The following is a 54330-nucleotide window of genomic DNA, read 5'->3' as shown; positions in this document are numbered from 1 at the left end:
TACAACCAGGATCAGTACATGGACAACGAGACGGACCATTCAATCAACAGTAGATGGAGTAACAGCAGAGACAAAGTGCAGATGTGGAAAGATTTGCAAGAACATTAGGGGGCTAAGAATACATCAGTCAAGATCACGATGTAGTCAAGGGTCGACTCAGATGCAGCGCGCAGCAACAACTGGTGAGACACAGGAGGAACCGAGCAAGGAGGCAAACCACAGTGCTAGGAACCTCTCCGTGTCTGAGTCATCGCTGGACACCGTCGCTGAACTGGCTGAAATATTTGAGCTTCGGGAAAGCCAATCCAGTAAACCCAAATAGAGAGTTAGATGGTCCTAGGCAGAGGAGGAAAGTACCTGGAGGAATTTTGATGATGGTGTCAGTACCATCCAAGAAACGACTCTACAGGGAAACATAGAGCAGAAAGTAGAATCAATGGCAAACATCATATATAACATAGGAAAAGAGCGATTTGGAGTGCTGGACAATTGCAAGACAAAGAAGGAAGAAAGCACACCGTCAAACGTGCCAAACAGACGGGAAAGGAGAATCCGGCAATGTCGGCGGGAGCTGAGGCAACTGAGCAAGCAGTTTAAGAAAGCAACTGAGAACGAAAAGTATGGAATAAACGTGTTAACAGACGATTTACGATCGGAGTTGTCAAAGTTAAGGAAGGTAGAGAGACTCAGGAAGGCAAAGAGGCAGAGAGAAAAGAGCAGGAGAGATTTTGTGAAAGGACCCATTCAGATTCACAAAGGAACTGATTGGAAAGGAGAAATCTGGCAGACTACAATGTCCAAAAGATGAAGTGGAAAGACACCTATGGGAGACACATTCAGATCCACGGCGCGAGGAACCGGTTGGGAAATGCCCAAGAGAAGTAAATATGGAACCACCAAGAGTCCCAATGAATGAGAAAGAGCTTTCATGGAAGGAGGTGTCAGAAGTGATTAAAAAGGCAAGATCATGATCCGCGCCAGGCCCAATTGGCATTCCTTATAAAGTTTGTAAGAAGTGGCCGAGGCTCATGAGAAAGATATGGCAACCGTTAAAAGTGGTTTGGAAGAAAGGGGCTATGCCTGTATGTTGGAGGCAGGCAGAAGGGTGCTTTCTACCAAAAGAGAAGGATGCAAGAACTATCGATCAGTTCAGGACAATATCTCATATCTAAATGTGGAAGGAAAGATATTTATTTCAGTAATCGCTAAGAGGCTGTCACTATACATGGTGGAGAACGAGTGCATCGATACTTCAGTGCAAAAAGCAGGCATTCCTGGGTTCTCGGGGGTGTGTGGAACATGTCAGCGTACTTAGCCAACTGATCCGAGAGGCGTAAGCAGGCAATAAGAGTTTGTCGGTGGTATGGTTAGAACTTGCTAACGCCTATGGGTCAGTCCCTCACAAGCTTATAGAGGCAGCTATGGACCTGTACCATGTTCCGGGGTGGATTAAGCAGATTATCAACAGCTACTTCAAGGACATACGGTTCCGGTTCACTGTAGGCAATGTGACCACAGCATGGCAGAGACTGGAGAAAGGAATAATGGCAGGCTGCACCATATCCCCGATTTTGTTCGTCATGGGTATGAGCATGGTGACCAAGGCGGCAGAAAGGGAGACAAAGTGGACAAAGGATGGATTCTGGCATCTACCAACCTCCATTGAGAGGTTTCATGGATGACCCGACCATAACAACATCGTCCCACGTACAAGTCAGATGGGTGTCAACGGCGCTGGAAGACAACATGTCATGGGCGCGTATGAAGTTTAAACCACGAAAATCAAGAAGCCTTGTGTTAAAGAAAGGTCGAATTTGCCATGAAGATGAAGGTGCAGGACGAAGAGATCCCCACTCTTGTAGACAACCCAATCAAATGTCTAGGAAAGTGGTTTGATGAATAACTCACGGATAACATCTCGGTGAAGAAAACACTGGATCAAGCAAAGGTGCGGAGAAGAAAGTTGATGGAAGTGGTCTACCTGGGAGGTACAAGGCCTGGAGATACCAGCATGGGGTCTGACCTAGACTTATGTGGCTGCCGCTGATTTACGAGGTTCCTGTTACGAAAGTGGAGGGGGTTAGAGAAATCAGTTAGCAGTTATCTGAGGCGCTGGATGGGAGTTCCACCAGGTTTCACTTCTGTTGGGCTGTATGGAAAATCAACTCAACTCAAGGTACCAATTTCATCCATAGTCGAGGAATTTAAGGTCGCAAAATGTGGCCTCGTCATGACCTTGAGAGATTCTGCAGATTCCAGAGTCAGTGGTGCAGGCGTCCAAACCAGAAGAGGAAGGCAGTGGTCTGCATCAACATCTGTAGACTAGGCTGAAAGCATGTTGAAACTGCGAGACGTTATCGGAAATACCTGTATTGGTAGACAAGGACTTGGAATGCAGCACTTTCAACAGCGGAAACATGCATCAGTTACAGAAAGACGAGGGATGGTTCAGAGTGAAGTAAGGAGGATAGAAGAGGACCATCAGAAAGCAAAAGCAGTGGAACCTAGGAAGCACGGAGCGTGGATTAGAGCAAGTGATAATGCTCTCTATACGCTAAATTATTTGAACTGACTGAATATGGATGCCATTTAAAATGTCATTTGTTTACACAAAAAAAACTCTTTTTCACAAAATGCTTAAAAAATAAATATCAGCAGCAGTATACTTATTGTTTTATTATTTTGTCAATTTTGGTATTAGTTAATGGTTCAAACTTTCCTATTTCGTTAAAGTTAATAATTATTTCTATATTTTCCGTGACAATTTGCGTTCTTAGTTTAGTAATTAAGGTACGTAATGAGTTAATAATCGACTTATTTGGGTTAATTGTATAGCTAAGGAACCAACCTTGAATGCACAAAGCAATGCATCGGTGAGTTGTCTCTTAGTGTAAAACAATTCTTTAGGCCGACCCCTATAGAAAATTGATATTGCTGGAAATCCCTCCTTGATATTAACCACGATAGCTATCGCACTCACTTCACCTCGATTGCCCATCGTGCGCACATGCGCTTGCACGATACAATCGTACATTTACCAAGACATGCGCATGCCACGCATACTTCGCGAGCACATCGTGCAGACATCGTGCGCATGTATCGCACACCCTACAGCGTTTAACTGAAATCTATCTAGAGGAGACACATTCCAACGCTGCAAGAAAACAATCCATTATGCGAGTGTCCTATGCTACTATCAGCAGAGGAGCTCACAAACCCAATCCATACAAAAGAACCGACATGGAGATATATCCGGGCTGTGGAAAACAGGCCAGGAAAGTGTCAAGGCAAGTATCAAAAGGCAAGAAGAAAGGCAAAATCCCTGCTTGCTGACAGATAGCAAGGAAGTTTTGTGCCAAAGGAGAAGCACTTGTCGATCAGCAATCAGTCCCCGAAACAATGTACAGGGGGATATTTACTCTACTTGTTACACAAATGGACAAGGACATGATTGTAAAATAGTGCATTGATTTGAGGGATACCAGGATTTGAAGGATGTTTCGAACACACAATTGTCATCACTCAGCGGGAAAGCCATAATCGACCATGGTGACCTGACCAGCCATTTAACTGTGTTTTTCCGGAGTCCATGAATCGATACCCCGCTGACTGACCAGGACTATCACGGTCCAGGTCAGTGTATGACCTGTTGCCATCAGTACCGATGAGGATTGACAGATAATACGAAATGCAAAACCAGACACTCTCTGTCACATTTTGTCTACTTGTACAGATGAAGACTCAAGAAGTCCCGCTCGACGTCTTCAGTGATGAAGATTTGCTGGTTACGTTAGAGAGGTACACAGTCGATTAAGAACACATATGTGAAAAAGTATAGTTTTTTTTCTAAATGTTTCCAATTTTTAGGGCCATTTTAAACAAAATAATAGAGAATACCGACAAAAAAACAAACCGTAAATTTAACTCAAAAACGATAAAGTATAACAGAAATATAGACATTGAATACTAGTATTCCGGAGGAATAAGCGTCTTCCGTTTCATAGTCGACAGCTGCCATACAATTCTAGGTCAAATCAAATTCTTCTGATTTCATATCAACATTAAAGCTCCCCCCTTGTTTTCATCAACTTGTATCTCCTGAAACCTTGTGTAGTTATTTTTCCGCCTGTAGTCAACAACAGTCACGGAAATTGTGATAATGGGAACAAGTCTTAGATATCGAATCAAATGAGACGTAAGCATGATAGATAGGGGAAGCAGGATCAAAGTGAGCAGTAAATGTGCAGATTTCTTTCATTCCTGACTCCTGCATGCTCCACTCGGAGATACGTAGCCTCCGCCTCAGACCTTCCAGCCTTTCCAAAATGGACAGTATTTCTCTGATCCTATGGTAATATTCAGGTAATAACTACACAGTAAACGATTTTTCTGACGTTTTTGTTTGTTGTGCTGGCTGAAACAAGAATATTTATTACAGTCGTTTGATGTTTAAATAATTGACAAACAAACTTTTGGCCACATTTCAGTGGGTCTGTGTTTTGCATTCCTTAGGGAATAAATGCACCCCAACAGAACTTCTAAAAGGTATAATAAAATATGGTTGTTATTATTTTTTTTTTTTTATGATTATGTAAACAGAATAATTTTAAAATTTTATCTTTGGATACTAGAATTTCCATACCCACGTTTGTATGATTTGCAATCCGGAATATGAGATAAACGCTGTCTTCGTCCGTATCATATATTGATATTTATCTAAAGTATTGTTCCCACTTCACTACCGAACTTGATAAACATGATTTTGATTCAATACTCTGTCAATCAGCTGGTATCATGCCAGCCTTCCACTGCACTTATTTACCTGCACTGATTCACTATAACAGATAATGTTCTTAACCTTATCAGACCATCTGCTCAAATATGTCCTGTTGACTAAAAACTGCACCCAGCATGTTTTTATCGGAGTAATGTTTAAACACACTGTACCAACGATTGATAACTGAATAATTGGCATCCAATGTTGGTACCCATTGTGTTTACATACAACTGTATAATTATGTTTATATAAACTGTTGTTAGAATAATAATCAATAATGATGATATCATGAAAACTAACTAACTAACTATCAATCATCATCATCATCATCATCACCACCACCACCACCACCACCACCATCATCATCATCATTGTGGTGAGCGTCGATTAGAAAAATTGGAGGTCTACTACATTGCTACCTTACGATAGTTAGTATGTGTTGTCTTCTACTTTCCCCTTTGTTTTGAGTAACTAAACAACACAAATAAACAGGTTAGTCTTCATTAATTTAGACATTATTCTTACATTCAGTAAATAGTTTTTAAAGCTTAAACTTAAATAATAGGTACAAATAAAACAAAAAGATTATTATGGAAATAGGAAATGGATGTTATCATATATAGAATTATTACCATACAATTCTATTTAATCACTGTAAAGATTTATAAGACCGGGATGTAGTTTATTATATATTGTCCTCATAACCTTTGACCCTGTTATAAAATGGAAAGAGAAACCTCGTCATCCGATGATATCATATCTTCATTGTTGGCTATCTGTATTTCCACAGGAAGTGGATAATACCCTATTTCACAAAACTGACCTGCTCTATTGACATACGCCTTTAAAGACATATTGGACCTGAGTATTAAGCAATCTTTATCATCCAACGGTCATATACAAAAGAAACGTGCGTTAGAGTTTTGACAACAAGACGTCTGAACTGATATATCGACCGTCTAGATATTTGTTGTGTTCCATACAGACAAATGTACGTAACTGGGCGGTGTTATAGCAATGTGCACTATGAGATGGTAGGATACCCCAACTATTTATGGTAGAAAACCCCACCCACTGATGACGTCATGGAATGCAGTGTAGCGCATCGAAATTACAGTGAAATAAGAATTATAGTAATTTGTGATTAATAGCTTTGACTGCAGACAGTGAATTAACAAATAAAGTGTTAGGTGATCGTATTGTACCGATAGTGTTTTTTCTTTTTGTTTACATGTACTGTTATGTATTGTTTGCGTATACTCACTTTTTTATGGTAAAGTGCACGCAAGTTTACACTGTTTATTATTTAGTGTATACTTTGAATGTATAATAGTTTGATATTTTATACGGGAGGATCGAGACATCGATCAGATATGATTAATAAACTTCTTTTCCTGCAGTGCATCATACAAAAACTAATAACAGAACTGTGTCGCAATCATGAAACAATTTTTAAAAATACGTTTCGCTTTAGTATGAGTAATAGAACATTGTGTTTGATGACAGGGGTTGGGTTTGTGTATTTGTCTGGTATTAGTGAAAGATTTGTAGATATATCTATGTATTGTGTTTGTAAACATTTCATCACAGCTAAGTACTAATCTAGGCGGAACTAAGCATGTCAAAGGCGATTTACATCCTATATCTGTTGATGATTTGTATTATAGTGACTGAACGATTTATGTTCCATCTAAAGTATTGTTTCTGTCTCCCAGTTTAAAATTTAATTTTAATAGATAAGTGACAAAATATTTTACATGCATTCCTAACGCATATCTCGTTCCTATGTGCACCTGTATTTATAATTTGACTGTCTTATGATAGATTCCCGCTTTTAACGTAAGTTTGCTTACGTTAGACTTATTCTTTGTCAATAATATGACCGGATTCCATAATGGGTTGTTTTATACCATGTCTTCATTCGAATGATAAATTACAAATCGATAAGAACACACCTTGCGCTTTTCACATCATATTTCTAACACAAATAGAAAAAAAGTCATCTATTTATTATGTTTGCTTAAAGCGACTATAACTGTAGATTTCATACTCGGTGATTTCTTCTGATAATTAGTAAAATAGGTTTAAGATATGTAATAGGTATGTCAAGGCCTATACCGTAAACCATGTCAAAGAAATACGTATTAACGGACTATAAACAGTGTTTGCCTCGGCTGATAATTGTAAACAATGCTGTACAGAAAAAAAGCCGAAGGAAGTCATGTGATCGCGATAGATGAATCCTCACAGAGATCTGCTTACGAGCGGTAATATACGCATTCTTGTAGGACCTACCTACTTGTAATGTTATTGTTTTGTACTAGTTTAGATTTTTTCAAAAATGTTTTTGTGAACACTTTTATTTTCGTCATTAAAGTCTTAGTTGATTTATGATATGTTGAAAAAATAGGATTTTCACTGTTATAGTCGTATAAACGATCATTAAATAACCATTTCATATTAGTAACATTCCACTTTCTTTCTGGTGGTATTCAGATATTTTTATATGACAACTTATCCATACATTGTTAGAATTGTAAAAAAAAAAATGCCTTGTGTGTTGCATCTACAAATGGAAATTTCAAACTTAATCTTATTCAAAAGTACATTATGAATTTATATCTATCCATCCTTTTATTCAGTGGCCAATATCTGCTTTAGACTCTGTAGTGCAGTAGATCATAGTGCGTGTCTCTTGTAGAGGTGATGAGAGCTGGCGCAATGTCTGATATAGCCGTTATAAAAGCTGTCACAGTGTCTCCTGTAGACGTGATGAGAGCTGTCGCAGTGTCTCATATAGAGATGCTGACAGTTGCCTCAGTGTTTCCTGTAGACGTTATGAGAGTTACAGAAGTATTCCCGGCAGATGTGACGAGAGTTGCCACAATGTTTCCTTTAGACGTTATGAGATTATCGAATGTTCCCGGTAGATGTGACGAGAGTTGCCACAATGTTTCATTTAGACGTTATGAGATTATCGAATGTTCCCGGTAGATGTGACGAGAGTTGCCACAATGTTTCATTTAGACGTTATGAGAGTTGCCAAATTGTTTCCTGTAGACGTTATGAGAGTTGCCACAGTGTTTCCTGTAGACGTTATGAGAGTTGCCACAGTGTTTCCGGTAGACGTTGTGAGAGTTGCCGCAGTGTTTCCGGTAGATGTGACGAGAGTTGCCACAATATTTCCTTTAGACGTTATGAGAGTTGCCACAGTGTTTCCTGTAGACGTTATGAGAGATGCCACAGTGTTTCCTGTAGACGTTATGAGAGTTGCCGCAGTGTTTCCGGTAGACCTAATGAGAGTTACGGAAGTGTTTCCGGTAAACGTGATGAGAGTTGTTGCAATGTGTCCGGTAGACGTTATGAGAGTTGCCGCAGTGTTTCTTATGGACATGATGAAAACCGCTGTTTTGTTTCCGATAGACATGATGAGGGTTGCAACAGTGTTTCCTGTAGACGGTGGGAATTGCAGAACTGTAGAGTACGTTTCTGTTCGTGCATATTTGATTTTATTTCTGGTCACGATCTGTGTAAATTTGTTGTTTGTTCTTTTAAGTTAATTTGACAGTTTTTTATATTTCAAAAATAATCATGAAACATATCAAGGAAATTATGATTCCTTGTTTCCATTCTATGTGCCATCATATTTTGTTACCATTTTGCCTTGAGTATTTTTTTAACAAGCATGCATTATTGGGACAAATTTATAAAACCCCGTTTTAGCATGTGCATTATATTTCAAGTGACACTGTAGAGCCTGAAAGTGGCGTGGGAACGAATCATATACAAATTGGATAATGAGGGAATAGATAGGTCTGCATGTGAAACCATTTCAATAAAACATGTTTCTCATTACATACGTATTGAAACCTAGCATGACCAGTCCACAACGACCAGATCATTTAAACAAGGTAACCTCCAATGACAGCATTAAGATCCGGGATATTTTCATACACAAGTTTGAAGACTTGACCCTGCATTAACTTCCGCCCCTGTTGTGATTTCCCTGACTGGTGGCCTTGGCTGATAGTACAAATACCAAATACTCTAACTTCTCAGCTCTCTCGTCAGCCACGACTGGTGTCAGCCGGTAAGTAGTGTTTTATTATTGCACAGAAACGTCCAATGTTTAACTTCCTGATACAAACCCTACATGCTTTGTTTTTCTACTTACAACATTTATATGCCCTATTATGAATTTCTAGTTTATTTTTTACACATTATTATTTGATTATGCATTATATACGTAAGGTGTCAAGGGCATTCAATAGGTTTTCGTTGAATATTTCATGTATTCATTTGTACGCAAAATGATAATCAAATCAGACAAGTGAAAGTGACAAGATATATCGTCTAGTGTGATGATCCACGTGTAAAAATACTCTAAAATACAACAATGGAAATGTTAACTGTATTGGGTGAAACTGCTGACATAAATAGCGTAATCTTGACGCAATATTTTGATGATATCATACTGGGTTGCTCAATGCCATCTTATTATCATCTCTAGGTACCAAATATGTGTGGTTAATTTAATATCTTAGGCTGTGTTTGTAACCATCGAAACAGACAATGCAATTAGTTTTCTCTTGTGTGTATAAGTAATAGGTTGTCATTAAAGGGCGCTTTAACCCACTATCGGATGATAAATCGCTTTCGTCCGTCAATCCGTTAACAATCCTTTTTAATCGCTATTTCTTGAAATGAACTTGTAAGGATGTATATAAAATATGATATATTTGTTACCCAAGGTTCACAGCTGCACATGTTCTACCTTGAGACTGACCGGAAGACGAAGTGTCCAAAATGTCGCTATATTGATTTTGGACCTGTTAAAACGTTGTTCAATTAATGGTACATTGTATTACTATTCAGGGCCCGTTAATCTTTAGATGATTAGATCAATATTTTTGGGATTGGTCAGATAATAGAAATGCTTAAGACTACAAACTTGAATTTAGACAAAATATTCTTGTTATTTTTAACTTCTTTTAGATCCAAAATAATATACCTTGTTCGTTCTTTTGTCGGAATTTACTTTTAAAGAATCGTAAAAGTGACGTAATGTCGATCTTTAGTCCTTTAAATATTGTACGTAACATGTTTTATTGTGCAACATCACAAAGACAACGTTCTCCGAAATATATATCAATACTATATTACCAACTTTAAAATTCAGTTCAGGAACGATTTGTGACTTTGTTGTTATATTGGCGGAAGTGGCAGGATAAGTCAGTCGAGGTGATGTAGTTTGAAATCTTTCCAGTCAACGGGAATACTTCACACCTGCAATCCTATAAACTTAATCACCTATATATATCAAAACAAACCAACAATTATCATCAAACGACCACGAATTGCAGCAAATTCATTTTTCCCAAATAGAATATATATATACTATATATACTATACTATATACGATACTATATATCATGACGTATAACTGCCGGTTACAAAGTTGTATTAAGTTCATTAAATAAATGTTCTGATATGTAGTGTTTCGACGCTCTACTCCGGTGGTGATATCAGATCATATCCTGTATTTTTATTCCGCAGTAACTATATAATTGACTACACTTCAGACTATGTACACCTTAAACAAACATCACAGTTATACCGACTCGTAAAAACCATCCTACTCAACATTGATAACACAAAGATAATTGTGAACAAAAGATAAAGATGGGTCTTATATATGTCCCGATAAGCCGTACGTTGATATCCGACTCGTATAAAAACAAAAACATGTCTGTCAGGGGACACAACTTTTTCCAAATCTATGTCAATAATCTGCTGGATAAAGATAATGTTTATCAAAAATTCATCATTCAAAAGATTTCATCGTCGCTATTTTCATCCTGGCCTTAGTCTTGTGTTTTAAGAGAGTAACTCACCTCCCATATGCTTGTATCATCGTTCACTTTTCTAAAGATGCAATAGCAAGTTAGATATGAGTAATGTACAGAGTGACATTCGAGCAAGTGAATGTTTAAATTTCACTAAAAACTCTTTGGAGGTATCGGAAGTACACCCTCAATTTTAGGATATCATTTCTTTTAAAGGCTGTTTTTTTAATTTCAAGACTTTATACTAGTCATCTTATGGGGACCTTTTCATTATGTTTTTATGAAGTTTATATTCTACTTTTGAATGATGGCATGTTCATGTTATTCTTATGTAACATGTTATGATGTGTTTTATGTAGGTATTTAATTTTGTATAAGATGTTTTCTTCAATTCTATCTCTTGTAGAGTCCTTCTTGAAAAATTTGATGACACCTTCAATGAGGTTGTCATGCATATTCTTCATATAACTTAATAGTGCTATTTTATAATCTATACCATATGAATTAGTCTATGCATATTGTGCCTTAAGCTTTAAGCAATATTCCCCCTCCTTTTTTGTTTTTTGTTTTTGTTTTTGTTTTGTTTAATGACTGCAATAAACGACGTCAGACTTACAAACTAGTATTTTTTGTTTGATTGTTTTTTTCAATTTTTATTTTATTTGTTGATAAAAGATGGCATACGTCATACAGTTTTAATACAGAGAATACCGACATGCAATCAGATTAAAATCTTATGCACATAGAAAGGAACTACCAGCAGATTATCCTAATCAGATTGACTGATATGCAAACGAGACTTAAGCTTGCTTAAATCACGAAATGGCTGATTAAAAGAACATATAAATCTAGACCAAATCCGGGTTGAGATTCGAAGTTTACTTGATGGAAATTTCCATATAAGCATACTATACACTCATAGCTGATTCTTGCGTATAAGCAATGCCGATGTACATTTATAAAATGAAATAATTGACAGTTTTCAGTGGTACTGGTACTTTATCAGACAATGTTGAAATATTATTAGTTTTATTATATAAAACCTATAACAGTCAACAGGCCACAGTACTTGGTTGATCTGTCTTATCTTCCTGCCCCGTTCAGCTGAAGGCGAAGGTCAACTAGTAGCAGTGTTTGTTTTGTTTTTATTGCAAACTTCTTTTTGTTAACCAAAATGACAATGATATATTGTTCACTCCATTTCAACAAACACAACAAATACACTGTACAGTAAATAATTCCATGGACACACTACTCATGACGTTTTCTGGGTCACATGCCTGTCATGTCTCTCGTGTTTACAGGGGTTTCCTGATACAGTAGACTATATAACATTGACTGTGTTCAACTTCTCGAGTGATGCGACCTGTTGACCATCAAACCACTTAGTAAGTATTGATATGTATTATCAACACATTGGTAGGGGTATAATATGGTGGCTGTATAAATCTAAGTATGCTTCATGCATTTTGTTTTTTAAAGTTTACGTAGATTAAGTGTTTGTTTGTTTTTTGTTTTTATTTTTGTTTTTGTATTGCCACATTTTTATCCTTATTCACTGTATCTCCTACACAATCATCGATTGTAAATTCCAGTGTTACACTTAGGGTTGTTTATTCATGGCGTTAATGTCAACATACGAGTTAACAAGGTAAAATGGTTCAGGTCCTTGTCATGATTTATCTAGATAGTGGCATGGTCCATAACATACACATGTACTAAACAGTCTTTGAAGTCCAATATTGACAATTATGAAATGTATAGAACTATTGGTCTTTTGCACCTTTCTATCTAGATTCTGACCTCTCTTTCGACCCGTTTCCAGTTTCTGGTGGCCTGATTTGTTGGTCCATTTTGACTCAAACTTAATTTGTTTGAAACGTGCTAATATTGTATGTCATTTTGTGCAAACATTGGAGCGAAAATAACAACAGTAAACAGTACACAACATCTTCATAAATGTTCACGAGGTTTTTGTAGCATTAAATTATCAACTTATAATGAAAAGGTACAGGCACCCATAACCATTTACAAAAATAATGAATAAAATAAATAAAAAGTAATATAGATATGAAGATATCATATAATTAAAGCCCAGAATTAACGGGAGCTGTTTTTCATAAATTGATAAATTGATTGTTAACTATGATATCGGGAGGGAATTCTAAACGTTGATAGTAGTCCCGCACTACTAAAATGTGATGAATGCTTAGCGATGGAATATACTACAGACACTTAATACATGCATTGTCTGCATGTAAACATATTTTACGCTTTAAGCTCTTAAAACAATCTACTAAACTATGACTGTCCTCACTGTAGTTTCGGTTTGCTGTTTCCTTCGACATTTTGTGCGTGCCAGCTGTAAAGCTCACAGTCAATAAATGTATTAATCCAGTGCCACAGATAAAATACGTTTAAAGTACTTATACTGAGTTCTCGGATGTCGAATGTCTGAACCTTGATAGTTTACTTCCTAATGTTAGTATAGCCAGATTGAAAAGTAAATATTTGTCTTACATTTGATCGTCCTATCTAGCCCTGTTAGGATTGTTAATTTAATATGTGTTGGTGTTATTTCCTCGGTATTCCGTTATAGCCAGAGAGCTGCTATATGTTGAGTAATACTCACGGAATATTTCTTCTTCATTTATCATATCTGGGGATTTAAATATACGATGGATATTTTTCAGTTGTTAATAAAATTAACTTTGATATCGTGTAGGTAACGTACATTAACTAAACTATGCAACCTCTTTATGGGCAATATTGGTCCTGGACTGGTTAGATATTGAGATGTATCTATTCTGCAACACGAATATGACCAATTTGATTGGTGAATTTTATAAATTAATATTGTCGGGTAATGTAGAATAAAGGCAATGACATTAAATATGCCTCACTGATATTGTATGCTAGTTAATTTATTTTATATCGTTTTAAATAATTCTTTATATATATATTTGTTAATTCTATGTTAATTCACATTTATCTTTGATCTATCTTGATTCAACAAACAGAACTATAGGTTTTTCTACATGCATTCAAAATGTATTTCTACTCGAAATGATAATGAGACCTCCACACATATTGCAAAAAAACCCAGCATATCTGCAGAGAAGGGAGCGAACTCATGGAAAACCTTAGTTTTAAAGTAATGAAATTATGCTTGTATAGAATATTTGCTTACACCTGATCAAATAGCTTATACATTTACTTGCTTTACTCACGTGCATTCAAATGTGATGATGCTACTGGTGGTATGAACTGTTAAACACACTGCGATCAGTAACTTAAAATCTTGAAGATACAGATAGAGTGATAATTCAGCAAAGTCAGGCAAAAACTCAAAGATGTATTCAAACATTAGATGATAAATACATGATAACATAGCGACCTTCCATTACATAACAGTTCAGGCTTTCATGTCCTTCTTTTCCAATACCGGAAATGATTATGTTTATAAAGCCGATACTATTTTAACAAATTAACTACTAAATGGATATAATCAATGGTCATATATCATATAACCTAATCAATTTATTTAGTTAATCATTTGGCGTATTAAAGATGTACAAGTCTTCTTTGGAAATATCATTATCCAAATCTAAACACCATTTAGATGTTTTACAGTTGTAGAGAGTAGCCCACATATTATTTACAGTATACTTATGTAATTAACGTCCTTTTGAAATATAATATATATCAAAAATTATAAATTTATTACATGATGGGTCTTGTGTACGTCCCCACGCAGATTTGTTTACCTACAATAAGAGACCAGTCCATACATTTTATAGACATTCTACGAGCTCCAAACATTTCGCGACTTTATTTGTAATGTGAATCACGTGATCCAGGAAACTAATTTTTTCAGCGTGAGGGTTACTCTATCTCACGCGAGACCTCGCCAGGTCACATGAACGCGGTCAAAACAAGTATGGTCAAGAAATATATAGAAACTCTGAGAGTGATCGGAAAATGGACTGATCTGTTTGTGTTGTGATGTGTGTCGAACTATGATTGGTGTGGTGTTTCGATTTACATGTTTGTGTGTTTTGTATCATCATGGCGATATTGAACAGTTGAAAACATAAACTGAAGTTACTATGGCGTCACAAATAATTGATAATATGTCTTTGATGATCATATACTATGGCGTTACAAATAACTGACAATACGTATCTCATAACATATACTGTGGCGTCACAAATAAATGCATAATGTTAATATAAAACTTTCGCAATTATAAGAATCTTAAGTCAGCATTAACATGCTAAAGTTAGCCTCTCCAAATGCTGCCGACCTACATGGTTCTTTTTATTGGCTTAAATTCCATCGTATATTAAACCTCACTTGATACAGAGATCATTAATGTGTATAGATACATGGACAAATGTTAACATTACTCTCACAGTAATGCAAATTCCATGCATTTTCTTATGTATTAACCATTCATATTACTTTCAAATATTGACACCACAGCATTAATGTGCTGTTTTAAAGACTCTGACTGTCTCTTTACAGAATACCGGAATCAGTCTGTGTCTAGGTATGTCGGCACCATCTTCCAGTTTCTCCACCGGAAGCTCCAAGAAAGAATCGAATAACTTCATCCGGCTCTGCCAATTATTGCTGGACATTGGTACAAAGGTTCTCCATGATAAATTTGATACGTTGGTCCCTCCTAGTCAACTGGCGTACTTCCTGTCATGCAACAAATCTATACTGAAGAAAAAGCCAAGTATAGGAGGTCATGGAAGGGCCAAACTCTTCCCGTCTGACGGCACCCCATGCTCAAAGCTATTCGATATATCCTTGATGTACGTGCTGTTTAGGGAGACCCGCTTTACTGACGACGACGGCAGCACCAGACCTTTAATCGCACCACCCAAGCTGGGATGGGGTATCAAACCGGATTCCGCGGACTCTAGCGACGCAGCCAATATCGAGCGCCTACGTTTCGCACGCAATGATCTGTATGGTCACAAACTAAAAGCTGCAATCAGCAATGAGGAATTCGAGGAAACTTGGGCGGAACTATACACAGCGATAATAAGTATTGGAGGTGATACATACATACAGGAAGTCGACAATATTTTAAATCGTAAGTTTCGTATTGCTAATACCCCTGTACTTGTACTTAGTGATATCGACTGGTGGGTCAGTATGAGGCGTTTCTCAATTTTGAAATAAAGTTTTGGACAATTATTTAATTTGAAAGCAGTACATATACATTTAAAACTTAATCATCAGCAAATACAGTGTAACTTTCTAAATGTCTCTTTCCATAAATTAAGTAGCCGCGAAACAGATTTCTCAACGTCTAAGAGCTTTCTCTGACATTTCGTTCGTAGGAACCAAATACGAAATATTGACTTCCTGGTTTGTACAAGAAGTAATGTTACTTTGATATTTCATGACAGGGAAATTATTTACACACGATAACATAACATATCGCCAATGCCGTTTGTTACGTGTATGAACAAAGGCAGTTAGGTGACAGATTTTTGTGGTTTATTTTATTCAGATACCCTACCAGCTGTGTTAAACGTGCCGAACAATACAAGTAAGTTGACGTATTTTAGCCCTGTATATCTTAATCTGTTGAAGAATGCCCTTTCTACCACAATACCCTGTGTTATTAAACTCTCAGACCATCAGTTAATCATTACAGCTGTTGATTAACAATCTGTTTATACATTTGTACCACACGTGGTATAAACTCTGTACGCATTTCGATTGGCTAACACGGTGAACTTTGACCCAAGCTGCAATCGTTATTGACGTCATCAATAATCTAATGACGTCACATCACCGGGTCCCTGACGTCACCGGTACACTTTATTTGCATACGCGAAATTATACTTGGCCACGTTTCCCTTTGATTCAAGCCGATATTATTGTGGTAGAAACAGGTCACACGACTCGAAATTGTTGGATATGGAATTTATTTCACACTCGTAAGTTATTTTTTAAAAGTTGCAAAAAACACTCGCTAAAGCTCGTGTCTTTTGTAACTTTTAAAAAATAACTCACTCGTGTGAAATAAATTCCATATCCAACAACCACTCGTTGTGTAACCTCTATTTCACTAAAATGTTACGCGAGGTATTTTCGGACGTATGAAATGACGTAACATTTACTTTCGCTTCTGTTTGGATATTTCAACTAAAGTTATGCTTATTACTACATGTAAATGTTTTATTCTGTAGTATGTCGACATGGCTTGAATTGATATATATCGCGGTTATTTTGTCTATATTTACATTAGGCACCACAGTTTCTCATTGCCTCAATGTTAGTTTTGGCTGCATCTCACATGACGTGATTGTTACGTCATTTTAACTAACGTTAAAACAATAAATGAATCAAGCGCAGAGGAGATAATGAGTGCACACAATAGCGTTGCTTTAACGGCATTTCGACGTTATGTTGATCCTTGTTACGGCAACCAGTAGCAGTTTTGTACAGAGACATTTAACAATACTTTCAATATGTATTAAGTGCACACATGTGTTCAATTAGTCACAACGTCGGTGATTTAAATAAGCAAAAATAAAATTTGGGAAATTATACAGAAACCAATATGTTACAGAGCTGATGCAGGTGCTCATAGAGAAACGAGGCGAGAAGGACAAGAAGTTTGTAGAGACTCGCGCCTATCGTCGGATACAAGAGGAAGTAGATCGTGCGGGTTCCGTTCTCATTGTCGGAAACTCTGGCGAGGGAAAGACATCATGTGCATGGCATCTTATTCTTCGTCGTCTCGTCGCTGGCGACAACCTCGTCATTGTCGACTCCGCGGATGACTGGCGCAAGAAATGGGATGCTAGCAAAAAGCAAACAATATTCGTTGACAACTGCTTTGGTGAGTCTTGTGCCATTCCTGAACGTGCCGAAGCTTGGCAACGCTTGCAGGAAGATCTGCGTGGGTGTATTAACAACAAGGACACAACGGTCATCGCTACAGTCCGAACATACATCTACAGAGATCTGAAAGCCACGGTCAGTCGCTTCCATCTGTTTGGAAAACCGATTGATATTTCTTCTATTAATTTGCGTCTTTCTTCATCTGAAAAGCTGCAGATGATTCGAAGCCATTTGAGTGACAAAGAAATCAGCTTGAACACGAAGACAATTGAAATGCTGACATTATGCGATACACCATGTTTCCCTTTGTCATGTAGGCTTTTTGCGTCTGACGAGATGTTTCGAGCAAAAGGTGAAAGTTTTTTCCTCTATCCCGTGTCACAGTTACGAGAAGAGCTCGTTCAGCTTTCAAGGAGAGATAGTGTCGCGTTTTCAGCATTGATGTTACTACTTGTGAGCGATGGTCACCTCTTGTTTGATAATCTGACGCCGAACGAACCTGCGCAAAATAAACCTCCAAATGGATGGTACGACAGGCTGTACAATATCTGCTGTGGGGCCACGCCGAAAGTTAATTGGGCTGCTGAAAAACTCGAGTCAATAAAGAAATCCCGTAAACTACCTAATCTGACCTTGTTCGATATCAATCGTGCCATAGAAAAACTACGCGATTCACACGTCACAGTTACAGATACCGCTTACAAGTTTCTTCACGAGTCTCTTCTGGAAGCTGTAGGTGTAGTCTTGGCAAATGAGGACGCTATATTTGTATTGCAACATTGTAGTGCCCATTTCATCCAACAACACGTTCGAATTCAATCTTTCCCTGACGTAGCGGAAGATACGATAGTACGCTTGCCGGAGATTTACTACAAGGAACTGGCGAAACGTTTCACCGATGACGTTACAAACGGGGACATAGATGCTGTCTTCCAGAACCCTTCTATCAACGACCTCTCGTTTTCCATTCGTTGGTGTCTGTATATTGCAAACATGGAACGCACAAAACAACTGAATTTTTTCAGAAGTGTGGATAAGAAAGGCTACACGTTGTTTTATTGGATAGGTCGTACCTGGAAATCTGTCTCTATTGAGACAGTTCTTACAGAAAGAAGAACCAACAACAGATTGTCTGCACGGCGCATGTTTCAGCGGAAACTTAGAGGTCGTCAAGTATGTGCTCAGTAAAGGGGTCAGCACACACTTTGTCGACGCGGGGGGTAGGACGCCGCTGCTCATCGCTTGTCAAACAGGTAATTATGATGTTGTCAGATTACTCCTGAGCTACGGAGCCGATGTTAATCAAGAACAGGAGTCTTTTGGGACACCTCTGCACTACGCGTGCTGGAAATGCGATAAACAGTTAGCCCGTGTGTTGTTAGGAAAACGGTGCAAAATCAAACGTGGTCACATATGGTGGCTGGCCAGCTATTTACTTTAGTGGCGGAGAAGAAAATGCCAACATTGTACAAATGCTCTTTAAACGTCAAAACTCTATCAACGTCACTGCGCATATAGAGTGGTCTCCCCTGCACCTTGCCGCAGGTAAAGGGGATGTGGACATTGTTCTTAATCTGATAGAGAGTGGTGCAGATATCAACATAGCGACCACTAAGGGCTGGAGTCCGCTGTATTGCGCCACGCAAAAAGGACGCCACAATGTCGCAAGTTTACTGGTAAAACATGGAGCAAACTACGACCAGTCGGATTATTTCGGTGTATCGTGTCTCCACCGAGTGTGTTATGACGGGTATGATCTGGTTGCAAAGGTTCTGATACAAGGTGGCGCTGACATCAATATAAGGTCAAAGGTCGGCTACACACCACTCCATTGTGCATGCGATTCAGGCCACATATCACTGGTGGAGCTCCTGCTACAAAATGGCGCAGATGTAAACGCCGAAGGACTTAACAAGAAGACGCCTACCGATATAGCACAGATTAAGCATAGAAGTGCAATCATGGAGCTCCTAACAGGCAGTTACATCAGATGTAAAGGCAATCGATAAACAAAGGGCAACCTCTGGGTAATTAATACCGGGGCCGCGATGGTCGAGTGGTTAAGGTGTCCCGACACTGTATCACTAGCCCTCAACCTCTGAGTGCGAGTTCGAAACCCAAGTGGGGCAGTTGCCTGGTACTGACCGTAGGTTGACGGTTTTTCTCCGGGGACTCCGGCTTTCCCCCACCTCCAAAACCTGGCACGTCCTTAAATGACCCCGGACGTTAAACAAAAACAAACCAACAAAAGCTGTTATGTATTCCTCCATTACTGAAAGTATCTCCGCTGATATGAAACTATAGAATGCCAATCAATCAACATAGATCTATTATCTAAATTACTTAATCTTTACTTTAATTTAATCATTGCAAATTTGCTTAGTATATTTAGAATAAAAATCCTCTTCTCAATCATTTCTCCGGTAATTCCTGTTCAATCTTCTTCACCATCACTTTTTTTATCGACGTACTCCCATTTTTGTTTTTATTGTTAATGTATGTTACATTGTCAGCGTTGTTTTGGGAAGATTGACAAAACGATAGCTAAATTATTGAGTCACCTCCCTTGCAACAACGTTAACTATGCTAAAAAATAGCATACCAGGTAGTTGTTGCAAGGGAGGTAACTCTTAATAATTTAGCTATCGTTGTTTCAATCCTTCCCAATGAACTTCAAACTGTAACTTTATTACTACGAAAGCCAAAAAATGAATTCATTTAATATCGTATAGCTATTGTTAAATATATCATTATGGCGTGGGACAGGCTAATGTTCTATCCCCGCGTCTCCAGTCTCCTGTCATTGATAAAAAACCCGCTTACCATTGATACACACACCACGGGAAGATTGTTTAGGGTTTAACACGCCCCTTACCAAGATAAAGTGGGGGTGTCATGGATTCAGTAATAATTTACATAATATTCACATACAAAGAAAATTACAGAAATTCATATAAGGCATCAGCAGATAGTCATGATGGTATGCCAAAACTAGAACTGTCGTCCAGAGGGCCAACTCATACCCGCCCCTCCACCGCTCCTCTGGTGAAGATTTTTCAACAAAAACTTGTTTATGGTTAAAACGGCAACTTTAATTTGTGAGGGAAAAACCTGCATATACGTATATGTACACATTATGAGTACCTAACATTCCTATGTATTTCAAATAAAATCGGTTGATAGCTATATAGGAGTAGTCCGAGTTGTCTTGACAAAGTTTTCCACAATAATATGGGTATTGAAACCTGTTAACCATGGAAACCAAAAATTCTGTAGAGAAATATATCATGCATGCACATTTACACACGGTCCCTATCACTCCTGTGTAGTTTGACTTGAAGCAGTTCACAGGTTTATGAGGAGTTGACTGGACAAAATTCCCCTTCACCCAAAAAACGAAGTATAGTGACCTGGTTACCATGGTAACCACAAAATTACAACATGCTATAGATTACGCACATCTACAATGTATAAGGGTTATTGCCATAACGTTTCGTTGAAATTCCCTCAGTAGTTTAGGAAGAGTAGCCGGTACATCATTATGTCTACATACTCACCCAAAAAACGAAGTATAATGACCTGGTTACCATTGTCACCACAAAATTACAACATGATATAGATTACGCACATCTACAATGTATAAGGGTTATTCCCTCAGTAGTTTAGGGGGAGTAGCAGGTACATCGTTGTATCTACAGACGGACATATGGACGGACGGGCGGACGGACGGACGGACAACCTGATTCCAGTATACCCCCATAACTTCGTTGCGGGGGTATAATAAGGCATATTCAACTTTTGATTCCCTAACCGTCAGTTTACATGTTGGAACCATCAACTTATAAAATGTACAGTAAATACCAATGTTCATGTCAGGAGCGAGGTCACGCGGGTCTTAGTTTTTGTCTCACAAGTTAAAATAACCCCGTGACTTTTAGATTACCAGGCGTGTAAGTGTATCTAACAATGGGTTAGAGCCCCTTATATCCGCAAATAACTCAAACAAATCAGTGAGAGTACAATTAAATTCACAAATGTGAAAACACGCACGTATATATATCTGTCAGTAAGTGTAAAATCAACAAAAACAAATCTCAAATTGTTCAAACATTATTTCATTGGAACATCATGGTTAAATTGACCTATAATTCATATGTAATATACAGTAAATTAAATGTGCCATAATGTATATATGAACTATGTTCCGAAGCTTGATTTCGGACACTTCCTATCTTAATTCTACGACATTGATGTGCGAGTTAGTAGGGTGTATTTTTATTTTTTTTTTATTTTTTTATTCCTTCATGATATTTCTGTGAACATTTCAATCTCTTTAAGTATCAAATATCTTTATCTATTTTATTATGTTACATACTAATGTATCAAAATTAATAACTTTTACATCTGCATGCCTTTTACCAGATATCGTCCAATTCTTCCAATAGCTTGTCTATATCCGCCGCCAGGACATCGTTGTGTATCAATAGCCGACCTTCGTTCCTTTGCTCATTCGTCCCCTGTTTATCGCGATGACTGTTCAGGACCATATTTGTAGCTTTACTCCCGATACAATTACTGCTGCCCTTGTCATTCCTAAAACTAATAGTTACCGGGGGTTTTACGGTGTCTGCGATACTTAGATTGACTGAAGTCGTGCTTTTGTCTTTGTCTGCGTTACTTCCCGCTGCACAGCTTTGACTGAGAGTGTTTCTGAAAGTGTCTGGGACGATGTAAGCGTCCCTCCTATTACTGAGAACAGCATCGGATGATTTCATTTTGAAAGGATTGTTTACAACATCCGCCCTGATGTCGGGAGTTTTTCGTGGCGGTTTCGGTGTCGCGATATGCCGCTCTGGATCACAACTGCCTGTTGGTAACGGAGATTGTTTAGCTAATCTTTTGTACAGGATGGGGAAGCGGTATGCCATTTCGGCCTCGTATTCCTCATCTGAGAATGAAGGGTCTTTGTCCACTGAACGATCGGCCATAAGGCCAATGTCCAGTGGTTGTTCTACATTGAAGTTAAGCGGTGAACGCGTTTTATCGAAACTCCAGAATTCGGAATCTGTCGGACTCACTGGGGACTCTCTTGCTTGTTCACTTCTTTGGAAATTGTTTTGTAGCCGAGGACTTTGAACAGACGCACTTTTAGACTTACACGTTTTCTTGTTAATGACAGCCGATTCAGCATTTTTGTTCTTCTGATCTTTACGTTTCTTTTTCTTTTCATGTTTCTTTATATCATTCAAATCGAGGGGGTCTAAAGAAGGTTTTTTGTTGACTGAAAATTTCAGTGAAAAGTCCATAGATTCATTCGCGCCTTTAACTGTTTTGAGGCTGTTCATCACATTGACATCCGAACCCCCGCGTGTATCATTTGGCGAGGGCGATTTGAAACATGTACCTTCTTTTTTTAAGAGAGCGTTTGCCTTTTCTTCGATGTCGTTGCGCGACATTTTCCACCACTTCCGTCTTGACTTTTGCTTTGCCTTCTTTTCCTCTTCGTTTACATCATTTTGTTGTGATAATGTTTGTATGTGAGCTTCAGTCCACGGACCTTCAATGTTACCGTCCATGACCACTTCTCCCTCTAAGTGAAGTTGAATCTGATGGGGGTCCACACGCCTCTGGCTGCTATATGTGGGCCGCCATCAAAGTCTGTTGTAAGTTGTTGGCATCGACCCGTTTGTTGTACTATGACGTCACATATAGCTTTGTGACGTTTATTGTGAAGCGCGAAACACACCACTGTATTTTAGCGCAATAATTCAATATGAATCTTGATAGCCAGCTTCTTCAGTTTCACTATCAATTTAAATCACAAATACTTGTATATTTACTAATGGTATCAAATGCCAATACTTCTTGGTTTGAAGTCAAATATGAAAGAAACTGCATCTAAAAGTAATTTACTTTACATATCTTCTTACCTATAAATAGGTTTTTCATGATGATGATGATGATGATGATTTACATTTCTGTGGAAGAAAGAAGAAAGAATATCTGTGACGTTATTTATTTATATTAAAATTCTTCAAAAATAAAGTAAATATCAAAAATAAAATCACAACGTTGTTGTTTGTTGTTCATGTAGGACATAATGACTCACGTTACAGGGATATACAAAAACATATCTGATACTATTTATATGATCTAACTAGGAGATAAGTACACTAGGATCACAGAAAGACATGAAAATTCTTTATTATAACAAACAATTCTGCAATCAAATTAAAATCTTCACTTTACCGGGTTTTCGTAACTTCCGTTTCCGGTTTCTGACTGGTTACATTGTCCTTAAAAACCCGATTTTGCCAATAATGCATGACTTTCAAAAGAAGACTTCAGCAAATTAAATGCTTTTTATCCAGAAAACCATTCTAAAAGTCTTTTGTAATAAAGTCATAGAAGAAAAACTATCAGTAGTGTAAATAACTGTTTTTCTTTCCTTTTTATGCAGTTTTCATTAATTGTATAGATGTACTTGTACATGTATCATATTGTAGTTAACTGTACAAAATGAACACTGACATCTTTGAGTTCATGTTTGACTTTAATTGCATATATATTGTGATACATACGTACTTTTGATATTGTTTGATACACTTTGGACAAATAAATCGACATGACTATTCTAACTTATACACTTTGGACAAGGAAATGGACATTACTATTCTAACTTATACACTTTGGACAAGGAAATGGACATTACTATTCTAACTTATACACTTTGGACAAGGAAATGGACATTACTATTCTAACTTATACACTTTGGACGAGGAAATGGACATTACTATTCTAACTTATACACTTTGGACAAGGAAATGGACATTACTATTCTAACTATACACCTTGGACAAGGAAATGGACATTACTATTCTAACTTATACACTTTGGACAAGGAAATGGACATTACTATTCTAACTATACACTTTGGACAAAGAAATCGACATGGCTACAATGTTTTCTAACTTATACATATCACACATGAAACACTGACACAATATTGAAATTAATCTTCTCATCAGTACACATGAAATATGATGTTAACAAAACACACCTAGAAACCAAATCAAACCAAATGGATCGTGGCTTACATGAAGTTGGCCTAATGCGTGGCGTAACTACTGACATCCTACTTTCTGTTCTAAACATTCTTGTTACAATAATTCTACAGACTGTCTCTACATTCAACTTTCAAAATTGGTTTGAAAAAGAGTATACTGTATTACAAGCGGAAGTGAAATCATCAGTCATGTGTCACATTAGACCAAGTTTCCTTTGGCCCTGATACCAGACTTGGACATTCTGACAGATAGATGTCAGGAGTCAGCGCCAGTCTTAGTACATTCTGACAGACAGATGTCTAAAAATATATATCAATTAGAATGTCCATGTCTGGTGTAAGGGCCAGAGGAAACTCGGTCTAATCCCACACAACGTGTAAACATAGGTGTTGAGATTAAATATTTCTAACTGGACTTTTCCTTGCTACAGCTATCTCCGTATATTTACATCCAATAGCTTTCGATTATTCGTCGATTATTGATGCGAGGATATTGATGTGACGTCATCTATGACGTCACGATTTCGTCTTGTCTTTTTTGTCTTTCACTTGACACACCAGTACAGGTACGTGTGAATGATGTATAAGATAGTCACTAACACTGCCCAGAAATGTCCTTCGCATCTTGCCGAGCCCTCGTGTTCCGGTAACAATCAATCCTGCGCCGACATCTTTAGCGACATTTATGATGCCCTCTCCCGGTTTGGACGCATGTGTACTTTTAACAACGCCATCCACCTTAAAAAAAATCCAAAACAGCAGTATACTTAGAATGGAACAGGCTTGATCCGATCAGCTTTATCTGTAAGTTCATATCTTATATGTTTATACATCCATGTCATAACAAGAATCAAACGTTACCATATGTCTCGCTTGTACAGCAAACTCCAAAATTGACTAAAATATCTTTTTTTCCGAAAAAAGAAAGAAAAAATCATCTCCAAATAAAAGTATGGAAGCACCCTGTATACCTGACAGACATGTGTAAACATTGATACATTACAAAAAATATATACACATACATGGTATGTATATATATATATATAAATATACCAAACTTTGCAAAATCACTAATTCTCAAAATTCACCTACACAAAAATGTCATTTTACCTCAAAAATCAATTTTTTTGAAAAGAGAGAGGATAATAAATCTGATATATGAAAGAATTCTTTCAAATTTTGCTATAATTAATTTATAAATCAATTTGGAGAAACAATGCAATTTTTTTTTCTTTTTCTCAAAGTTCAGGGTTTTTACAGCAAAAATAAATAAATAAACAAATGAATGAATAAATGCCATGTACTATGTATAGGGTGTATTGAGATGTTCATGATAAAACGCAACCATATTCCAGATTTTATTGAAAAACTGAGCTAAGCACATAACTCCACAATTAATTCTGAATGCTATTCCATAAAGGAAGGTTGTGTTGAGATGTCCACTATGTGATCTAACGATATAAAAAATTATATAAAAATGTTAATCTAACTATATACCTTTTTTGGTTCAAGTTGGACTTACACGTTTCGATAAACGGATCTAAACGCAAAACTAAAGTGGGATGTTGACGCCGCCGTCGGCTTCACCGCTGGCAAAGTTACGCCATATTGTAACTTATGGTGACGTCACCAATACATGACGTCAAGGTAACGTAAGTATTAGCAATGAATGTGTGTACTTCCCTCAATGATCGCTTTGTAGATCACTAGAGATTTGTAAATAATATGTATAACATATATGCTTCATTTAAGTAATCTCTCGATTGTTTTTTTTATTTAATATAGAAATTACTGAATGCCTTTATCAATATCGTAAAGTTGAAAATAAACCCGTTTGATACATCCGTTATTATATGAACACTCGTGTAAGATTCCCCGATAAAGCGACTACATAAACGCGACACTACTTTAAACTTTGAGATAGAATAGCTCATATCTCGCAGTTGGATCACACAGACACAATATAAACGTCACATCTATCAAATCGTTCTATATAGATTTTTCGTGGTTTTTCCTATGTCATAATATCCTGAGTATATACTGGGATGGCCTTATCCGGCCTGGTGTATAGATGACACAAGTTATGTTCATTTTATACAGGATCAGTAGTAAGGGTCAAGCAAGCATGTTCATTGATGGAATTACGTCCTATCAATATCTGAGGTCATTTTAGGACGGCCTCCCCTGTCTGCGAGATGCCTACGTGTGGTGAATGTTTGTGTTTTGGGAGGCTGTGATATTTGTTCGTGTTTTAAGAGGCTGTGATATATGTTTGTGTTTTGAGAGGCTGTGATATTTGTTTGTGTTTTGAGAGGCTGTGATATTTGTTTGTGTTTTAGGAGGCTGTGATATTTGTTTGTGTTTTGAGAGGCTGTGATATTTGTTTGTGTTTTGGGAGGCTGTGATATATGTTTGTGTTTTGGGAGGCTGTGATATATGTTTGTGTTTTGGGAGGCTGTGATATATGTTTGTGTTTTGAGAGGCTGTGATATTTGTTTGTGTTTTGGGAGGCTGTCATATATGTTTTGGGAGGCTGTGTTTTGGGAGGCTGTGATATTTGTTTGTGTTTTGGGAGGCTGTGATATTTGTTTGTGTTTTGGGAGGCTGTGATATTTGTTTGTGTTTTGGGAGGCTGTGATATATGTTTGTGTTTGTCCCCTTGTGATAGCGCGGAACTGATGCCGACTTATAGTGCTTCCTCACTCAATGAAGTTTACTGCCGAAAACACCCAGCAGTGCACCCCACCCGGTCACATTATAGTGACATCGGGCGAACCAGTCGTCCCACTACCAAAAATGCTGAGCGCTAAGCAGGAGTACAGTATTAACTACCATTTTTATAAACTCTGGTATGTCTCGGTCAGGGAACAAGTGAGGCAGTGCCAAGGGAGACATTAGGAAGAAAAATGTTTAAAAAGAAGAGAAAAGATAATATCCCAAATTTAGTCGCCTCTTACAATTACTTACGCCCGGCTTGTAGGACCAGTTATAATCATAATAGAGCTAACAGCGTTTGAATTGTAATTTTTTCTCTACTATGTGTTTGTGGGAGATATTAAATTTAGCTCCGTCTATGTCCGGCCGCAGTGCTATTTCATCAAAACTCTGTCCTCATCTGGTACACAAATAAGTTGTGCCTTTTGATATTGGCTAGATTCCATTTCACCATTTCATTGTTACCACGGTAACAATGCAAGCTCGAAAAACCCTTCTGAGCTCTACAAAACTTTGCATACATATCAAACTAGTGCCAAAGCTATGCCCAACCTCATGCCCATTGTGAATTCTACAATAGTTGATATGGTTCCCCTTATATTTGTTTTCCTAATATCTTCCATATATCTTTGAGAATTTTCTTGATAATTCATTTTCCTACGTATAGTTGCTGTGAATATCGTGTGTGTGTTTTACTGTTTTATGAAGGTTTATCAATGCCAGTATCACAGACGTACATTTATTCCATTGTATCGACACAGTTGTATTTCTGCGGGATGTAAAAATGCAACTGGAGAGGAGGGCGGCAATATTATAGCTACATGTTGGTTTCAATAACAGAAATCGTGAGGATTTAATGGATTTGTTCTGCAACTTCACCACGCGCTAAGCGTCGTTAATGGGACAGCAATGCTGCGGAACATTTAAGCCGCTGGTAGCTGTAAAATCGTTTGAAAAGCACTCAGGACAAATCCCGAAACACCACACCAAGGACATCGAGATTGATAAACAAGACGTGTGGATACCGGGAATACAATGTCGTCAATCAAAGACAATTCCTTTACAACCATACCACATTACAGTCGCGATATAACATATCTGTCATCACCACAAACCCGGGTAGTGTATGTTTAACCAGTTGAAAGTCCAACCAACCAGGTAGCGACATACATGAACCAAGTGTATGGTATACACCCGATAGGATGTCCCATAATCTTTATTGGGACCGCCCTGGCCTCTGGCCCTATGGTGGGGAATGTATCCTTCTCCCTAACAATATGTTCTCCTCGCCTAATTATTCTTCAAACAAAATGTTGACAAAATCCTTCTCACAAGAGAGAAGAATTCAAGAGTTCCTCGATTTATCAATTCTAATTTAAGGTTTAGGGATAAGCTTTTCAGCCGATTGGGACGAGAATGCCATTTCTCCGTCAGTTCCTGTTGAGGTGGGGGATGACGGCCGCTGTGCCATGTAACATAAGCTTACCGGACATTTAGACTATAGGTAATCTAAAATACACTACTCATATTCTGTTACTAGTGGGGTGGGGTGGGGTGGAGGTTTGTTTATAACATAAGTATTACATTATGTCCATTTTGTAGAATAAAATGTATTCGTTTCGTTAAAACTATGATTCGTTCAAAAAATGATCTTACATGTATACCTTGACCCGTCCACGTATCAAATAGGATATATTTTGATCACCCAGTCCCATTATGGTTATTATGCGTGACTAAGATGTGTACCTTGAGCTCTTTCATATATGTGGCGAACTCTTCCAGTCTCGCCTGTACTTTGTGCAGCTCATGGGAGAGGATTGCCTGGAAAGCATCAGCCTCGGCTGGGTTCGGCGCTACAAGAAAATTAATAGGTATTGTCAAAGGAGACAGACAATATGAAGAACGAGTGTACGTTAAGGCCATAGAATTTGTCTCTTCCTCGCAATCTCTGTCGAAATATTTGTCAAAGTCGTAAAAATCGAAGTGTAATCGTTCAATGCTATGAATATCGGCACATTTGGTGTGCGAGTTCAAGTGAAGTTGTCAAAAATCCAATAAAACAAGTGTCTAGTTAAACATACTAGACGACCGGTTCGTTTATCGCGGTTAGGTTAAAATCATCAATATCAGTCTTTTATGTTATTTCGAAATGAAGTTTTGTATTTTTGTACGTTACCTTCCTGTAACGCTCAAATAACCAAAAGGACTGTAAATCCGTAAAACGGTCAGTATATCCTTGAACCCCCAACACCCACGTACGATTACATCGTAACAATAATCATACGTTGGGTTAAGAACGTGGCTCTTGCAAGTATACAGTCGCGCAATCATCAGCGCCATCATCAAACTCCAAGCGCATTTTATACGTAACTCATTACCCGCCGAAATCACAACAAATTAAAATCGTCGCTCAAACACAAGATGCAATTCATATACAGCCATTACATCGATTATCAACCAAACTACAACGTGTTGTTTCGATAAATATAACTTCAATTCTTTATTGCTAACAGGTGTTTTTTTTTTTTAAATTAAAGTGTAGTTTACATCAAATGTATTCTGAACCGGAAAAAAAATGAATATTAAAACGTTTAAAATGACATATCCTGGATAGGATATATATCGACAATTGGAAATGAGAAAAGAAAAATGTTATAAATTTTAGATATCTTTACATCAAACTGACATCTTTACACGACTTCCATCACCTTCCAACCGAGCCGGTGGCTATTGACCAGAATGGACTAACAGCTTTGTGGCTTGCTATCCCTTTGTTTTCGAATATTTGGATATAATTCCTTGTGGAATCATTGTTTGCATAATCGTGTGAATACGCTACAGACTCGACAAATCAATACGTATTTTATATTTAAATCCGAGTGATAAATTTGTGTATCAAGGGAAATATTACGATAACTAACGTAATACGATTCAATAAAGACAACCCACATACACACGCACATCTTAGCTAACACCAGGCCTTACCCAGCCGAATTCTAAAGCCAAAGGTTCTTCGCCCCAGAGGGCCATCGGGACCATGGCACCACTGGCTGTACCAATCAAGCGAACAAGCCTCCAATGAATTTTAATATTTGACCCACAGTTATCTAAATAATTTCACTATAACTCGCCTGTAATGTCGGGAGTTGGTATTTTGGCTGGACCTGCCGTTATTGAAACCATTTTTTCCAGAGAATTTAACAAAAACTTTAAGTAGGATGAGCACCGTTAAGTGTATCAATAAAGTGACCGGTCTCTGTTTACAACTGTCCTCCATCCTAGCTGGTTCTTGGTGGAAATATGACACTAGGGTATAACATAAAAAGGAGCTTGTAAAGGAACAAAAGTGACAAGACAAGACATTTGGAGAGATATATCATCTTGTTTACCGACCTGCACGAGGTTCAAAACAGCTGGTCTTAAATACACGCAATAGATAATACAATAAATAATTACTTCAAAAAGAAAGTCTAATATCAGCCAACACTAGAGGCGGAATAACGGTAAACAAAATCTGTCTTACAACAACAAGAGGCCCATTGGCCTTAACGGTCACCTGAGTTTTGAAATATTTCAGTTAATTTGACTCTTTCTGTACTCCGTACACTGTCTGTGATAAGATCTACTCCGTACACTGTCTGTGATAAGATCTACACCGTACACTGTCTGTGTTATAAGATCTACTCCGTACACTGTCTGTGATAAGATATACTCCGTACATTGTCTGTGATAACATCTACTCCGTACACTGTCTATGATAGGATCTACTCCGTACACTTTATGTGATAAGATCTACTCCGTACACTGTCTGTGATAAGATCTACTCCGTACACTGTCTGTGATAAGATATACTCCGTACATTGTCTGTGATAAGATCTACTCCGTACACTGTCTGTGATAAGATATACCCCGTACACTGTCTGTGATAAGATCTACTCCGTACACTGTCTGTGATAAGATCTACTCCGTATACTGTCTGTGATAAGATCTACTCCGTACACTGTCTGTGATAAGATCTCGGTACACTGTCTGTGATAAGATCTCCGTACACTGTCTGTGATAAGATCTCCGTACACTGTCTGTGATAAGATCTACTCCGTACACTGTCTGTGATAAGATCTACTCCGTATACTGTCTGTGATAAGATATACTCCGTACACTGTCTGTGATAAGATCTATTCCGTACATTGTCTGTGATAAGATCTACTCCGTACACTGTCTGTGATAAGATCTACTCCGTACACTGTCTGTGATAAGATCTATTCCGTACATTGTCTGTGATAAGATCTACTCCGTACACTGTCTGTGATAAGATCTACTCCGTACACTGTCTGTGATAAGATCTACTCCGTATACTGTCTGTGATAAGATCTATTCCGTACACTGTCTGTGATAAGATCTACTCCGTACACTGTCTGTGATAAGATCTATTCCGTACACTGTCTGTGATAAGATCTCCTCCGTACACTGTCTGTGATAAGATCTACTCCGTACACTGTCTGTGATAAGATCTACTCCGTACACTGTCTGTGATAAGATCTACTCTGACACTGTCTGTGATAAGATCTACTCCGTACACTGTCTGTGATAAGATCTCCGTACACTGTCTGTGATAAGATCTCCGTACACTGTCTGTGATAAGATCTACTTCGTACATTGTCTGTGATAAGATCTACTCCGTACACTGTCTGTGATAAGATCTCCGTACACTGTCTGTGATAAGATCTCCGTACACTGTCTGTGATAAGATCTCCGTACACTGTCTGTGATAAGATCTACTTCGTACATTGTCTGTGATAAGATCTACTCCGTACACTGTCTGTGATAAGATCTCCGTACACTGTCTGTGATAAGATCTCCGTACACTCTCTGTGATAAGATCTCCGTACACTGTCTGTGATAAGATCTACTTCGTACATTGTCTGTGATAAGATCTACTCCGTACACTGTCTGTGATAAGATCTCCGTACACTGTCTGTGATAAGATCTCCGTACACTGTCTGTGATAAGATCTACTTCGTACATTGTCTGTGATAAGATCTACTCCGTACACTCTCTGTGATAAGATCTCCGTACACTGTCTGTGATAAAATCTACTCCGTACACTGTCTGTGATAAGATCTACTCCGTACACTGTCTGTGATAAGATCTACTCCGTACACTGTCTGTGATAAGATCTACTCCGTACACTGTCTGTGATAAGATCTACTCCGTACACTGTCTGTGATAAGATCTACTCCGTACATTGTCTGTGATAAGATCTATTCCGTACACTGTCTGTGATAAGATCTACTCCGTACACTGTCTGTGATAAGATCTACTCCGTACACTGTCTGTGATAAGATCTCCGTACACTGTCTGTGATAAGATCTACTCCGTACACTGTCTGTGATAAGATCTACTCCGTACACTGTCTGTGATAAGATCTACTCCGTACACTGTCTGTGATAAGATCTACTCCGTACACTGTCTGTGATAAGATCTACTCCGTACACTGTCTGTGATAAGATCTACTCCGTACACTGTCTGTGATAAGATCTCCGTACACTGTCTGTGATAAGATCTACTTCGTACACTGTCTGTGATAAGATCTACTTCGTACATTGTCTGTGATAAGATCTACTCCGTACACTGTCTGTGATAAGATCTACTCCGTACACTGTCTGTGATAAAATATCCGTACACTGTCTGTGATAAGATCTCCGTACACTGTATGTGATCAGATCTACTCCGTACACTGTCTGTGATAAGATCTACTCCGTACACTGTCTGTGATAAGATCTACTCCGTACACTGTCTGTGATAAGATCTCCGTACACTGTCTGTGATAAGATCTACTTCGTACACTGTCTGTGATAAGATCTACTTCGTACATTGTCTGTGATAAGATCTACTCCGTACACTGTCTGTGATAAGATCTACTCCGTACACTGTCTGTGATAAAATCTCCGTACACTGTCTGTGATAAGATCTCCGTACACTGTATGTGATAAGATCTACTCCGTACACTGTCTGTGATAAGATCTACTCCGTACACTCTCTGTGATAAGATCTCCGTACACTGTCTGTGATAAGATCTACTTCGTACATTGTCTGTGATAAGATCTATTCCGTACACTGTCTGTGATAAGATCTACTCCGTACACTGTCTGTGATAAGATCTCCGTACACTGTCTGTGATAAGATCTCCGTACACTGTCTGTGATAAGATCTCCGTACACTGTCTGTGATAAGATCTCCGTACACTGTATGTGATAAGATCTACTCCGTACACTGTCTGTGATAAGATCTACTCCGTACACTCTCTGTGATAAGATCTCCGTACACTGTCTGTGATAAGATCTACTTCGTACATTGTCTGTGATAAGATCTACTTCCGTACACTGTCTGTGATAAGATCTACTCCGTACACTGTCTGTGATAAGATCTCCGTACACTGTCTGTGATAAGATCTCCGTACACTGTCTGTGATAAGATCTACTCCGTACACTGTCTGTGATAAGATCTACTCCGTACACTGTCTGTGATAAGATCTACTCCGTACACTGTCTGTGATAAGATCTACTCCGTACACTGTCTGTGATAAGATCTACTCCGTACACTGTCTGTGATAAGATCTACCCCGTACACTGTCTGTGATAAGATCTACTCCGTACATTGTCTGTGATAAGATCTACTCCGTACACTGTCTGTGATAAGATCTACTCCGTACACTGTCTGTGATAAGATCTATTCCGTACACTGTCTGTGATAAGATCTACTCCGTACACTGTCTGTGACAAGATCTACTCCGTACACTGTCTGTGATAAGATCTCCGTACACTGTCTGTGATAAGATCTACTCCGTACACTGTCTGTGATAAGATCTCCGTACAATGTCTGTGATAAGATCTATTCCGTACACTGTCTGTGATAAGATCTACTCCGTACACTATCTGTGATAAGATCTCCGTACACTGTCTGTGATAAGATCTGCTCCGTACACTGTCTGTGATAAGATCTATTCCGTACACTGTCTGTGATAAGATATACTCCGTACACTGTCTGTGATAAGATATACTCCGTACACTGTCTGTGATAAGATCTACTCCGTACACTGTCTGTGATAAGATCTACTCCGTACACTGTCTGTGATAAGATCTACTCCGCACACTGTCTGTGATAAGATCTACTCCGTACACTGTCTGTGATAAGATCTACTCCGTACACTGTCTGTGATAAGATCTACTCCGTACACTGTCTGTGATAAAATATCCGTACACTGTCTGTGATAAGATCTCCGTACACTGTATGTGATCAGATCTACTCCGTACACTGTCTGTGATAAGATCTACTCCGTACACTGTCTGTGATAAGATCTACTCCGTACACTGTCTGTGATAAGATCTCCGTACACTGTCTGTGATAAGATCTACTTCGTACACTGTCTGTGATAAGATCTACTTCGTACATTGTCTGTGATAAGATCTACTCCGTACACTGTCTGTGATAAGATCTACTCCGTACACTGTCTGTGATAAAATCTCCGTACACTGTCTGTGATAAGATCTCCGTACACTGTATGTGATAAGATCTACTCCGTACACTGTCTGTGATAAGATCTACTCCGTACACTCTCTGTGATAAGATCTCCGTACACTGTCTGTGATAAGATCTACTTCGTACATTGTCTGTGATAAGATCTATTCCGTACACTGTCTGTGATAAGATCTACTCCGTACACTGTCTGTGATAAGATCTCCGTACACTGTCTGTGATAAGATCTCCGTACACTGTCTGTGATAAGATCTCCGTACACTGTCTGTGATAAGATCTCCGTACACTGTATGTGATAAGATCTACTCCGTACACTGTCTGTGATAAGATCTACTCCGTACACTCTCTGTGATAAGATCTCCGTACACTGTCTGTGATAAGATCTACTTCGTACATTGTCTGTGATAAGATCTATTCCGTACACTGTCTGTGATAAGATCTACTCCGTACACTGTCTGTGATAAGATCTCCGTACACTGTCTGTGATAAGATCTCCGTACACTGTCTGTGATAAGATCTACTCCGTACACTGTCTGTGATAAGATCTACTCCGTACACTGTCTGTGATAAGATCTACTCCGTACACTGTCTGTGATAAGATCTACTCCGTACACTGTCTGTGATAAGATCTACTCCGTACACTGTCTGTGATAAGATCTACCCCGTACACTGTCTGTGATAAGATCTACTCCGTACACTGTCTGTGATAAGATCTACTCCGTACACTGTCTGTGATAAGATCTACTCCGTACACTGTCTGTGATAAGATCTATTCCGTACACTGTCTGTGATAAGATCTACTCCGTACACTGTCTGTGACAAGATCTACTCCGTACACTGTCTGTGATAAGATCTACCCGTACACTGTCTGTGATAAGATCTACTCCGTACACTGTCTGTGATAAGATCTCCGTACAATGTCTGTGATAAGATCTATTCCGTACACTGTCTGTGATAAGATCTACTCCGTACACTATCTGTGATAAGATCTCCGTACACTGTCTGTGATAAGATCTGCTCCGTACACTGTCTGTGATAAGATCTATTCCGTACACTGTCTGTGATAAGATCTACTCCGTACACTGTCTGTGATAAGATATACTCCGTACACTGTCTGTGATAAGATCTACTCCGTACACTGTCTGTGATAAGATCTACTCCGTACACTGTCTGTGATAAGATCTACTCCGCACACTGTCTGTGATAAGATCTACTCCGTACACTGTCTGTGATAAGATCTACTCCGTACACTGTCTGTGATAAGATCTACTCCGTACACTGTCTGTGATAAGATCTACTCCGTACACTGTCTGTGATAAGATCTCCGTACACTGTCTGTGATAAGATCTACTCCGTACACTGTCTGTGATAAGATCTATTCCGTACACTGTCTGTGGTAAGATCTACTCTGACACTGTCTGTGATAAGATCTACTCCGTACACTGTCTGTGATAAGATCTACTCCGTACACTGTCTGTGATAAGATATACCCGTATACTGTCTGTGATAAGATCTACTCCGTACACTGTCTGTGATAAGATCTACTCCGTACACTGTCTGTGATAAGATCTACTCCGTACACTGTCTGTGATAAGATCTACTCCGTACACTGTCTGTGATAAGATCTCCGTACACTGTCTGTGATAAGATATACTCCGTACACTGTCTGTGATAAGATCTACTCCGTACACTGTCAGTGATAAGATCTCCGTACACTGTCTGTGATAAGATCTACTCCGTACACTGTCTGTGATAAGATCTACTCCGTACACTGTCTGTGATAAGATATACCCCGTACACTGTCTTTGATAAGATCTACTCCGTACACTGTCTGTGATAAGATCTACTCCGTACACTGTCAGTGATAAGATCTCCGTACACTGTCTGTGATAAGATCTACCCCGTACACTGTCTGTGATAAGATCTCCGTACACTGTCTGTGATAAGATCTACTCCGTACACTGTCTGTGATAAGATCTACTCCGTACACTGTCTGTGATAAGATCTACTCCGTACACTGTCTGTGACAAGATCTACTCCGTACACTGTCTGTGATAAGATCTCCGTACACTGTCTGTGATAAGATCTACTCCGTACACTGTCTGTGATAAGATCTCCGTACAATGTCTGTGATAAGATCTATTCCGTACACTGTCTGTGATAAGATCTACTCCGTACACTATCTGTGATAAGATCTCCGTACACTGTCTGTGATAAGATCTGCTCCGTACACTGTCTGTGATAAGATCTATTCCGTACACTGTCTGTGATAAGATATACTCCGTACACTGTCTGTGATAAGATATACTCCGTACACTGTCTGTGATAAGATCTACTCCGTACACTGTCTGTGATAAGATCTACTCCGTACACTGTCTGTGATAAGATCTACTCCGTACACTGTCTGTGATAAGATCTACTCCGCACACTGTCTGTGATAAGATCTACTCCGTACACTGTCTGTGATAAGATCTACTCCGTACACTGTCTGTGATAAGATCTCCGTACACTGTCTGTGATAAGATCTACTCCGTACACTGTCTGTGATAAGATCTATTCCGTACACTGTCTGTGGTAAGATCTACTCTGACACTGTCTGTGATAAGATCTACTCCGTACACTGTCTGTGATAAGATCTACTCCGTACACTGTCTGTGATAAGATATACCCGTACACTGTCTGTGATAAGATCTACTCCGTACACTGTCTGTGATAAGATCTACTCCGTACACTGTCTGTGATAAGATCTACTCCGTACACTGTCTGTGATAAGATCTACTCCGTACACTGTCTGTGATAAGATCTCCGTACACTGTCTGTGATAAGATATACTCCGTACACTGTCTGTGATAAGATCTACTCCGTACACTGTCAGTGATAAGATCTCCGTACACTGTCTGTGATAAGATCTACTCCGTACACTGTCTGTGATAAGATCTACTCCGTACACTGTCTGTGATAAGATATACCCCGTACACTGTCTTTGATAAGATCTACTCCGTACACTGTCTGTGATAAGATCTACTCCGTACACTGTCAGTGATAAGATCTCCGTACACTGTCTGTGATAAGATCTACCCCGTACACTGTCTGTGATAAGATCTCCGTACACTGTCTGTGATAAGATCTACTCCGTACACTGTCTGTGATAAGATCTACTCCGTACACTGTCTGTGATAAGATCTACTCCGTACACTGTCTGTGATAAGATATACCCCGTACACTGTCTGTGATAAGATCTACTCCGTACACTGTCTGTGATAAGATCTACTCCGTACACTGTCTGTGATAAGATCTACCCCGTACACTGTCTGTGATAAGATCTACCCCGTACACTGTCTGTGATAAGATCTCCGTACACTGTGATAAGATCTACTCTGACACTGTCTGTGATAAGATCTCCGTACACTGTCTGTAATAAGATCTCCGTACACTGTCTGTGATAAGATCTACTCCGTACACTGTCTGTGATAAGATCTACTCCGTCCACTGTCTGTGATAAGATCTACTCCGTACACTGTCTGTGATAAGATCTACTCCGTACACTGTCTGTGATAAGATCTACTCCGTACACTGTCTGTGATAAGATCTACTCCGTACACTGTCTGTGATAAGATCTCCGTACACTGTCTGTGATAAGATCTACCCCGTACACTGTCTGTGATAAGATCTCCGTACACTGTCTGTGATAAGATCTACTCCGTACACTGTCTGTGATAAGATCTACTCCGTACACTGTCTGTGATAAGATCTACTCCGTACACTGTCTGTGATAAGATATACTCCGTACACTGTCTGTGATAAGATCTACTCCGTACACTGTCTGTGATAAGATCTACTCCGTACACTGTCTGTGATAAGATCTCCGTACACTGTCTGTGATAAGATCTACTCCGTACACTGTCTGTGATAAGATCTACTCCGTACACTGTCTGTGATAAGATCTACTCCGTACACTGTCTGTGATAAGATCTACTCCGTACACTGTCTGTGATAAGATCTACTCCGTACACTGTCAGTGATAAGATCTCCGTACACTGTCTGTGATAAGATCTACCCCGTACACTGTCTGTGATAAGATCTCCGTACACTGTCTGTGATAAGATCTACTCCGTACACTGTCTGTGATAAGATCTACTCCGTACACTGTCTGTGATAAGATCTACTCCGTACACTGTCTGTGATAAGATATACCCCGTACACTGTCTGTGATAAGATCTACTCCGTACACTGTCTGTGATAAGATCTACTCCGTACACTGTCTGTGATAAGATCTACCCCGTACACTGTCTGTGATAAGATCTACCCCGTACACTGTCTGTGATAAGATCTCCGTACACTGTGATAAGATCTACTCTGACACTGTCTGTGATAAGATCTCCGTACACTGTCTGTAATAAGATCTCCGTACACTGTCTGTGATAAGATCTACTCCGTACACTGTCTGTGATAAGATCTACTCCGTCCACTGTCTGTGATAAGATCTACTCCGTACACTGTCTGTGATAAGATCTACTCCGTACATTGTCTGTGATAAGATCTCCGTACACTGTCTGTGATAAGATCTACTCCGTACACTGTCTGTGATAAGATCTCCGTACACTGTCTGTGATAAGATCTACCCCGTACACTGTCTGTGATAAGATCTCCGTACACTGTCTGTGATAAGATCTACTCCGTACACTGTCTGTGATAAGATCTACTCCGTACACTGTCTGTGATAAGATCTACTCCGTACACTGTCTGTGATAAGATATACCCCGTACACTGTCTGTGATAAGATCTACTCCGTACACTGTCTGTGATAAGATCTACTCCGTACACTGTCTGTGATAAGATCTACCCCGTACACTGTCTGTGATAAGATCTACCCCGTACACTGTCTGTGATAAGATCTCCGTACACTGTCTGTGATAAGATCTACTCTGACACTGTCTGTGATAAGATCTCCGTACACTGTCTGTGATAAGATCTCCGTACACTGTCTGTGATAAGATCTTCTCCGTACACTGTCTGTGATAAGATCTACTCCGTCCACTGTCTGTGATAAGATCTACTCCGTACACTGTCTGTGATAAGATCTACTCCGTACATTGTCTGTGATAAGATCTCCGTACACTGTCTGTGATAAGATCTACTCCGTACATTGTCTGTGATAAGATCTCCGTACACTGTCTGTGATAAGATCTCCTCCGTACACTGTCTGTGATAAGATCCCCGTACACTGTCTGTGATAAGATCTACTCCGTACACTGTCTGTGATAAGATCCCCGTACACTGTCTGTGATAAGATCTACTCCGTACACTGTCTGTGATAAGATCTCCGTACACTGTCTGTGATAAGATCTACTCCGTACACTGTCTGTGATAAGATCTACTCCGTACATTGTCTGTGATAAGATCTACTCCGTACACTGTCTGTGATAAGATCTACTCCGTACACTGTCTGTGATAAGATCTACTCCGTACATTGTCTGTGATAAGATCCCCGTACACTGTCTGTGATAAGATCTACTCCGTACATTGTCTGTGATAAGATCTCCGTACACTGTCTGTGATAAGATCTACTCCGTACACTGTTTGTGATAAGATCTCCGTATACTGTCTGTGATAAGATCTATTCCGTACACTGTCTGTGATAAGATCTACTCCGTACACTGTCTGTGATAAGATCTCCGTACACTGTCTGTGATAAGATCTACTCCGTATACTGTCTGTGATAAGATCTACTCCGTACACTGTCTGTGATAAGATCTACTCCGTACACTGTCTGTGATAAGATCTACTCCGTACACTGTCTGTGATAAGATCTATTCCGTACACTGTCTGTGATAAGATCTACTCCGTACATTGTCTGTGATAAGATCTCCGTACACTGTCTGTGATAAGATCTACTCCGTACCTTGCTATTGGTTCTCTCTCTGTCAATGTTGACGATTATTAACACGCGACAATGATGTTGATGAATACTGACTTATACTTCTGGTTCAAATTAAGGTCGATGTGCATTAATACTTTATTGAAAGACAAGGACCACACGACGATTTGCCAACTGGTATGGGAAAGGACTTACAGAGTATACGGTAAATCGGCAGGTCATGATAGTAGTGCTGAAGAGGCTAATCTAAGCAAATTTGTAATTCAATAACTGGGATTTAGTTCTGAATGGAATTTCCAGACAGACAGTGAATATAATCATTACCGTGCACGAGGAGTTAGTTTAAAGTCCGTGTATACGGTGTTATAACTGACTTCCTACTGGTAGAACGTCCATGATGGAACAGAAACTTACAAAAGCTTGACAAGTCTATTGTCCAGTGAAAAAGTACTAAGACAGCCTACAGTTGTGACTTTCCCTAGGATCGCTCTTCCACAATTCGGCTAAAATTTACCTTAATGGTAGAACTGTGATATCAAATTTGAGAAGTTAGTCACCTTGCCAGAATTGTGACTAACAATTGTAAATCCTAATTCTTGTTGAGGCTATGACTTACCCATCGTCGGAGACCCACGGTTGATTGCACTACACGCTACACTTAGTGATAAGTGAAGCGTAGCGTAGTGCAATCAACCGTGGGGATCCGACGATGTGACTAAACACGAAATACCATGAATTACCGTGGTAGAACTGGGATGCTGAGAAGACCTCGCCCAACTCTACACAATACACCATAACTACCCTGTCGTCCGGCTTCCAGGCGTGCTCCACGAACCCTGAAACATAAGGAATATTTCACATTTAAACTCTACTCAAAGCGCATCCTGAGGCTTTATTCAAATCAATATAATTTTTGATGACACAATTTGAATTACACATGTAATTTGATGGAAATACACAAACACACATACACGTATATGTATATACAAACTAGTCAACGGTTTTGCTGCATGCGAACCCGTTCCTGGCTTTAGTTACTGTGACATGAATATTAAAGTTCGTCGAATAATTTCAGAATTGTTAGTTAATAAAACTGTGATTAAACCGCGTGATAACACTAATTAAAATGACAAATAAATGATTTTACTATTAAAGTCTGTACAGTTGATATCACTTACGAACTGAATAGTCGGCATCACAAAACAGAAATACAAACGTGTAATAAAAAAGCAAGCCGACACCTGCATTCAAAAGCACATCAAATCCATTCACATGCCCATGAAACAAAAACCAGTTCAACAAATTTACCCCGCTTGATTTTCATAAAATATACTTGACCTTTTACCAGCATCGGCGTAGAGATAATGCCGACAGTCAAATGACATATATTTTTCGATACGTATCCAAGTTTTGTCAGAATATCTTATTGTGGTGACATATTGTAAGGATGTGGTATATTGTGGTGACATATTGTAGGGATGTGGTATATTGTGGTGACATATTGTGAGGATGTGGTATATTGTGGTGATATGTTGTGAGGATGTGGTATATTGTGGTGACATATTGTGATGATGTGGTATATTGTGGTGACATATTGTGATGATGTGGTATATTGTGGTGACATATTGTGAGGATGTGGTATATTGTGGTGATATGTTGTGATGATCTGGTATATTGTGGTGACATATTGTAAGGATGTGGTATATTGTGGTGATATGTTGTGATGATCTGGTATATTGTGGTGACATATTGTAAGGATGTGGTATATTGTGGTGATATGTTGTGAGGATGTGGTATATTGTGGTGACATATTGTAGGGATGTGGTATGTTGTGGTGACATATTGTAAGGATGTGGTATATTGTGGTGACATATTGTAGGGATGTGGTATATTGTGGTGACATATTGTAAGGATGTGGTATATTGTGGTGATATGTTGTGAGGATGTGGTATATTGTGGTGACATATTGTAGGGATGTGGTATATTGTGGTGACATATTGTAAGGATGTGGTATATTGTGGTGACATATTGTAAGGATGTGGTATATTGTGGTGACATATTGTGAGGATGTGGTATATTGTGGTGACATATTGTAAAGGTGTGGTATATTGTGGTGACACATTGTAAGGATGTGGTATATTGCGGTGACTTATTGTGACGATGTTGTATAGTGTGGTGACATATTGTAAGGATGTGGTATATTGTGGTGACCTATTGTAAGGTTGTGGTATATTGTGGTGACATATTGTAAGGATGTGGTATATTGTGTTGATTTATTGTAAGGGTGTGATATATTGTGGTGACATATTGTAAGGATGTGGTATAGTGTAGTGATTTATTGTAAAGATGTGGTATATTGTGGTGATATGTTGTGAGGATGTGGTATATTGTGGTGACATTGTAAGGATATGGTATATTGTGGTGGCATTTTGTAAGGATGTGGTATATTGTGGTGACATATTGTAAGGATGTGGTATATTGTGGTGATATGTTGTGAGGATGTGGTATATTGTGGTGACATATTGTAGGGATGTGGTATGTTGTGGTGACATATTGTAAGGAGAAGTCGTTTATAAGTTGGAAAAACTTGCTGACTAATCCCTTTGTCATTATTATATGCCAATAAAATATGTTTAAACTAAACATATTGTAAGGATGTGGTATATTGTGGTGACATATTGTAGGGATGTAGTATATTGTGGTGACATATTGTGATGATGTGGTATATTGTGGTGACATATTGTGTGAATGTGGTATATATATTGTGGTGACATATTGTAAGGATGTGGTATATTGTGGTGATTTATTGTAGGGGTGTGATATATTGTGGTGACATAATGTAAGGATGTGGTATAGTGTGGTGATTTATTGTAAGGATGTGGTATATTGTGGTGATTTATTGTAAGGGTGTGATATATTGTGGTGACATAATGTAAGGTTGTGGTATATTGTGGTGACATATTGTAAGGATGTGGTATATTGTGGTGACATATTGTAAGGATGTGGTATATTGTGGTGATATGTTGTGAGGATGTGGTATATTGTGGTGACATATTATAGGGATGTGGTATATTGTGGTGACATATTGTAAGGATGTGGTATATTGTGGTGATATGTTGTGAGGATGTGGTATATTGTGGTGACATATTGTAGGGATGTGGTATATTGTGGTGATATGTTGTAAGGATGTGGTACATTGCGGTGACTTATTGTAAGGTTGTGGTATATTGTGGTGACATATTGTAAGGATGTGGTACATTGCGGTGACTTATTGTGACGATGTTGCATATTGTGGTGACATATTGTAAGGATGTGGTTTATTGTGGTGACTTATTGTAAGGTTGTGGTATATTGTGGTGACATATTGTAAGGAGGTGGTATATTGTGGTGATTTATTGTAAGGGTGTGGTATATTGTGGTGAGATATTGTAAGGATGTGGTATATTGTGGTGATATGTTGTAAGGATGTGGTATATTGCGGTGACTTATTGTGACGATGTTGTATATTGTGGTGACATATCGTAAGGATGTGGTATATTGTGGTGACTTATTGTAAGGTTGTGGTATATTGTGGTGACATATTGTGATGATGTGGTATATTGTGGTGATATGTTGAGGATCTGGTATATTGTGGTGACATATTGTAGGGATGCGGTATATTGTGGTGACATATTGTGAGGATGTGGTATATTGTGGTGACATATTGTAGGGAGGTGGTATATTGTGGTGACATATTGTAGGGATGTGGTATATTGTGGTGACATATTGTAAGGATGTGGTATATTGTGGTGATATATTGTAGGGATGTGGTATATTGTGGTGACATATTGTAAGGATGTGGTATATTTTGGTGACATATTGTAGGGATGCGGTATATTGTGGTGACATATTGTAAGGATGTGGTATATTGTGGAGACATATTGTAAGAATGTGGTATATTATTGTGGTCACCTATTTTATGAATGTTGTAATTAACTGACGTTGTTTTTCTCGGGAGGGGACATTAAATGTGCTTCATTACATGCTTACACTGTTTATTTAACAGTGCCACTGGACTCACAATTTGCTATCAAATGACCACTTATTTATCTAACTTAGTAGAAGTTTATAAAAAAACTTGTTAAAATGTGTGCCTTGTTAAATTACAAGGGAAGATGATAAGTAAAAAAGTTGATATTACATTGATACATAAGTTTTGGCGTGGACTTAAGAAGTCGCTGCGTGATGTTACTGGTCACAAGTTTGATACTATTCAGGACTATGACAAACTTCGCATTGCTGTTAGGCAGATAGAGCAGGCCGACGCCTCACCAGAGAAGCCTAAACCTGTTAAGGTTGCCATACCACACAACGAGGACATTAAAGAAATGAAGGCTTTGGTAAAGGACCTTACGACTGAGATGTCTAAGCTGAAACAGGATTTAGTATCCTTACAGAAGAATAGGGAGTCAGGCCATGGTTGTCCACCTGCACGTGGATCTTATAAGGTACCTCAGGACTATAGGAGGCAGGGCAAACCTTATAGAGGAGATAGTGATAGACCAGTATGCTGGAGATGTGGACAGCCAGGACACATCAAACGAGAGTGTCGAGTGAATTTAGATCACAGCAGAAAGTCTTTAAACGCTCGGACGCCTACAGGCCTGGGGCACCAGTAGGCAGGATTGGACAACAGAGCCCTATCATGCAAGATGATCATGATGATACAGGTACAGCACTGGTTGGAGATTGCAGTGAGGAACAGTTAAAGATTTCTGGGGTGAATACTACCGCATTGTTGGATACTGGTTCAGCGGTCAGCACTGTTAGTCGTAACTTCTACGACAGTCATTTGAGCCATTTACCACTTCATTCTTTAAACGATGTTTAAGATATTGAGTGTGCTGGGGGAGAGGCATTGCCATATGATGGTTTTATACAGGCCGAGATAGAGACTACAATTGAGGGCCACAATACACCTTTACCAGGACTTCTATTGGTTGTACCAGACACCAGATATAATTCTAAGGTACCAATTCTAGTGGGGACCAACATATTGATGGATATCATGGACTCCTGTAAGCAAGTTTGTGGTGATAAGTTGATGAAAGGATCCTCACTCTCGACGCCTTGGTATATTACATTCCGATGTATTGCATTGCGTCAACAGAATTTGATTCGGAAAAAATTCTGTCTTGGTGTAGTAAAGAGTGCTGAAGGTACTGCAATTCAAGTTAAGCCCAATAGTCAAGTTACTATTAATGGCTACGTTGATCATCAAGTCGAGCATACACCCACCAGTGCTTACCTTACAACATCGAATGAGTCGACATTAGTCGATGATTTGGATATATCGCCCAGTCTTATTCAGTACCATTATAGAGGAAATGGCGTTGTTCCTGTGACCATATCTAACATCACTGCCAGGAATGTTACCATACAGCCTCGTGCGGTGCTTTGTGAGATTCAGCCAGTGAAGGTCGAAGGATGTTTGCAAGATGTGGACACATCTGATGATACTGATGATTCTGTAGGCACGGATATGGAAGCCTTGATGCGACAGATGAAGTTTGATGATAGATTGTCTGAAGAGGAGTTTACAATTAGTAAACAGATGATTTCCAGTTTCCCCGATATATTTTCTAAAGGGGATATGGATCTTGGACACTCTAATGCTGTTCATCACCGTATTGAGCTCACAGATGAAGTTCCATTTAAACAACGCCATCGTCGTATTCCTCCTGCTATGCTCAGTGAAGTGCGTGATCACCTACATCAACTTTTGGACATAGGAGTTATTCGTCGCTCTCATTCACCTTGGGCCTCTGCAGTTGTATTGGTACGGAAGAAGGACGGACGACTGCGGATGTGCATCGACTACCGTCAGTTGAATCTTAGGACTGTAAAGGATTCTTATGCTCTTCCTAGGGTGGAGGAGATTTTAGATTCTTTATCAGGATGTGATTATTTTTCTACACTGGATATGAAGAGTGGTTACCATCAGGTCGAACTTCACGAGGAACATAAGTCAAGGACTGCTTTCACCATCGGACCGTTAGGATTCTATGAATTCAATAGGATGCCATTCGGGTTAGTGAATGCACCAGCGACTTACCAAAGATTGATGGAAGAGTGCCTTGGAGAGCTCCATACCACCATTTGCTTTGTCTATATAGACGACGTCATAGTGTTTTCCAAGACATTCAGTGAGCATATAGAGAGGTTAGAGTTAGTATTTGAGAAGATAAGGCACCATGGATTAAATCTAGCTCCACAGAAATGCTCTTATTTCAAGAAGAAAGTGAAGTTTCTTGGTTTCGTTGTTTCTAAGGATGGTATAGAAGCAGATCCTGATAAGGTACAGAAGATAGTTGACTGGCCTAAGCCCTCTGGTCCGGATGATTTGAGACGTTTCTTGGGATTCTGTGGCTACTATCGTAAGTTTGTGGAAGGTTTTTCTGCCATCGTGAAGCCACTGAACGAGCTATTACCACCTACAAGGAAGAAAGACCATTCTACTAGGAGCAAGACTGCGTCAACTGTATGGAAATGGGAGAAAGAGCAGGAAACAGCGTTCCAGACCATGAAGAGTGTTTTATCCTCACCGCCTGTTCTTGGATATCCATTATATGACATCCCATTTGAAGTACATACAGACGCAAGTGGACATGGTCTTGGGGCGATCCTTTACCAGCAGCAGGATGGAAAACCGCGGGTCATTGCTTATGCAAGCAGAGGATTGACGAAATGTGAGCGGAATTATCCTGCCCATAAATTGGAATTTTTAGCTTTAAAGTGGGCAGTGACTGACAAATTTACGGATTACCTGTACGGAAGGAAGTTTACAGTTACCACCGACAACAATCCACTGACATATGTTTTAACGTCTGCCAAGTTGGATGCGACGGGACATAGATGGTTGGCTGCATTATCCGCGTTTGACTTCAACATCATCTACAAGCCAGGAAAGAACAATACAGATGCTGACATTATGTCTAGACTGCCATCCCACATTGAGGAGTCTACATCTGTTAAGGATATCCCTTTGGATTCTGTCAAGGCTATTTGCGGTGCAGTACAACAGCCAGTAGCCTGGATTGAGACCGTTTCCATGTCTACTTCAGTCATTGATGAGCAATTCATGGACTCTGGTCAGGATATTCAGGAGATGACTTCTAGAGATTGGAGACGAGCTCAGGACAGAGATCCAGTACTCCGGCAGATGTTATTTTATGTTCGGAATAACCAGAGGCCAGATAGAAGACAGTTAGATCCTGATCAGCAAACTTTGTTACGTTCCTTTGACAGATTAAAGATCGATAAGGGGGTGATTTATCGAGAAGTCATAGAAGATGGTACATCCAGAAAACAGCTGATATTACCTCCTGCTTTTCGGAAACAAGCCTTATATGGACTTCACAATTCTGTCGGACACCCCGGACGTGATAGGACATTGTCACTTATTCAGGAACGTTTTTATTGGCCAGGAATGACTCAGGACGTGGAGAGATGGGTGAAAAGGTGTCGACGCTGTATATTTAGGAAGGCAGTTACTCAGAAAGCGCCATTAGTGAATATCCAGACAACCCAGCCACTGGAGCTAGTGTGTATGGATTTCCTTACCTTGGAGTCATCTAAAGGAGGATTTCAGCATATACTGGTTGTGACGGATCACTTCACCAAGTACGCACAAGCCATTCCTACGAAAAATCAAACCGCTAAAACTACAGCTGAGGCATTTTTCTACAACTTTGTTGTACATTACGGAATGCCTAGACGTATACACTCTGATCAAGGTGCCAATTTTGTTGGAAACTTAATTCACCAGTTATGCGCTATAGCCAACATCAAGAAGAGTAGGACTACGCCGTACCACCCAATGGGTAATGGAAGCTGTGAGAGGTTTAACCGGACGTTGCTAGGGATGTTGGGTACTTTGGACCCGAAGGATAAAGGAGACTGGAAAAGGCATGTCGGTCCTCTTGTTCATGCATACAACAGCATACGGCACGATAGCACAGGCTATTCTCCATTCTTTCTGATGTTTGGTAGACAACCTAGGTTACCCATCGACTTGGCATTCGGAATAGACATTGGAGGGAAGCATCAACCATTGTCCAAGTTTGTATCGTCTCTTCGCGAGAACCTGAAGAATGCCTATGACTCTGCAAGACGGTTTATGTCTACAGCTGCAGAACACCAGAAGAGGAATTACGACAGGAAGGCTAGAGCAGTTGCTTTACAGGATGGAGACAGAGTTCTAGTTCGGATTATGGCATTTGAAGGAAAACACAAAATCTCCGACAAATGGGAAGATGATGAATACGTCGTGATTCGTCAGCCTAATCCAGATGTGCCTGTCTATGTCGTCCGCAAGTGTAATGGAGAAGGAAAAGAAAAGACATTGCACCGCAATGTGCTCTTGCCCATCGATTTCCTGCATGACACAGATGAAGTGAGTTTTGATGAGAAACCGGAGTCAACAACAAGAAAGAGGACATTGACCAAGCCAGAGGAGGAGGATATTGTTACTTTGGAGACCGCAGACAGCGACTCCGATGAAGATGTCGACTCATCAGTCGTCATTGATGATCCTGTAGAGGGCCCGCTATCAGAATTGGAGAATGGGATACCTTCACATCCCAAGGAGGATACTCCGGCGTCTGATAGACAAGAGTCTGCCCAGTCTGTTGATGGTGACGACTGTCATCCGACTGTGGTAGTGGACGAAGCTCCGCCTGGTGACGACCAAGTCTCGGGGAATGATGAGACTGGGGGTGTTTCAGTCCAGGATGATCAAGATGTGGTAGCACCAATTGCACCACGGGTACCAACGCCAGCTCCTAGAAGATCTACTAGAGCTAGGCAGCCTCCTTTGTGGCAGCAGTCAGGAGAGTTCGTGATGAACCAATTATGTCAAGGGATTTCATCGGATTGGTTCAAGAGAGCAGAGTATTTACAACGTCTGGGTGAGCGTGGAATACTTGCTCCTGATCGAGTATCAGATGCTCTCGTTAGAATCGTATGTGGAGATGTGATTTGTTAGATATATTGTTTCCAGCTGGACTGTTTTATTCTACATGTTTTAAATAGATATGTGCTTTTCTTAAACTTTCATATTCGCGCTCTTTTCTTTTGATTTTTATTTGAATGTACGTATGATTTGTGACATTGTGATATTTAGTAATGTATTTGATGCATAATGTACATGACTAGATTTTGTATTTATGATAAGTAAGATATTTCCCAACTTGTTTTAAGACGAGGACGTCTTTTTCGAACCAGGGGGAGTATGTAATAGGGTTATTTTTAATAAAGTGTTTGATATTTGTGAAATGTATACATGTATATGTGTGATAATTATTAATAAAATATAATAAATATGTAAGGTATTTATTATTGAGGTATAAGGCCCTCGCGACCTTTTACCTGCGTCCGTGCGTATATATATATTCGTTACCGGCGATCCCGTGCGCGTGTTTGTATATTGGTATGTGTATGTCTTTGTACCTGTGAGTATATTTCACTGACGAACGTGACATGTGACTGTAACAAAGTTGTTTGATTGGTTGAAAGTTCTTATCTGTGGTTTTAGTCTTTGTTTCTTTGTGTTTCGGGACATTTGAATTTCGACGTCATTGAAGCCGGAGCTACAAAATGTAGGTCTTCGAATTCATCTGTCACCATATAGAGTCGTATTCCTGTATTGTTTACATCTGTTGTGCGGTATATGACGGTCATGGAAGTGAGCAGTGTTAAGCCTCACGTTGATGCACTATACGTGTTAACGTGGGTTTTTGGGTAATAATAAAACCTTTGAAATCAAACGAACCCAGCGGCATTGTCATCATTTTAAGACATATTACACCCCGCTACAAATTGTATTTCATTTTTATTGATACTGTACATAGCTGTGTTTCACATAATATACTGATATATATCGATACTGTAATTAGCTGTGTATCACATAATATACCTATATATATCGATAGTACACGGCTGTGTATCACATAATATACCGATATATATCAATACAGTAAATAGCTGTGTATCACATAATATACCGATATATATCAATACTGTACATAGCTGTGTTTCACATAATAAACTTATATATTTCGATGCTGTACATAGCTGTGTACCACATAATATACCCATATATTTCGATACTGTTAATAGCTGTGTATCACATAATATACCGATATATATCGATACTGTAAATAGCTGTGAATCACATAATATACTGATATATATCGATAGTACACGGCTGTGTATCACATAATATACTGATATATATCGATAGTACACGGCTGTGTATTACATAATATACCGATATATATCGATACTGTAAATAGCTGTGTACCACATAATATACCGATATATATCGATACTGTAAATAGCTGTGTATCACATAATATACCGATATATATCGATACTGTAAATAGCTGTGTATCACATACTATACTGATATATATCGATAGTACACGGCTGTGTATCACATAATATACTGATATATATCGATAGTACACGGCTGTGTATTACATAATATACCGATATATATCGATACTGTAAATAGCTGTGTATCACATAATATACCGATATATATCGATACTGTAAATAGCTGTGTATCACATACTATACTGATATATATCGATAGTACACGGCTGTGTATCACATAATATACCGATATATATCGATACTGTAAAAAGCTGTGTATCACATGATATACTGATATATATCGATAGTACACGGCTGTGTATCACATAATATACTGATATAAATTATATCGATACCGTACATCAAGCTATACATGTTATCAGTTAAAAGGCAAGTTCTAATCATAGTTTCTTACTGAAAGTTATTTCAGAATATTGACAGTACCTCTTTGAGTGCCTTTGAAATGTAAGAATTACAGTGTTTGTTTGTTTTAACAAATTATACCATTGTTTCTGTTTAACGTATAAAGCCACACTGCCAGATACAGCAGACGCCGCTTTACGTCTGATACGGGTCTGTAGTCTGTTTGGTTTTACAGGAACGACTGACCCAACAAATCTGCTGTGTTTGGAAAAGCTGATCGGCAACATGTATCGGCAGTGAGGTGTGGATTCTGAAGGAAACCATATTTCTTATCTCAAAGATGGAATCATTTCTGAATCAGTCTATTGAACACTCGACTCATTCCGCCTCGCCGCCTACGATCCCTCACCACAATTATACTGATGTCGGTTACAACCGGACGGGGATCGATGTGATCCGGCCTGGCCAATTATTGCCGACAAACAATGTACGTACACGCAATAATACATCGTAACAACATACGCCAATGTGCGCGTACATTACACTACAAAAGGGAGTGCCCCTATATCACTGTTACGTTGTCCATCAAGTTTTGTCGCTCGTGGAATTGCTATGAAATCGACAATTTTGACGGAGTAGTTCTGCTGGATTGGAGACATAATCGGACATGTCCTATAGGATAGCGGTTATTTATACAGGAAGAAATGTTGTCAAAACATGAAGCATTCTCATCTCAGTAAAACTACAACATCTATCAAAGCGTCAGACAGTTAATACAAACATCACAGAAACATTGGATATAAAATATATATATCTTTAGCCATGGCTTGAGCATTAAGTTCAAAGTTAAAGTTGTTTATTGTGCGTTTCTTTGGCAAAACAGATGTTTTTCATAGACCAAATATTCAATTCAATTTCATTTTATTCCTAAAGTTTTACATCTGATAGGATAATAGTATTTAAATGTAAGAAAAGGACAAGTACATCCACCCTTGTTCCATCATGCACGCTACAAAATCATTCTTGATTCCATCAACTTCCGGAATAATAGCAATTCACAAGACAACACGATAATAATGCTCCAATTTAAACAGCTTTTGATACAAAAACTTACTTCCTTGTATTTCTAATTTATGCAATGAACTGGACAGAATGGAAAACCAATAACCATATACATGTATATATACATTCTAATGAAAATGTGATAACAAGTATCCATGCGTTTAGTTTATGATGTTAAATACTTTCTTAGATTAGGTTCTTTCAAATTTGTTTCAACTTAGAGTAACGGAATCAATTTACATACTAGGAATTTTGAAGTGACACAGCTTTATCAAATTGATACGAATGTGTGTATAACACGTTTATTGATACAATCATACCCATCTCCGTCATTATCATTTTATATTTACATTCTGTGTTGCATTTGCCTATATGTCATTAATAAACCAAATTGTATTCATGAGACTGTATACTACAATTTACTGTGATTCGGTCAGAGTAGGAATACAGCCCCAGGTGTTGCTGGTCAAAACAATGGTCGCCAGTTACTTTCGGCCTGGAGAGATTTCGAATGCTAGCATTTATAATCCACAACACGAAAAATAAAGCTGCACAAGTTATGAGAGTAATATTTTATAATTAAAACAAAATGTAGTCAACACAAAATAACTAAAGCGCCGTTCTTGATCTACGAATTATCAAATTGTCAATGTCGTCACACTCACAGGGGCTCGTTTCCGAATTTAAGACATGACAACATTAAAAGTCCAGTACATCTAGATCTATTTATAAAAAAAAAAATCTTGTGAAAAATCGGGAGCATCGACATGGTTTCCGGTTGTGTATTGTATATTGGATTTTAGTTTTGTGGTTATTCACTGATGTTAAAGGCCTACCTTACAAAATCGAGCCCGTGTGAAGTTGAAAGTCGTCTGCTAAGATGCGACTGGTTAGACTTGAATCTGTTTCGAACGAAATATCTTTGGAATCGTTTTCACCTACTGTCAAGACGACTTTCATTTAGAATTTAAGAACTGACATTCTTCTGAAAATAACGTAAATCCAGTCGATAGAAACTGAAGTTTTTCCGAGGAATCGAGTCTGTCCTTCGCAATACCCGTTCAAAGCCGCATCACTTCTAAATGTTAACCGTATAGCATTGCGCCGAAAAACGGCTTGGATTTTAAACAATCAGAAATTAAGCAACTGTGAATAATTTGACGATATCTACAAACGTTTATGAAATAGAAAATAAAGCCAAATTTGTGCAAAACCATTGTATGTGTTTGCTATTAATTACGACATGAGGGACTATATTAATCCTTCTGGAAGTTTCGGCTGTTCCGGTATTTGAACCTGATGACGTCAGTGATAGGGGAAGCGGCAAATTTAAACACGTCTTAAGCTACAGTTAACAAAAAAAATCATGAATGTAAATATAAGCATTGAACTGTTACCAAATGGTAGTATACAGTCGATATGAATACAATTTGGGTGACAGATAAATAGAATGTCGCCCGTTAGGTAACAGTTCAATGCTTAAATACAATACACTTAGTCTTCCCTTGGTACTTTGTATCACACGCGTTCTATATCGTGCGATAAACGGATCTTAGAAACAAGTTTTTTGTCATAATTCAAATTAACTAATCTATATAAGTAGTGCTTTCATCCTGATGCTGAAGTGGTGTAGTACATGTATAATTATATTGTGATAGATACCTGTAAGGGACACACTACGAAATGAGTTCTAGCTTCACCTTACATTGACGTTCCTTGGTTACGGACATTAATTGGTCAATTAAAACTGTTCGATTAATTATCGTCACCCCTAACTGTTAGTCTGATCCTTCAGGCC

The 54330-nt window shown here is 38.8% G+C and overlaps 2 protein-coding genes across 2 annotated transcripts; one reads left to right on the top strand and one right to left on the bottom strand.

Moving 5' to 3' along the window:
- Nucleotides 1–11972: 11972 nt before the first annotated feature.
- LOC117331082 lies at nt 11973–20695 on the top strand. The gene is made up of 5 exons (XM_033889679.1): nt 11973–12011; nt 15151–15730; nt 16154–16192; nt 17222–18680; nt 18938–20695. The coding sequence occupies exons 2-5, from the start codon at nt 15178–15180 to the stop codon at nt 19503–19505; spliced, it is 2619 nt and encodes an 872-aa protein (XP_033745570.1). The 5' UTR covers nt 11973–12011; nt 15151–15177; the 3' UTR covers nt 19506–20695.
- A 4383-nt stretch (nt 20696–25078) lies between these two features.
- Nucleotides 25079–42076, bottom strand: LOC117331081 (universal stress protein Sll1388-like). Its single transcript, XM_033889678.1, has 4 exons — nt 42037–42076; nt 41432–41527; nt 29024–29130; nt 25079–25300 (listed from the first exon to the last, which is right to left on the bottom strand). Exons 1-4 carry the CDS (start codon nt 42074–42076, stop codon nt 25079–25081), a joined length of 465 nt encoding a protein of 154 aa, XP_033745569.1.
- Between the last annotated feature and the right edge of the window lie 12254 nt (nt 42077–54330).

The sequence above is a fragment of the Pecten maximus genome, chromosome 7, assembly GCF_902652985.1.
Source record: "Pecten maximus chromosome 7, xPecMax1.1, whole genome shotgun sequence".
Taxonomy (NCBI): Eukaryota; Metazoa; Mollusca; class Bivalvia; order Pectinida; family Pectinidae; genus Pecten; species Pecten maximus.
The sequence above is the reverse complement of the archived record's forward strand: the minus strand, read 5'-3'. Positions and strand labels throughout refer to the sequence as shown.

What these genes read in the sequence shown, in the direction of transcription:
- LOC117331082 (XM_033889679.1), top strand. Translation starts at nt 15,178, where the DNA reads ATGTCGGCACCATCTTCCAGTTTCTCCACCGGAAGCTCCAAGAAAGAA. An exon ending in AGTCGACAATATTTTAAATC is followed by an intron (nt 15,731 to 16,153) that starts GTAAGTTTCGTA and finishes TATTTTATTCAG; the next exon opens with ATACCCTACCAGCTGTGTTA. An exon ending in AAACGTGCCGAACAATACAA is followed by an intron (nt 16,193 to 17,221) that starts GTAAGTTGACGT and finishes AATATGTTACAG; the next exon opens with AGCTGATGCAGGTGCTCATA.
- LOC117331081 (XM_033889678.1), bottom strand. Translation starts at nt 42,076, where the DNA reads ATGTCATTTGACTGTCGGCATTATCTCTACGCCGATGCTG. An exon ending in TTATCTCTACGCCGATGCTG is followed by an intron (nt 41,528 to 42,036) that starts GTAAAAGGTCAA and finishes CTTATGTTTCAG; the next exon opens with GGTTCGTGGAGCACGCCTGG. An exon ending in CATATATGAAAGAGCTCAAG is followed by an intron (nt 25,301 to 29,023) that starts GTACACATCTTA and finishes ATTTTTTTTAAG; the next exon opens with GTGGATGGCGTTGTTAAAAG.